Raw genomic sequence first — 72,089 nt, forward strand, 5'->3', positions numbered from 1 at the left:
TTGTTCAGAAATGAAACTTTTAAGTGAGGGCAAGATTATTTTAAAAATTGAGACTGTCATATGTTGCAAAACACCACTACGTCTGGATCTTCCTCTAACGCACTTCAGGCGATGTTCTGCTACATAACAATGTTATCTCAGAGACTGGATGTGTTATTCTGTACCAAATGCAATATTCTGTATCAAATTATAACTTAAGTGATACGTCATGAATGAGGCGCATTTGCTTTGCAGAGCAGACTGATAATTTCCAACTCTGGTGGTTGGTTATTGTGCTAAAAAGTCAAAGGCCTTGATTGATAACCCTGAGATGTGTGTTCAAACTTCACCATAGCAGCAGCGGAATTTAAATGCATTTAATAAGCTTGAATTACTAAAAAGAACATGGTTTATCATTTATTGTGATAAGCAAAAAATAAATAACTAGCAAGTGAAACAGCATATGAAAGGCAAAAAGGGATGTGTAGACTTTCGGATATTGACCCTGCATGAAAATTGAAGCTCGAAGTTTGATAGTTTTGAGGTCCTGGAACGTGGTAAATTAGAAATGGAGATTGTGCAATTAAATTTGATGACACGATGTTGAGGACTAAGTTTACTGCTGTATGCTGCAAATAGTTGAGCTTTTTCTTTGGAGCTCGGTAGAAACATTGAAAGGTACCCGGAGGCCAAGTGGCACAGTAGTTTCAATTAAATTGACACAAACATTGGGACTGAAAAGTTGCAAGCCACATGGACCAATTAGAATTTGCTTTAACACATTTTATATTTTCCTGAGGTAGGAGGGTGTTTCTGGGAAAGAACAACTGGGAATGTTGACAGAGTTAAAACTTAGACTGGCTGCAAAGTTGCCAGAGCAATTTGTTAGAAGAGAAAGTGGGGCTGAACTACAAGAGGGAGCCGGCACTCTGCGCGGTTGGGCCGATGTAGGAATCGCCCCGGAGATCAGAGGTGTTGTGGGTGAGTGTGAGTGGAGGTACTGCGCTGTACAGTGACCATCGGTCCGCAAGGCTCCGGGCCCGGGGCTTAGACCAAGGCCGCACTACCGTCGCCATGGTGACGAGGCGGGGCAGGAGGAAGTGAGTTGCCTGGCACCCGGGAAGTGACGGCACAGTTGTCCAAGGTGGGAGTGGTGGAGGCTGCCTCCATTTTGAGCCGCGCCGAGCGCTGTGGTAAGGCTGTTGTAGTTGCTGCTGCTGCGCCGGGAGTGAAGCTGTTGCTGTTGTTATTATTATTATTGTTACTGTTACTGTTACTGCTGCGCCGGGGCGGATAGGGTTTTGCTGCTCCCGCGCCGAGTGGCTGGAGGAAGGCGGAGGTAATGGCCCGGCATGGGCTTCGCGCTGTCGCGCTGTCGCGGGAAGCCTTGACGGCCCGGCCTAGCCAGGCCCTCGTCTCCTTCATTCCGTCCGCTCTCCCCACAACCTGGGCTGCCTTCGGATTGGGGGGAAGAGGGGGATTGAGTGGGGAGGGGGATTGAGGGGTGAGTGGGGAGGGGTGGATGGAGCGGGGTTAGAGAGAGGGGGAGGGGAGTTGTATTTAGTTGGATTAAGGTCCCGCCCATTGGCGATGTCCAGTCGTGGTGGATGGATGGTAGCATCTTGCGGTGATCCCACTCTCCATACCCCCACCCCCTGCCCTCACTTGTTAATGGAAGCGTGGGGGAGGAGGCTTGGGGTTCTGATTCTGCTTCTGTTTTCTATTTTACTTGATTATTGTACTTTATTCATTTAACTGAATGCGGGCCTCCCAAATATTTGGAGTATTATAGCAGTAAACTCCCTCATCTGGTCCACCCCATGTGCTGAGAGCTCCTTCCTTTATCCCAGTATGGGCAGCCTGTCATTTTATCTGCCAAGGCCCCACTAAACTTTTCCAGGCCACTCATTTTTTTTTAAGACACTTCAAAAAATTTCCTGAATTATAGAGTATGATTATCTTAACTTTGGCTCAGTGGATTTGACCTGTGCATTTCCAAGTAATGTTTATTGCTATATGGATAGTGCAATAGAAGTGCAAAATCTCTATGAATGCTTTTTTTTGGTACACAGTTGTATTCTAGGTCAGCAAAGATGAGCTCTCGGGTATTCATTGGCAGACTGAGCCCTTATGCCACTGAAAAGAATGTGGAGAGATTCTTCAGAGGATATGGACGAATTAAGGAAATTGATTTGAAGAATGGATTTGGATTTGTGGTAAGGTATTGTTTTATTTTAATGCTTTAATTAGTTGTACTTTGCAGTCTGTTTGAAGGAGTTTGTAAGAAACTTGGACAGTAAGTCGGGTCTTAGATCCATACTAACATGATAATCATTTGAACAAAGTAAATATCTATTTACACAAAAAATAGAAACTGCTGGATCAGTGGGAAGTGAAGCCAAATTAATATTTGGGGATCAAAGACCATCTCAATCTTCAACCTGAATTGTTAACTTTTCCCACTGATGCATCTTGACCTGCTGAGAGTTTGCGGCATTTTCTATTTTTATTCTATATTCACAGCATCTACAGTTTTGATTTTTTTTCACTTGCAAATCTTTTGTTCTATTTTCAGGAGTTTGATGATTACAGAGATGCAGAGGATGCAGTTTATGAACTAGATGGAAAAGAGTTGTGCAATGAAAGGTACACATTTCAGTCTCATTATCTTGTCTCCACAAAGGTAATGCAATGTTTCAAGCTATGTTAATGAGCATTTCATTTGTGCAGAGTGACAGTTGAGCATGCCAGAGCACGAAATAGAGGGAGAGGAGGTGGAGGAGGAGGAGGAGGACGATATCCAGGTCGCTTTAGCCAAAGCTATCAAAGAAATTCGGGAAGGTACGTCTATTCACCTGTTTTCTAAAACTGGACATGTAACGACTGTGCAAACTCGTCTTATTACATTTTTTAGCAGCTAGGTTTGCAGTGAAGTTGTCAAATGTCTAGGTTTGTTCAATATAACATTCTTTTTTTTAAATCCAGCCTTGTACTGTCCCCATTCAGAAGTAGTAAATGGCAAAACCTTTCTTGCCTGTTTTTTTATATTCAATTCACGTTAATTTTTGCTAGTTAGTTAAGTAGTGATGTTACTACTTAAGTAGAAATGTTGCTTGCCATAAATCAGCAACATACTGTGATGCTGAGCAACTAAGTTGGCTCTGGACGATCTTGGATTTTATCCATTAACTTTTTGTTTGCTATTGCTTTAAAAATCTTCTGGAATAGGAAAATGCATTTGTTTCGGATGAAATGATAGATAGAAACTGAACATTCTGATAGCTGAAGGCCTAAAAATAGCCGGTCGACTGGTTGTTTCAATTTCCAGACTCTCACTTGGGTATGGTTATATATTGTATATATTGTCTCCGTATGTTCTTTTAAAGCCAGTGATCTCATGTCTTTTATGTGGAGGCAATAGAAAGTTGGTCAATATTCTTCAAGTGAACCTCCAGATGACTAAAGTCTACATTCATCTTGAAAGATAAGAATTATATTTTTTAGTTTTGTCTGAAACATTTTAAAAACTCAAGCTTTCAAGAATGTGGGCAATGTTTAATTTTTAGAAAGTGGGAATTGTAGCGGAACAGGAAGTTTTTGTTTTTCTCTTTGGTGTGTTCTTCCTGACCTACATTCAGAACAAAATACCTGTTTAATATCTAAAGTACAGAGCATAATATATTATCCATTTTAGAAATGGACCACCAGTTCGTACAGAAAACAGAGTTATCGTTGAGAATCTATCCTCCACAGTGAGCTGGCAGGTATGTTGAATATAATTATATATGACATTAGTATAATTTGTTAAACCAGTTTAAAATAAAATGGAATGAAGCTAGCATTATTTAATTGTTAGAGCTTTCAAGGTTAATTTAAGTCATTTTACAGTATAGGACACAATGTAATATTTGGCAGATTTGTGACTGTCTGCAAGTGTTACTTTCAAACAGCGCGTTCTAAGTTAATTTAAACAGACATTCAAAAAAGTTTAGTGTGTATAATTATAGAGAATCATAGTAACATGGTGTAGGAGAACAATGGAGTATTGCTCAACACTTTGGCAGTTCCTTCCAAAAAAACCCATCCTCTTGCAGTTGAAACATTGTGTGTGTGATTATGACGGTACAATAACTTGACCCACACTTAAACTGGATTAACACTTTCTGAATTTATAAAGGTGGTAGTTTTCAACAAAGATATGAACGTTCCTGATAAGTCCATATTTAATATGCAGCCTTATCGTGTGTAAATGACTCTTATTAAAATTCCTGTCATCAATAGTTGATTGATTAAAAAAATGTTTTTAAATATTTCCATCGTGAAAAAACTCTGTAAAAGGTGCTACACTTAATGTCAATGTCTAGGCCTGAGTCAGAGCATTACTTTATTTTTGCAATGAGGTCGATAAAAATTTCAAAGCAACAATGCTGATTTTCAACTTGTTAGAGACGTAAAAATGTAGGAATTCTGTTCCATTTTTTCCATCTTCAACAATTATATTTTAAAAAAATCTCTGGGGATCCTTGGGCTGTTTTAAAGAATTTATTGTGGTTCTGGGGAGAATAAATAAATAGCTGATCTGCATTAATTTGGATGATCTTAACCCATGTATCATGCTAGGATGCGTAATGGAGAGAAGAAAGCCCTGACTCCAGGTTAATAACACTTGAAAAGCTGAAAAGTTAAGACGAGTGATATCTCTCGATCGCACAGCACAATTCCTTGCTGACGTTTGTGTAAATTTTCACAACAAATGATTAATTCGAGAATTAACTTGGGAACAACCAATCTAAGAATCTTTGTGTTAGGATCAGCACCTTTTGACAGTGAAATTAGGGTTAAGTACCATGGATGGAAAACAGACGTTATTTTTAGCATGCAATTTACTTGCACAATAATCGATTTTGTCATATTATGCACTTTTTAATACTACCACTGTGGCTTCATTGCAAAAATGAAATAAGATACTCCATGTAGAATAGATGTGAACTATGTTAAAGAATGATTGACCTGTAGTTGCTATACAAAATTAAATACTGTTCCTTTAACTTGATTAGCTTAAGTTAAAGTATCAATAACTTTTGATTGCCTACTAACCTTGAAACTAAAATGTGTTCACTGAAATTTTGTGTTTTTTGAAATTTAACCAAGTGTTAAAACCTTTATTTACCAGCCTCTCGTGTCGTTGGCCTTGTGACGTGGAGTGCCGTTGGTTTTCCTAATCGCTGTGCCTTGGTCTCTTGGGCCTAGTTGAAATGCCAATCTGCTCCTACCTTTATCAGTTGCTGATCTAAATCTGTGTTGTGGTGGCCTGACCAACACTGGTGGGCACTGGGTTTAGTGCCATTACCTTGCTGCATCCCTGAAAATGATAACAAGGTGTCCTAAAGTCGAGAGTTCTGAGAGCCTGCTGTAAAATGCGAGGTCCTTGATTGGGAGAAATTCGCTGGTAGGGTTTTTTTTTGGAAGCTCGATTGGAGTGAGGCAAGACGTCCGTGGTCACAGCGCAAGAGTAGCAATCCTTGATCCTATGGCAATGCCAGAATCGGCCTTTAAGGGAGGGTGATGGACCGGGAAGGCTCCCATCGATCGGGTAGTGTCAGTCAAGCGGGTGGTGAAGAGAACCATCTGGTCTTCGTTCGTGGTGGTGCCTCTGCGAATACTTGTTACATTTGGCTGGGTGAATAGCCTAGGGAATTGTACAGGAAGGTAATACAAATTTTGAAATTGGATGTTTTTTTGTTGTTTTTCCAGTGATATACATTGGAAATATAGAAATGTATGCGAATGTGCTTTGATATATTTAACCGATTAACTTGCACAGGATCTGAAAGATTTCATGAGACAGGCTGGGGAAGTTACCTTTGCAGATGCGCACAGGCACAAAATGAACGAAGGGTGAGTTGCAAGACGCTTTGTGCTTATGTAAATGGGAGGGAAAATATAGGGTTATGAAATCTACTTGTGCTATTGTAAAATTGCCCATGCAAGAAACTGGTTTGTAATCATCTGATATAGTTACTAAGAAAGTTTAATGCACATTTTTAAATTACTTTACATTTCACTAAAGGTCATACATCAGATAGTTGTAGAAAGTTTTGAAATAAATGCCAGGATTGTCATATTTTTCAAACCTATTTATAAGGAAATCTTAAAACGTGTACAGTTCACTAACTGCTACCCTGTTTTTTTTTTTTTTTTATCTTGAACATTCTGGATGGTTTGGGATTTTCCTTACAGAAATAAATTACACAGGAGAAACTTAATAATGAGGAATTTAGCCCGATAACACTAGAATCCATTATTAAAAAAGAGCTAGCAAGGCACATGGAAAATAATAGGATTGGGCAAAGTCAAGTTGTGTTTAGTTTTGAGGTACAGCATGGAAGCAGGCCACTGAGTCCACGCCGACCAACGGTCACCTGTACTCTAGATCTATCCACACAGTCGGGACAATTTACAGAAGCCAATTAATGTACAATCCCACACATCTTTGGAAACCGGATACCTAGAGAAACGCCACTCGGTCATGGGGAGAACATAAATTTCATGTAGACAGCGCACCCTTAGTCAGGATGAACCCGAGTCTCTGGCACTGTAAGGCAGCAGTTCTACTTATGTACCACTGTGCTGCCCCACAAAAGGTACCAAAAGGGACATCATGTTTGATAAATCCATTTTGAGAGTTTAACTAGCGTCAGAGTGAACTAGTTGATGTGTATTTAGATGTTAAAAGGCTACACAATATATTATTGAACAATGTGTAGTGTTAAGAATTCTTGTGTGGATTGAGGATGGCTAACAGACAAAGGGCAGTTGGAATAAAATGGTCCTTATTGTGTCGGAAGGTTGTGATCAGTCAGGTTGTGCTGGGGCCTCAATTGTTCACAATCAATATCAGTGATTGGGATGATGGAACTAAATGTAATAATTAACTTCATTAATATAAAACTAGGTGGTATGTGAGCTGTGAGGATACAGAGAAGCTTTATGGGATATAGAGTAAATAAAAGGAAATGGCAGATGAAATATTGTAGGAAAATGAAGGCATTAACTTTGGTAAGAAAAGTTAAAGTATGTAATAAATGCTGCAAGATTGAAAGGTGAGGTTCAGATGGATTTGAGTGTGCTTGTATGCAAATCACAAAGTTAATATGCCGGTTTAGCAAGTAGGAAGACATGCGGTATGTGTTGGCCTTTAATACCAGAGGATTTCAGTGCAAGAGTAAAGTGGCTAATATAAGTCTTTGAGATTGTATACACACGTAAGGAAAAATATTTTTGCAGCAGAGGAAGTATAGCGAAGATTCACCAGATTTGATTCCTGAATATTGGGCCAATCTTCTCTTCATTTTGGATGAATAACTGATCTCATTGAACATACAACATTTTTAAGTAGTTGATAAGATAAATGTAGAGCTGAAAATCAAATAAAGCTTCAGATGCTGAAAATCATTAATCCAGCAGAGAAACAGGGGCTTCAGCGCACCGTATCCATGTTAATCATCCAGTTGCATCTTTAATTTCACATGTCAACTCCTTAACCATCATGGTAATTCACCTGCTCATCTATTCACCGCCCGACTCCATGATCCCTCAAGGCTGGGCGTTCAGGATTTCTGCCACTCAAAACATTCTTTGGATTCTGTCTAAACCACTTATCCCTTATCATGATGTTATCCACCTTTGAGCAAAAAACTCTTATTATCTATTCTATGTCCTTTGTAATTTTGTCTTCCTCAATTAGATTCCTTCTTGGCATCCTCTGCTCCAAGAAAAACAAATCAAGAGTTTTACAACTGAAATACTAGATCCCAACTAAAATTCTGTGCAACCATTTCCCCCTTGTATTGTAGCAATCTGAACTGCACACAATATCCTAATCAGTGTTTTATGTTGTCCCCATAACCTCTCAACTTTTGTATTGTGTCCAACTAACGAAGGCTAGTATTGAAATGTACCTTCACCCATTTATCTACCTGTGCTGCCACCTTCAGGTGTCTTTGGACATGTACACAATATAATGTGTGTTCCTCAATGCTTCCTAGGAATTTGCCATTTATTCTGAATGCCCTAGCTTTATTAGTCCTTCCAAAATATAAATAATTCAAAAATAAATACTTATCCAAATTAAATTTCATCTGTCATTGCACTTCCCTTCTTGCAATTCTATATTGCAGTCTTAGACCCTCCTTACAATCAGCACCAATGCCTGCAAATCTAAAAACAAATAAATTGTTGGGATACTCACCGATCAGTCAGCATCCCATGGAAAGGAAAGCAGTTATTATTTCAGATCAATGACCCTTCAGGACCAGAAGCAAGCAAAACATTTTACCGTGCAGTGTGGGCAAGGGGTGGAGAAAAAGGGATACTATTGGGAGGAGATTGAAATTGTCCAGACTTCATTCATTTACAGCTGTCTAGTTAATGGGTGAAGGAGAACAAATAGGGAATAAGAAAAACAAAAGGACATGCTGGAATTGTGAGAAGCATGACAGCAGTCTGAAATTCTGAAGCACATAGAAACATAGAAATTAGGTGCAGGAGTAGGCCATTCGGCCCTTCGAGCCTGCACCGCCATTCAATATGATCATGGCTGATCATCCAACTCAGTATCCCGTACCTGCCTTCTCTCCATACCCCCTGATCCCCTCAGCCACAAGGGCCACATCTAACTCCCTCTTAAATATAGCCATTGAACTGGCCTCAACTACCCTCTGTGGCAGAGAGTTCCAGAGATTCACCACTCTCTGTGTGAAAAAAGTTCTTCTCATCTCGGTTTTAAAGGATTTCCCCCTTATCCTTAAGCTGTGACCCCTTGTCCTGGACTTCCCTAACATCGGGAACAATCTTCCTGCATCTAGCCTGTCCAACCCCTTAAGAATTTTGTAAGTTTCTATAAGATCCCCTCTCAATCTCCTAAATTCTAGAGAGTATAAACCAAGTCTATCCAGTCTTTCTTCATAAGACAGTCCTGACATCCCAGGAATCAGTCTGGTGAACCGTCTCTGCACTCCCTCCATGGCAATAATGTCCTTCCTCAGATTTGGAGACCAAAACTGTACGCAATACTCCAGGTGTGGTCTCACCAAGACCCTGTACAACTGCAGTAGAACCTCCCTGCTCCTATACTCAAATCCTTTTGCAATGAAAGCTAACATACCATTTGCTTTCTTTACTACCTGCTGCACCTGCATGCCTACCTTCAATGACTGGTGTACCATTACACCCAGGTCTCGCTGCATCTCCCCCTTTCCCAATCGGCCACCATTTAGATAATAGTCTGCTTTCCCGTTTTTGCCACCAAAATGGATAACCTCACATTTATCCACATTATACTGCATCTGCCAAACATTTGCCCACTCACCCAGCCTATCCAAGTCACCTTGCAGTCTCCTAGCATCCTCCTCACAGCTAACACTGCCCCCCAGCTTAGTGTCATCCGCAAACTTGGAGATATTGCCTTCAATTCCCTCATCCAGATCATTAATATATATTGTAAATAGCTGGGGACCCAGCACTGAGCCTTGCGGTACCCCACTAGTCACTGCCTGCCATTGTGAAAAGGACCCGTTTACTCCTACTCTTTGCTTCCTGTTTGCCAGCCAGTTCTCTATCCACATCAATACTGAACCCCCAATGCCTTGTGCTTTAATATAATCCAATAAATAAGTAAAACAAGTTACTTTTACAAGTGGGTGACCTCATCGGAGCTAGCCAAATTTAACAAGCAGGAGAGGCTAGTTATCTGCATTCAGTATTGTCCCAAAGGATGCAACATAGCTGTTCCTCAGTCTTGCATTGGGTTTGATTGGAACAGAATTGGACAGAATAAAACAGCATAAAACGGAGGCAGGGGTGGGGTGGAGAATTAAAGTGAAGGGTGAATGGAAGTTTGTATTCTTCCTTGCAGACTGAGTAGATGAGTGACCACTTTGCAAACAGTCTGCATTTAGTTTCTCATTAACGAGGAAGCTATATTGTGACCATCAAATGCAAAACCCTATTATGAAACAAGTGCAAGTGAAATGCTGTGCCACTTGAAATTAATGTTTTGATTCCAGAATGCTAGCAATAGCCAAAATTAAGAAGCAGGTGCTGCATCTGCTGCAGTTGCAAGAAGCAATGAACCAGGGAGTCAATTACGCAATCTCTTGAGAATGCGGGAAGGGGAGTGGGAATCTTGTTGAATGTGGCAGAAGTAGAATGGATGATCTGTTGAATGTAGAAACTTCCAGATTGGAAAATGAGGACAAGGATTCCCTGGAGCTTGCTGGCAGAAGAGACGGGTCAGTGCAGAAAATGCAGTGAGGTCCCTGTTGATTATGGTCAAGGAGAAGCTATAGTTAAGAACAAAATTGTCTGAGCCACTGGTGTGGAACATCCAGTCATCAGAACAGATGATGGCAGGGACTGAGGAAGTGGGTAGTGATTTATGGTTGGCTTTGTATTGAGATACAGTGAAAAACGTAGTTTTGCACGCTCATGCAAATTATCCTGTGCATCAGGTAGTGCAAAAGAGAAAATAAACAGTTCAGGATATAGTGTTGCAGTTACAGAGAAAGTGCAGATTTAAAAAATGTGCAAGAGCCATAACAAGGTAGATTGAAAGATCGGAACGACATCCCCAGCATATGAGAGTTCTGGTCAAGAGTGATAACGGCTGGGAAGAGGCTGTTCTTGAGTGGTGATTTGTGCTTTCAAACTTTTATATCAACTTAACAATAGAGGGAAGAAGAGAATATAACCAGAGTATGAATGGTCCTTGTTGCTCTCCAGTGGCAAAGTATGGATGGGATGGGGATGCAAGGGTGGTAGATAAAGCTGCTTTGTGTGACGCACTGAGTTGCGTTCACGACTCTGCAATTGTAGTTGCCATACCAAGCTGTGGTGCTAGATAGGATGCTTCTGTAGATATTAAGATTATTTTAGACTTTAGAGAAACAGTGCGGCAACACCCTCTTCAGCCCACAGAGTCCGTGCCTACCAGTGATCTCCGTACACTAACTTACACACTAGGGCCAATTTTATACAATTTACTTAAGCCAATTAACCTACAGACATGCACATCTTTGGATTGTGGGAGGAAACGGGACCACACAGAAAACCCACATTGTCACCAGGAGAACGTACAACCTCTGTATAAACAACACCCTTAGTCAGGATCACACCTGGGTCTCTGGCAGTGTAATGGGTCTGTCCCACAGGTTATTTTTAGGTGACTGTCATAGTCGTAGCAGGTCGCCGAAAAACTGGTGACTGGGCTCCCCTTCTACATAGAATTTGAAATAGAATCATACTTTAACAACAAAAAAAAAAACAGTCAGCAGTGGCTACAACCTACATCATCCTAGCGACAACCTACGACTGCACCTACGTCAGGAGAAGTCAAGCTACGCTCATTGGCGTCAAGCCAACTGTCGCTGAAAAGTTTTGAAAATTTTAAAATCCAGCAGAGACCAGAAATTCTTTGGGCGACTGGGGAGACTACTCACGATCATACAGGCGACTCCCTGGCGACCATTTGGCGACAGCGTAGTCGCCTAAAAAAATCGCCTAAGTGATACAGGGGCATACGGCGTCAACTCTACTGCTATGCCACTGTGCCGCTCTAGCAGTCATTAGAGACCTGCTACATTTTCTTAGCCTCAAGGATAAATAGGCATTGATGTGCTTTCTAGATTGTATTGTTGGTGGACCAGGACGAATAATTTGTGATATTGTCACCTTAAAAACTTACAGCTCGCGACTATTTCCACTTTAGCATCATTAATACAGGCTGAGGCAATTCCTTCCTGAAACTGAAGATCGGCACCTTAGTTTTGCTGACATTGAGAACAAGGTTGTTGCCTTGACACCATGCTCTTTCCCCCTCCTGTTCTGTTTTGCCAGTATTAGAGATCCAGCATACCGCAGCAATGTCATCCACAAATCTGTAAATGGAGTTGGAGCAGAAGGGGAAGGGTATATTAAATGAGGCTAGTTCAATATTTCTTTGGACATTTAATCGATATTGGCTGCAAGCCCATGCCCCTAAGATGATGATGGACAAGTCAAAATGGGGAAGGGATCTGATATTGGTGTTTAAGGGCTATTTTGTCAATTCTGCCAACAAATTGCGATGGAGGTGAGACAAAATTTCTTCATGCAGGGGGTAGTGAATCATTGGAATTTTCTGTCCAAGAGTCTGCTGAGTTTATTCAAGATGGATTCCAAGTTTAAAGAAATTGAGCTGTATGGGGTTAATGCAGGAGAGTGGTGTGATGTTAAATAGTTAACCATGATCTTATGGCTTGGTGGAGCAGTTGAGGGGCTTGAACAGTCTACTCCTGTTTTAATTTTTGAAGCCAAGTCTGTGAATACAAACTTACGTCTCTTTTTCTATTTTTCTAGAATAGTTGAGTTTGCCTCCTACAGTGATGTGAAAAATGCTCTTGAGAAGCTCTCTGGTACAGAGCTCAATGGAAGGAAGATCAGAGTGGTTGAGGAAAGTAAACCACGCAGGTAATTGCTCAAAAAGGTGTATTGCAAGTTCTGTTGGATGCATTGAAAGGCCTTAATCCACTTAAGTAGATCAGTCTCAGTGCAATGCATCTTAGGAAATTGCAGGACGAACTCATTAGTCTGAAGAAAGTTACTGACCTGAAACCTCACCTATCCTTTTCTTCCAGATTTGCTGCCTGACCCGCTGAGTTACTCCAGCACTTTGTGTCTCTTTCGTATAAACTAGCATCTTTGTTTCTACTAATCCTGATTACTGTTTCTAGAACTTTTACAATCCAAGATTAAACTAACTCCTTGATAGCTACAATTCTTCTAGTTTATGTCTTAAATATACCCAGTGACAAAGTGTCTGAAGCCTTCGCGAATTTCCAAAATTTGTTCCTCTGTAGGTGAAGAAATGTAATTTAATTTGTAATTTTCAGACCCTTATTTAAAACTGAGACCGTTGGTTCTAGATACTATCCCTGCAATTCCCCCATCAACCCAATGATATATTTTATTGAGCTGACTTGTTATCCTTTGAAACAAGAATATAGACTACTTAATCTGTCAGAGGATGCCAGGAATTAATGTGGTGATTATTTGTTGCACTCTTCTTCTTCACAAGTATATCTTTCCTTAGATAAAGACAAGGTTCTGTTTAATAACTAACACAGTGCAGGCTACAGGCTAGATGGTTAAATGTATACATTTGGTTTGAGTTGCTACCATATTTGTTGGCTATTAACGGGATTAAATTAACCTAAACATGTTACGTCTGCTTCTAGACTGAGTTTGAGATGAGTAGTATTTTGTTCTGTCGATTCAAATGTACATTTTTTTTTTCAGGTCCCGCAGTAGGTCTCGTTCCCGTAGCCGAAGCTCTTCCAGGTCTCGCTCCAGGGACCGTAAGTCCTACAGCCGTTCCAGGAGTAGGAGTCGCAGTAAATCCCGATCTGATAGTAGATCACCTGCTCCTGCTAAGGAGCAGAAAGGCCATTCCTCAATGACCACTGGAGATCGTGCAAGATCACGTACCCGATCACCTTCTGGTGAGAGTACAGACTAATAAGCCTGTTGATGTGGACTTGAGTGAGTGAAGGTTGATGTAAAGAATTGAATTTGTGTGGAAAAATGCAAATTTTAAATTTGTTAAAACTGTAGTTGCATTTATTGAACTGCATTCATTTAACTTGTCACTTACAGATTTAAATTACTCATTTACTTTATTGGATTTGGTTTATTTGCAATGAATCCAATGTTTTTTTACTTTTGGTATTAAATGTAATGATGTAAATTACATTTCTCTAATGTACTCCTTTTAAATAAAGAATGTACATAGTTACTTTGAGTTTGATAATTTTAATGTTTTTGAACTTTTGCTAGAATTTGTCACACTGGCACTTTTTTTACAAAAATACAATAATAGATCCTAAAGTATGGGTGACCTAAAACATAATGGTCAATACTGGAAGATTGACAGTTTCCCTAGTGCAAGAAGGGGTTCACAGTTCACGCATCGCACCTGTTGATCAATTAACTGTATATTGTAAAAAAAGTGCAACAAAATATAAAGTTGCTGAAGTGGCTACGTTCACCGCTCCTACCGACTACATTCAGTTGCTATGATTAAGACTTTTTAATTTTCAGTAGTGCATTGAATTTTAATTACATATACTAAACTTGTTAATGTTCATCTTTCTAACTTGCTGCATCTGCAATATTTTGCTGTTGCGCTACCAAGGTTTACAGGATTGCAGAAACAAGGACTCAAGCCAGTTGCTGTGCATTTGGCTCGTTTAATGCAGCAGGATTTAATCATTTGTCTATGTGGCTTGAATACTCCCAACTGTTACAAAAGATTATCTGCAGGAGGCACTTGGCATGTCAGGCAGCATCCGTGGAGGGAAATGGATAGTCAATATTTCGGGTCAAGGGCCTGCAATTGGAAGGCCGAATGAAGGGTCCCAAAGCCAGACATCAGCTGCCTATTTTCCTCCGCCGATGCTTCCTAAGCTCCCCAGCAGACTCTTTGTTGCTCCAGAGTCCAGCATTTACTATTCTAAAGTAGCTGATGCTCATAGTAGCAGCACTCGTCACCTTGTAAAACATTGTTGTTTTGATTATTAACTCATGGATCGAGTGAATGCTCTCCTGTTTATAGATGTTTATAGATTTTGCATTAAAACATGTCCCCATCTTAAATATGTGTACTGCAGGCTTAGTGGAATGAATAACAAATGAATTTGACACTACACAAATGCCAGGCAAGGACATTCACCCACAATCTAAATGTAGAATGTTTAGGCATTCAACAGCAGTACTGCTACTGAATTCCCTGTCACCTGCCTATTGGAAATCACTATGGACCATGTATACAAGAGCAGATCAGCGGCTGGGTACTTCAGAGCAACTAAAACCAGAAAATAAAAGCTGTTCCACCATCTGGAGTGCGATTGATATTCTTCACTTAGAGATTGATACAGTGTGGAAACGAGCCCTGTGGCCCAACTTGCCCACACTGGCCAACATGTCCCAGCTACACTAGTCCCACCTGCCCACGTTTGGTCCATATCTCTCCAAACCTGTCCTATCCATGTACCTGTCTTCACTGTTTCTTAAATGTTGGGATAGTCCCTGCCTCAACCTCCTCCTCGGGCAGCTTGTCCCATACACCCACCACTCTTTGTGTGGAAAAAGGTACCCCCTCAGATTCCTATTAAATCTTTTCCCCTTCATCTTAAACCTATGTCCTCTGGTTCTCAATTGCCCAACTCTGGGCAAGTGACTCTGTGCATCTACCTGATGTATTGCCCTCGTGATTTTATATACCTCAATAAGATTACCCCCCATCCTCCTGTGCACCAAGGATTAGAGTCCCAGCCTACACGACCTCTCCCTTTGGCTCAGATTGTCTAGCCCCGGCAACATCCTTGTAAATCCTCTCTGTACTCTTCCCACCTTGACAACATCTTTCCTATAACATGGAGCCCAGAACTGAACATAATATTCTAAATGTGACTTCACCAACATCTTATACAACTGCAACATGACCTCCCAACTTCTATACTCACTACTCTGATTGATGAAGGTCAATTTGTCAAACGCCTTTTTGACCACTCTATCTACTGGCGACCACCTTCAAGGAACCATGCACCTGCATTCCTTGATCCCTCTGCACTACAGCACTCTCCGGAGCCCATGTTAGACTTCCCAAATTGCAACATCTCGCATCTTTGAGTATGTTGCTTCAATACCACTGAAGGTAGATGCCATTCAAGACAAAGCACACAACTTGATTGGGATGGTGTTCATCATTTTAAAAGCACTCTCCCAACCACTGGTGTAGCAATGTTTCCTGTCTACAAACTACTTACAGGTGGAACTACAAAGTCAAGGAGAGAATTGAACCAGGGACTAACATTGGCCAAGGAATACTGGGGAGATGGGTGAATGGGACTTTGCGGTTGCAATTAATTATATAATACTGCCCTTCCCCAACCTTCAGAATATTTCCAGCATTTACTGTTTTTGCTTTTTAACAGTTGGTTAAAGGAACACATGAACTTACACTAGATCTGATTAAAGTATTCCATTTAGAAATGCTGCAGAGAAGTGTTGGTGCACTGTTGCACACCTATAAGCAGTGAAATAACCGGTGTCAAAATAACAACTGCAGCATTAGTGTTATCCATTGATGTCAACAATACAGCCAAAGCCAAAGAGGAAGCCTACAGGAGCAGGGATGCAGACCTATATAGGCAGGCAAAGTACAAGCTGAGAAGAGGAATCAGAGCTGCCAAGGAAAGGTAATCTGAGAAGATGAGGAGCAAGTTCTCAGCTAGTGACTTCAGTTTGGAAGGGCTTGTAAGAAATCACCAGCTACAAGAGGAAAGCCTCATGTGCACAATCGTCAGTTGACCAACGACTTGAATGAGTTCTGTAGGTTTGACAAGCAGAAATATAACCCTGGTATCACCCCAACCAACACAGCCAGACCCCAGTCTGTAAAGACTGGACTGTTCTACACCCACTCCTCCCCAACCACCACTTCGCACTTACTTAAAGCAAGACTCCAGTCTGAAAAGACTGGACCCTTTCCCACCCTAACCAACACTTCTCACCCACTCACAGCTGGCCCCAGTCTGCAAGACTGTACCCTTCTACACCCACTCCACCCCAATCACCACTTCACACCTACTTAAAGCAAGACTCCAGTCTGAAAAGACTGGACCCTTTCCCACCCACCTCTCTCCAATCACCGCTTAACACCCAATTACAGCCTGACTGCAAAAGACTGGATCCTTGACTGCAAAAGACTACGTCCTTGTCCACTACGCACTCCCTCCGTGCTGCGCAACATCACCTCTCCATCATCAGCAATAAAAATAGAGGAGGTGGAGAGGCTGTTCAGAAGACAGAAAAGCCAATGTTTCCCCCTACTCTCAAGCTCTGTGCCGAACAACGTGTACTGTCCCTGCCTACTTCACTATTGTCCCTGCACCCAAAAAAGGCAAGGATTGCCTTAATGACTACAGGCCTGTTGTACTGACCTATATAGTCATGAAGACCCTTGAAAGGCTTATGCTGGCCAAGCTGAAAAATATCACAAACTTCCTGCCGGATCCTCTGCTGTTTGTATACCGGGCCAATAGATCTGTGGATGACGCAATCAACATGGGCCTGCACTTCATCCTCCAGCATCTAGACTGCCAGGGGACCTATGTGAGGATTTTGTTTGTTGATTTTAGCTCTATTCAACACCATTATGCCATAGCTACTACAGTCCAAACTTTCCAAGTTGACTGTGCCTGAACCCCTCTGTCGGTGGATCACCAATTTCCTGACAGACAGGAAGCAGCATGTGAGGCTGGGAAAGCACATCTCGGACCCGCATACCCTCAGCAAAGCAGCATCACAAGGCTGCGTAATCTCCCCTCTACTCTCTACACCAATGACTGCACCTCCACTGACTCCTCTGTCAAGCTTTTCAAGTTTGCGGACGACACAACCCTGATTTGACTGATTCAGGATGGGGAGGAATCTGCCACAGACTGGAAATGACACAGCTGGCGTCCTGGTGCCATCGCAACAACCTGGAGCTCAATGCTCTTAATACAGTGGAATTGATTGTAGACTTTAGGAGAGCTCTCCCTCCCCTCACCCCACTCACTATCAACAACACCACAGTCGCATCTGTGGAGTCTTAAGTTCCTGGGAACCATCTACAAGGAACTTAAATGGGGGGCTACCATCGACTCCACAGTCAAAAAGGCACAACAGAGGATGTACTTCCTGCGGCAGCTGAGGAAGCACAATCTGCCACAGGCAATGATGGTCCAATTCTCCACTGCCATCGTAGAATCTGTCCTCACCTTCCCCATTATGGTTTGGTTTGGCTCAGCCACCAAGCACGACACCTGGAGGCTGCAGCGAAGCAGCAGAGAAGGTTATTGACTGCAACCTTCCTTCCATTGACGAGCTGTACACTACAAGGGCCAGGAAACGAGCGGGTAAGATCATCTCTGACCCCTCTCACCCTGGCCACAAACTTCGAATCACTTCCCTCTGGAAGGCGACTATGGACTATTAAAGCTTCCACAGCCAGACATAAACACAACTTTTTTACACGAGTAGTAGCTCTATTCTATAACCAAAAATCTGTAGCCTCCTTTTGCTCTGGTATTTTATTTAATTCACATGTTTAATCGATAATGTTTTATTATTAATGTTTAATGTTTTATGTGTCATTCCTAACTGTCAATGTATGTCATGTTGTCACTTGTGGGCAGAGCACCAGGGCAAATTCCTTGTATGTGAATACTTAGCCAATAAACTTATTCATTCATTCAGTTGGTTCCAATACTTGCAGGAGTATTGCATGCTAAGCAAATCTGTATTAGTTATTGCATCCCTTAGTTATCACCCCTTCCCCAGCCAACAAAGGGCCATTATCGGCTCCAATCTTCCTTGATCATCTGTTGCTGGTCCTGCATTGTTCCGGCCTATTCTTACCTCCAGTTACCACCTATTTACTAGCAGTCGGAAGTAAGGTCCTGACCTGAAATGTCACCCATCCTTTTTCACAAGAGATGCTACCTGACCCGCTGAGTTCCCACAGATGGTAAGACACACCCCAACTTTGACAATGTCAAAGCTACCATGGCTATTCAATGGTTTTGAAAATAAGAGATTTAAAAACCATTAAAATGAAACTAGTTAAAATTATGATGTTTTTAAAAAGTTACTCCAGCATTTTATCCTCAGTTAATCACAATCTGAGTCCATATGAAACATTTCCATCATATTCTAATGTTGAATTATCCTCATGGAACATTTTATGAAATTAACTATTAGATTACTCGATTTTTTATAAAGTGCATTATAATATTGCACCTGAGCCTCCACAACTTCTTGAATCCAAAGATTCACTACCCTCAGGGTGAATAAATTGCTCCCACCCCCAAAACTGAAAGGTAGACCACTTATTCTGAGATCATGACTGCTAGGTCCTTGGCACTAGCCATGGCAAATAAATGCCTATATCCACCCTATCAAAAATGTGTGCATTTCAAGGAAATCATCTCTCATTCTTCTAAATTATTGGAAAATGCTATTGGCCAAGTCGATCTCTCCATCTCCCCTCCCATTTGCAGGAATCAACCTGCTTTGACAAGTAAAGGAGAAAATAAAGGTGTAAAAATCTAAAAATATAAATATGCACGCACACCACACAGGTCTGAATTATTTTGATTTAATTCACTATATTTTATAATCTGGGCCACGAGCCACATTGTAAATGTCTTATCTTTTATGTGCTAGGTTATACAGTATATATATAAACACATTTTGTGAAATAGTTTAAGTGAATTCTCTCAATGCTTATATGGAGATCTCCATGTTATTGATTTTTACGGTTTCTGTTGAGTCACAAGGGTTTTCAAATTCAGGATGGGGAAGATGATCTGTTGTCTTCTCTGCAGTTAGGTAAATCCTATTGGTACCTAGAATAATACACAAGAAATCAGTGTGCAACTGTGTCAGGTTTATTCTTTTGTGTTCACAAGTAGGTATTGGCATTAACAAAACAATGTAAAGACGTCTCCAATATGGTGCTGAAAGCTATCTTGCAAAGTCTGACACCTGTTGATGAATTTAGCTGAATTATGAGGAAAAGTAAACTGCTGGTGGAACTCAGCAAGTCAGGCAACGTCTGCGGAGGGAAATGGACAGTTGACATTTCAGGTCATGATCTTTCCTAACTAAAGAAGTGTAATGACTTGAAATGCCGTTTGTCCATTTCCCTCCACAGATGCTGTCTGACCTGCTGAGTGTCTCCAGCAGTTTGTTTTTTTGCTCAAGATTTCAGCATTTGCAGTCTGTGCCTCCAAATATTTTGAATTGATGGTATCAAGGTAGTTTATTTAGGTTTAGCTTTCTGACCTTGCTATTGGATTCTATCAGAGGTTTCCTTGTCTGGTTGACCAATAGCTTCCATCACTTCATCCAAGGCATCCTCTGCAATCAGTGCTATTAGGGATATATATCTTATCACTACATCCTAAGAGTAATAGGCAGCGTAATAGACTATGTTAATTGATTCAACAGCAAGTGTGCCAGTGAACACAGGTATTATTCCTCATTGAAGTGTGGAAAGAGCATCATCTTGACTTGGTGTTACCTTGCAAGCAGAGTAGAGAAGGGGAATTACTTTATGAAAGCCAAGTTCATTGAATCAATGATGGACGACTGGTTTTACTCACCATTTTGCTGATACATTTTTATCCTTTCATAGCTTCGATAGATCACAACAAGAATTAGTGCTTCTGAAACTTGAAACACCAAGAAGATTAATGGAAATAAGTAAAGAGCACCAATCTCCTCTCTGCAGAATGCAACTTTCAGGATGGTGGAACACAGCTGAACATTTTGCATTCCAGTTTCCATGGAAACAGTCCGTTTACACCTGCAATAGGAGGGGAAACATGTTGAAAGCGGGTTTCAAGATGGCGATCTTTTTAATGGTTCTCCCAGTGGCTTGAACATAACGATGTGAAGTAAGTATACAGATGGGGCAAGTGGAGCAATAAAGGTTCAGCAAATATGCTGCAGATGAAATGGCGCGGATGTGAGGGCATTCAGCTTCCAAACGGAGAATTCAAAAAAGTAGCAACATACAAATTAATGTCAGTGATGCCCTCATCAAAGAACTTAACATTTCCATTGAAATTACAGGGGAGGATATTTTTTAGAAAACCATTTACAGCATGCCAGCACTTAATGTCCATTTGTAATTGTAACAACAATTATGAGTCAGCTACAGTGGTACATTTGCTATAATTTGCAACCATTTTCAGTCAGAAGTGCCAAGTAGACGATTCATCTTGGCTTTCTCCCAAAATCCCCACCATCACAGAAATCAATCTTCAGCCAATTTGATTTACTGCACAAGATAGCAAGACACAACTATGAGTACTGGCTACAAAGCCAGATACAGTGCCCTCCATAATTTTTAGTTTAGTTTAGAGATACAGCGCGGAAACAGGCCCTTTTGGCCCACCGGGTCCCCGCCGACCAGCAATCCCCATACATTAACATTATCCTATACCCACTAGGGACAATTTTTAAAAACATTTTACCAAGCCACTTAACGTACAAACCCGTACGTATTTGGAGCGTGGAAGGAAACCGAAGATCACGGAGAAAAACCCACGCAGGTTACAGGGAGAACATACAAACTCTGTACCGACAGCACCCATAGTCAGGATCAAACTCGGGTCTCCGGCGCTGCATTGGTTGTAAGGCAGCAACTCTACCGCTGCGCCACCACAAAGACCCATCATTTATTTGCCTCTGTATTCCACAATTTGAGATATATAATTGAAAAACTCACATGTGGTTAAAGTGCACATTGTTAGATTTTATTAAAGGCCATCTTCATACATTTTGGTTCCACCATGTAGAAATTACAGCTGTGCTTATACATAGTCCCCCCCATTTCAGGGCACCGCACCATAATGTTTGGGACACATGGCTTCACAGGCATTTGTAATTGCTCAGGTGTGTTTAAATGCCTCCTTTGGAAACTTTTATTGCTGTTTATCAACATGAGGACCAATGGTGTGCCAATGAAAGTCAAATAAGCTATTATGAGACTGAGAAACAAGAATAAATTAGTTAGAGACATCAGCCAAACCTCAGGCTTACCAAAATCAACTGTTTGGAACATAATTAAGAAGAAAGAGATCACTGGTGAGCTTACTAATCGCAAAAGGGACTGGCAGGCCAAGGAAGACCTCCACAGCTGATGACAGAAGAATTCTCTATAAAAAAGAAAAATCCCCGAACACCTGTCCGACAGATCAGAAGCACTCTTTAAGAGTCAGTTGTGGGTTTGTCAATGACCACTGTTCGCAGAAGACTTCATAAACAGAAATACAGAGGCTACACTGCACGATGCAAACCACTGGTTAGCCACAAAAACTGGATGACTAGGTTATAGTTTGCCAAGAAGTACTTAAAAGACCAACCACAGTTCTGGAAAATAAGGTCTTGTGGACAGATGAGACGAAGATTATATCAGAGTGACGGCAAGAGCAAAGTATGGAGGAGAGAAGGAACTGCCCAAATCCAAAGCATACCACCTCATCTGTGAAACAGGGTGGTGGGGGTGTTGTGGCCTGGGCATATATGGCTGATGAAGGTACTGGCTCACTTATCTTTGTTGATGATACAACTGCTGATGATAGTAGCATAATGAATTCTGAAGTGTATACACACATCCTATCTTCTCAAATTCAAACAAATGCCTCAAACCTCATTGGCCGGTGGTTCATTCTACAGCAAGACAATGATCCCAAACATACTGCTAAAGCAACAAAGGAGTTTTTTCAAAGCTAAAAAATGGTTAATTCTTGAGTGGCCAAGTCAATCACCCGATCTGAACCCAATTGAGCATGCCTTTTATATGCTGAAGAGACAACTGAAGGGGACTAGCCCCCAAAACAAGCATAAGCTAAAGATGGCTGCAATACAGATCTGGCAGAGCATCACCAGAGAAGGCACCCAGCAACTGGTGATGTCCATGAATTGCAGACTTCAAACAGTCATTGCATGCCAAGGATATGCAACAAAATAGTAAACATGACTACTTTCATTTACATGACATTGCTGTGTCCCAAACATTATGGTGCCCTGAAATGGGGGGGGACTATGTATTGCTGTAATTTCTACATGGTGAAACCAAATGTATAAAAATGCCCTTTAATAAAATCTGACAATGTGCACTTTAACCACATGTGATTTTTTTCTATTACAAATCTCAAATTGTGGAGTACAGAGGCAAATAAATAAATGATGGGTCTTTGTCCCAAACATTATGGAGGGCACTGTAGGATGTGGTCATTTACTCAATTTTGGATTACTTAGCACTGAAAGCAATAGCAATTATTAGGCATGGCATCTTCCATTTTCTAAAGGCCATGATTCTAGTGACTTTTTGAATGTTTCTCATATCTATGCATGAAGGGCTTGTGGAGTCAGACAACTAAATCTCTTTTCCCTCAAATCCGCAACCTTTCACTTAAAAATATACCGTTTTACCGATATTGCATACAAACTCAATGGTATGGAGAAATTCCAAGGCTATGATTCCTAACTTGATACCATCTGTATGCGTGGCTATATGATTAGGATTACAGCAATTCCACTCATGATCACACAGACCATCTATCTACCAGTGATTGTGATTTATTTTTGGAAACAATTTAGAAATGATTAGAAGATTAAGTGGTTTCTGTAAATCTCCCCTAATGTACTATAGGTGGCTTGAGAATTGGTGGGCATGTGAGAGAGGAGGGAAGATTGCAGGTAAATAGGAGGGGAAATAGAAGTGATGGGGTTGTTCAGTGAGCCAACATAGATCCAATGGCCTGAATGGCCTACTTTGTCAAAATGAATTTTGAGATATCTGTCTCTTCCTTATACAAAGTCAGAACGTTCTCGATCATCAGGTGCTCAGACTTGGTTATTTTAAAACACAAGGAAACAAAGTGCTGGAGTATCTCAGCATCTCTGGAGAAGATGGATAGGTGATGTTTTGGGTTGAGACTCTTCATCAGACTCAATATGAATAGGTGACCTTTAGCTCAAGACCCTTTTGCAGACACCTCTGTATGTTGTACATAAACACTGCCATACAATAGTTTCTACATTACAATGGTTATCTCTCTCTTATCTCTTAATGGAATGTACTTCATTGTCACATGTGACAAGGCATAGTGAAATTATTTGCTTGCATACCCAATATATACAAACAGCATAGCAAAGCCTCTAATATGTATAGGAAAGAACTGCAGATGCTGGTTTAAATCGAATGTAGACACAAAATGCTGTAGTAACTCAGCGGGACAGGAAGCATCTCCGGAGAGAAAGAATGGGTGACGTTTCAGGTCGAGACCCTTCAGACTGATCTTCAGGTCCGAAACGTCACCCATTCCTTCTCTCTCTCAGCATCTCCCGCTGAGTTACTCCTGCATTTTGTTTCTGCCACTAATATGCACTTCCACTATAATTTATATGCATGTAATATTGTATTTACATTTTGGTTGTTGAATTGTAAAGAATGATGCCATTAGAAACAACCATTTCAATTGTTGTGACTAAACTATTTGTACTGCAATGAGTAACACGTGTTACCTTTCAGGTAATCTGCATAAGGTCGCAAGAGCATATCCTGAAGTGTATCCAATAATGGGCATCAGTGCTGTGGTGATAGTTAGGTGAGGAGAGAAAAGTGTCCACAAAATATCCCCAATCGACATTGCTGACAAGATGGCAATTATTATTGCAGCAATGAGAAGAATGAACAAGCCAGTCTGAAAAAGAAAGAAGTGAGATTATTCCAATAAAATTCAATCAATACACCAAAGTCTCAGATATCAATATTGCATCTTTAGTAACTGTCTGCCATAATTAGTCCCTGATTTCAACTCAAATGAGTTCTGCAACTTTTTTGGTCAACTTTGAAAGTTCTACAATGCCTCACCACTACAGAAATGTAAATTAAATGTTATAACTGCTGTTGTGGATGTGAAAGAGATTCGATACTTCAGATTCCTGGGCATGCATACCTCTGTAGATCTGTTTTGGTCCCAGCACATTGATGCAATCATGAAGAAAGCCATCAACGCCTCTACTTCCTTAGAAGATTGAGGAGATTTGGTATGTCAACAAATACTCTCTTGAACTTCTACAGGTGCACAATGGAGAGCAAATTGACTGGTTGCACCACAGCCTGGTTCAGTAACTTGAATGCCCAGTACCGAAGAAGATTGCAAAAAGTTGTGAACACACCCAGTCCATCATGGGAACAGACCTCCCCACCATCAAACAGATCTACAAGAGTTGCTACCTCAAAAAAAACAGCCATCATCATCATCAGAGTCCCACACCATCCCAGCTACATTCTCATTTCACTTCTGCCATCGAGAAGAAGGTATAGGAGCCTGAAAACTAACTTCCTGGTGCAGCTTCTTCCCCACAACCATCAGCTATTAAACACTTCAACCTCCAAATAAGCTCTGAACTACATAGACTTGAGGCATTGTTTTTGTCTTTGTACTATCATTGTTTTATATATATGTGAGTTTTCTGCTTGAAGTTTTGGACGTAATTGGTGGGATGAAATTCATACTTTTTTATGTCCAATGGATCCAGTAGCAGATGAGAGCTAACACAGGCTAATGCGGGCTTAAAATGACTGAATATTACTGCACTGTGGCGCAACTGGTAGAGCTGCTGCCTCACAGCTCCAGACACCTGGTTTGATCCTGACCTCTAGCGCTGTTTGAGTTTACATGTTCTCCTTGTGACTGGGTGCTCTGTTTCTCCCTACTTCCCAAAGACATTTAGGGTAGATAGGTTACTTGGCTGCTGTTAATTGTGTGGATGACTGGTAGAATCTGGGCAGAATTGATAACATTATGGAGTAAATAGAGATGAGTGTGGGATTAGTGTAAATGGGTGGCTGATAGTCAGCCACACATTGGAATCTGAAGAAGGATCCCAATCCGAAGCGTCACCTATTTTCTCCAGGGATGCTGCCTGACCCGATTCTTCATCTTCCTCGTGTCCGGCCATCTTCTATATCACGTCTTTCTGGTCGGTCAATGACGGTTGACGGTCGGTGGTTGCAGAATTGGCTACTTTACTCAGTCACTGTGGTACGGTTTCTGTCGTCAGCATTGCCTGGGATGCGCCACGTGGAGGCTTCTGCTTGCATCCCGCCTGACCCGCTGAGTTACACCAGCATTTTGTGTGTACAGCTGATTGTCAGTGTGGATTTGATGGGCCAAAGGGCCTGTTTCCATGCTGTATCTATCTCTATCTAGTTTTTCTTTCAGCAACATTTAAAAATAAAAAATAAAAATCCTCTTTGTCAATGCTCTGCCGTTGAAGTGTTAGTTATGGTGATGTCTGTTTGTACCCCATTCAAGGTGATAACTTTTGCACCCATACAGACATAGACATAAAGTTGCTGCCTTACAGCGCCAGAGACCTGAGTTCGATCTTGACTAGGGTGCTGTCTTCACGGAGTTTGTACATTCTCCCCATGATCTACGTGGGTTTTGGCTGGGTGCTCCGGTTTCCTCCCACACTCCAAAGTTGTACAGGTTTGTAGATTAATTGGCTTTGGTAAAATTGTTAATTGTCTCTCGTGTGTGTGTAGGATAGTGTTAGAGTGTGGGGGATCACTGATCAGCGTGGACTCGGTGGGCCGAAGGGCCTGTTTCCACTCTCTATCTCTAAACTAAACTAAACTAAACAGCAGTCATTGGCGATCTCCATTTGCCTTTGAGGAGTTGGTGGTGAGCTATCTTCTTGAACCATTGCAACTCTTCCCAAGCACTGTTGTTTAGGGAGTTGTAAGTTTTTGATCTGACAATGCTTCAACAGCGATAGATTACCACTTCAGAATGGTTTGCGGTTTGGAGATGAATATGATTTTTATCACAAACCTGCTGTGATCTTGGTGGTAAAGTTGCCGGGTTGGGAGTGAGTGGCCTAAATGAATAACTGCAGCACATTTTGTAAATAGTACTCAAAGCACAATACATATCCTAACTCAAAGAACAAAAAACTCAAAGTACATCAACAGCTTGAGCTGGGAAGGTTGTGGAGGGAGCTGCTAATTTAATTCTAAGTATATCTTAGACAGTTAGGAACAGTTTCCTTCCGGCTGTTATCAGGCAACTGAACGGTCATCTCATCAGCTAGAGACCTCCTATACACTTCATTTGAAACTTTTAAACTTTCTTAATTGAACTTTATCAGACTAGAGTTCTATCTTTTCACTAAACGTTGTACAGTTTATTGTTTGTCTTTGCACTGTGGACGGGCTTGATTGTATTCAAGTATATAGTCTGTCTTTCGACATACAAACAAAAGCTTTTCACTGTAGCTTGGTACATGTGACAATAATAAACTAAACTAAACTGAAAAGTACAAAATATTTAAAAAAATCAAGAAGTTGAAATCACGATAGTAATTATATATCTAATTTGAAAAGGGCTTGGAGCGGTGTATGAAGGACTGGCAGAATGCAGGAAGGGTACAGGGGCCTTGAGAGGCTTCACTGCAGATTCAATGAGATATAGCATGACATGTAGGTATAGCAAAGAAAGAAATGATTGGCAGTCACCGAGGTACATTGTTGAGTAGTGTGACAGCCGCAGGGAAGAAGCTGTTCCTGGACCTGCTGGTCCGGCAACGGAGAGACCTGTAGAGCCTCCCGGATGGTAGGAGGGTAAACAGTCTATGGTTGGGGTGAGAGCAGTCCTTGGCGATACTGAGCGCCCTCCACAGACGACGCTTGCTTTGGACAGACTCAATGGAGGGGGGCGAGGAACCGGTGATGCGTTGGGCAATTTTCACCACCCTCTGCAGTGCTTTCCGGTCGGAGACAGAGCAGTTGCCATACCATACTGTGATACAGTTGGTAAGGATGCTCTCGATGGTGCAGCGGTAGAAGTTCACCAGAATCTGAGGAGACAGATGGACCTTCTTCAGTCTCTTCAGGAAGAAGAGACGCTGGTGAGCCTTCTTGACCAGAGTTGAGGTATTGTGGGTCCAAGAGAGGTCATCGGAGATGTTGACCCCCAGGAACCTGAAGCTGGTAACATGTTCCACCTCCGTCCCGTTGATGTGGATGGGGGTGTGCGTGCTGCCCCTAGACTTCCTGAAGTCTACAATGAGCTCCTTGGTCTTCTTGGAGTTAAGGGCCAGGTTGTTGTCAGTGCATCATGCTGCTAGGAGCTGGACCTCCTCCCTATAGGCCGACTCATCGTTGTTGCTGATGAGGCCAATCACCGTTGTATCATCTGCAAACTTGATGATGGTGTTAGTACCATGTACAGGTGTGCAGTCGCAGGTGAAGAGGGAGTAGAGGAGGGGGCTCAGCACTCAGCCCTGTGGAACGCCGGTGTTCAGGGTGAGGGTTGAAGAGGTGTGCTTGTCTAACCTAACAGACTGGGATCTGTTGGTTAGAAAGTCTAGTATCCAGTTGCAGAGGGAGGGGTCGATGCCCAGGTTACCGAGTTTGGTGATCAGTTTAGAGGGTGTAATGGTGTTGAATGCTGAGCTGTAATTGATGAACAACATTCTTACGTAAGTGTCTCTGTTGTCGAGGTGGGAGAGGGCAGAGTGAAGTGCCGTTGAGATGGCATCCTCCGTACTCCTGTTCTTGCGGTAGGCAAACTGATAGGGATCCAGTGTGGGGGGTAGGCAGCTTTTGAGGTGTGCCAGGACCAGCCTCTCGAAACACTTGGTGATGATGGGGGTAAGTGCAACTGGGCGGAAGTCGTTGAGGCTTGCTGCAGTGGAGTGTTTTTGCACCGGCACGATGGAGGTGGTTTTAAGGCACGTGGAGACAACTGCTTGGGCAAGTGACAGGTTGAAGATGCCAGTCCAGACGTCTGTCAGCTGCGCAGCACAGGCACTGAGCACGCGCCCGGGGATGCCGTCAGGGCCAGCAGCCTTACGTGCATTAGTCCTACTCAGTGCCACGTACACGTCGTAGGGGGTGAGTGTGAGGGGTTGGTGATCAGCAGGTAGCACAGCCTTGATGGCTGTATCTAGATTGTCCCTGTTGAAGCGGCCATAGAAGTGGTTAAGCTCCTCAAGGAAGGAGGTGTCGCTGGATGTGGGGGTGGGTTGGTGGGTGACCAAGGGTGGGGGAGGGGACGGCTTTGTAAGCTTCAGCCATATTAGTGTAGACTGGCCAAATACAAGGCGGGTAGCTATACTCATAACGACGCGTTCGAGACTCCCTCACCCACTAGTCAGCCATATTCCGTGATGGCCTGGATGCCTTGCCACATGCATCGGGGGTCGGAGTTGTTGTTGAAGTGCTCCTCAATCCTGAGCTTATGGCAGTGCTTGGCCTTCCTGATGCCCCTCTTCAGGTTAGCCCTGGATGAACTGTAGGCTCGAGCATCGCCTGACCTGAAAGCGGTGTCCCGTGCTTTCAGCAGTAGCCTGACCTCGCTGTTCATCCATGGCTTCTGATTCGGGAATATGGTCACCCGTTTGAGGGAGGTGACACTATTGATGGTGGAGTTTATAAAGTCCAGAACAGAGCATGTGTAGGAATCAATGTCCGTGTGGGAGTCAAGGGTGGCCTGGGCTGCAAACGCCTTCCAGTCAGTGTTTCCAAAACACTGCTGAAGTGTGGAGTCCGCTTCCTCTGACCAGACTTTAACTGTCCTCACAGTGGCTTTAACCCGTTTGATGAGTGGGGAGTACTTAGGGAGCAGGAACAATGAGAGGTGATCAGACTGACCAAGGTGGGGGAGGGGGACGGCTTTGTAAGCTTCAGCCATATTAGTGTAGACTTTGTCCAGCTGCGTCCGCTGGACTGGAGGGCGGCATCTTCGGCCTGGATCGCCTCAGAGCAGAGGGAGAACAAGGAGGGAAGAGGCAGAGACTTTAAGACTTTTGCCTCCATCACAGTGAGGAGGTGCCTGGTGAACTCACTGTGGTGGATGTTAATTTGTGTTTATTGTGTGTTTTGTTATTTATTATTATTATGTATGACTGCAGGCAACGAAATTTCGTTCAGACCGAAAGGTCTGAATGACAATAAAGGAATCTAATCTAATCTAATCTAATCTAATACATGGCAAGAGTCACTGAGTCATAGTCACACATTCATAGGCACCAAGAAATCAGGAAAGGGCCACCAAAAAGATCAACTGAAAACCAAGGAATCTTGGGAAGCTACAGAAAATAAACCAGTGATAAATATGACAATATCCTACCTTGGTTATGGTCCTTGAATACTGCGGATATCTGTGATTGAGAAAAATGCCTATGCTGCAAGGAATGAGCGTTGAGATGAGGGTTATGGAAATCTCTTTATATGGCACTTTATTAACTAATGACAGGCCTTTGCAGTAGAGATAAAGAAGGAGGGGCATCATGCCAAGCGCCAGTGTAGTAGAACATGTGGTCATCACAATACTGCAAGGAAAACAACATCAGAAAAGCTTAGCAAAGATCAAACAAACGCAATTTAGTTGTTGGTTCTAAAAGTACATGGTGGGTAAGGTTTATCTATTCACTCATAGTGCAATCTGTGTTACAGGACTATTCCTGTAATATCTATTTGATACAAGTCCGTGGATTTAGAAGGAGCTTATATTGATAGGATGCTTTTAAGTCAATCCACCAGTGCATTTTATGGCCTCTGACTATTTTCCAAAAGGTTTCAGCTCTACTCCCACCGACTGCTACTTTAACCTTCTCTACTCTAGACTTGCTAGGTCAACATTCAGTGCAGAGTTTGTACGTTCTCCCTGTGACCGCGAGGACTTTATCCAGGTCCTCCGTTTTCCTCCTACATTCCAAAAACATGCAGGTTTGTAGATTAATTGGCTTCTAAATTGTGCCTAGTGTGTAGGATAGAACTAAAGGGCCTGTCCCACGAGCATGCGACCTGCATGCGGCAAGCGCGACCAAACCGGAAGCGGGGCCCGCGCGGAGGTCGAGTGATCCCCGTACAGGGCCGGTCCCACCAGCATGTGGCGAGCGCAACCAAACCGGAAGTGGGTTCTGCGTGGAGGTCGAGTGAGTTGACGTGAAGTTCGAGCGAAGTCCGCGGGATGTTCGCGCGTGACGTACGGCGTCAAAACGCTGCGTACGGCATTTAGACACTGCGCACGCCCGTCGAGGCGGCTGCGGTCCGGCAGGCCATTGCCGTGCGGAATTTTTTAACACGGTCAGTTTTTCGGAGCCCCGCGCGATGTCGGGACCAGCTCCACACAATTCCATACGGCTCCGGCGGTCGAAGTGGGACTGGCCCCGAGAGGCCGTACGGCTCAAGCGACCACGTTAGATCGCGCTTGCCGCTTGCCGCATGGAGTCGCATGCTCGTGGGACAGGCCCTTAATGTACTGCTCGGCGCAGACTTGGTGGGTTGAAGGGCTTGTTTCGATGCTGTATCTTTAAACTAAATTAAACTGAACTAAAGATTCAGAGACAGTTTCTTCCCAGCTGGTGGCAGACAACTGAACCATCTTACCAACAACAATAGAGCAGTCATGAGCTACTATCTACCTCATCGGAGACCATCGGACTATCTTTGATCAGCCTTTATTGGACTGAAGGTTATTCACGTTATTCCCTTTATCATGCATCTGTACACTGTGGATGGCTTGATTATAAAAAATTATTGTCTTTCCACTGACTGGTTTGTACGCAACAAAAGCTTTCCACTGTACCTCGGTACACGTGACAATAAACAATAAACTAAACTAACTAAACTAAACCATCTGTCTTAAGACACTCCGAGCCGCTGAGAGTGTTCACCCGTCGCCAGAACTCCATCATCCGGCGAGGGCCTGAAACATCGGGCTGCCGTAGCGGCGACTGCGGAGGCCTCAATAGGCCCGACTACGGGTGAACAGAGGACGGTGCCAGACTTTTGCTGCGTTCCCCCACAGTGGGAACCATTGTGGGGTGATGTTTTTATGTTTATTGTTAAATTCTGTAAATTCTTTAATGTTGTGTCTTATCTTTATTCATGTGCTGCAATGGCAAGTCAAATTTCATTACACCAATTGGTGTACGTGATAATAAATGTCCTTTGTATCCTTTGTCTGAAGAAGTTGTCTCAAACCGAAACATCACCCATTCCTTCTCTCCAGAGATGCTGCCAGTCCCGCTGAGTTACTCCAGCATTTTGTGTCTACCTTCACTATAGAGGCATTGTTGTGTGTATAGGTGGAATAGTAAGTACAATGCAATAAATTTATCTTGGCAATTTTCATGATGAATGTGGACTTGGGAATTTAAAATGGACATTAAAATATATAAGAAATTGAGTGAATCTCTGTAAGACTAGGATCAAATTAAGTTCTCATTATTATCCTGTTATTCCATTTTACACAGGGACGATACTTGAATCCAATTTTACATTTAAAACAGTGGGCAATAGAGGGGAAACAAAAAATACTTCGACACTAAGTGATAATTTAATGGTATGGTATTTGCTGCGCAATGCTGTTAACCTTTTCCATCATCAGGCGCAGGGCTGCTGTTGGTGTGTGGTTAATTTGACTTAATTATTGTTAAATGCTGTCTTTAGCAAGTGTTTGAATTTTAAAGTGACACGGTGTCCCATGAAAAATTATATTTGGCATATTTTACTTTGGTTGAGGAAAAGCAAGTATTTAATTTGTTACAACAATGATGCCACGATCAAACAAAATAACCATGCTTTTGTTGTCGCGGTGATGGGGGATTATGTCAAACTACAACAAAGTTATAAATAAAATAAGAAAAGCTGGCTTTTTAAATGATTGTTCATATGAAGATAGTTTCAGAAGTGTTGTTAAACTAAGTCATTGTATTTCCAAATGGGTAGTCAGATAGTGTGTACGTGAATGATAGAGTCTGGGGAGGTTCAATGAATATAACATTAGGCGTGGACTCAGTGGGGCAAAGAGCTTGTTTTAGTTTAGTGTACAGATTCAGCGCGGAAACAGGCCCTTTGGCCCACCAAGTCCACGACGACCAGCGATCCCTGCACACTAACGCTATCTTACACACACTAGGGACAATTTTAAATTTATACCAAGCCAATATAATTTAGTTTGGTTTAGAGATACAGCGAGGAAACAGGCCCTTCGGCCCTCCGAGTCCATGCCGACCAGTGACCACCGCACACTAACGCTACCCTACACACACGATTTACATTTGTACCAAGCCAATTAACCTACAAACTTGTACGTCTTTGGAGTGTGGGACAAAACAAAAGATCTTGGAGAAAACCCATGCAGGTCACGGGGAGAACGTACAAACTTCGTACAGACAGCACCCATAGTCAGGATCGAACCCGGGACTCTGGTGCTGTAAGGCAGCAACTCTACTGTTACGCCATTGTGCCGCCCATAAGCTATATCACTATGAGTATTATTTTAGACTAAAGATAAATGCTGCAAGAAGTCAAATGGACAGCACCATTTAAATCTGACAGTCTTCAACCTGAAACACCCGTAGTTTCTCTCCCACAGATGCTCCAGCACTTTCTGCTTTTATTACATCTGCATATTTTGGATTTCCAGGTTAAACAGGTCTTCAGTGAAAGCAAGGTAGAAAATCTGCAAAACACCTGATGCAACATCGTTTCCCAATATTCTGTTTTTGCCAGAAATTAGTTACATGCCCACAAAATCTTTGAAAATTAACTAACTCTTACCTGAGATTCATATCTCCATTCAATGCAAGTGAGAAGATATTGGAAACGGTTCCACCGGGACAGCAGCCACAGATCAGGACTGAGATGGCTTCAATGGAAGACAGTTTGAATACCTTGGTGAGGCTGAAGGCTGTTAATGGCATAATCCCGTATTGAGAAACCAATGCAATCAGGATTCCCTTTGGCTTTAAGATGTAAACTTTGATCCTTGATATTTCCATGGTGCAGCCCAAGGAGATCATCGTGATGAACAAAATGATGATTGAAATAACACTGATGACTTGATCTATTGCCTTTCCCATGGCTCCGTCCATCCATTCCAATGTTATGTTTACACCAGGTGTTGAGTTGCCATTGCAAGTTCCCTTCCACAAGTACTCCTTGTCGGTGTTGTTCATTTTGACTCCAAGAATTCTAGCATTATTCCAAAATCGTTCCTGCTTGGTAGCCGAGAAGCTAATGCCCTCCAGATCTGAAGTATTCAGAACATAAACAGCATTAAGGGCTGGCTTTTCAGGGTATCTCCTTCAAGTATTTGCAGGAAGTCTTCTTCTAAACTCTGGCTGAATGAGGTTCCTATGGTAATGTTTTATTTTACTTCAGGCTCAGAGTACTAATGAGAGTCTTTTAGAAATTCCATTCAGTCTAGTGTTTGAATAGTAACAAAGGACCAGTTATTCAGCTTTTGTGTTTGGATGCCCACTTAACTGTTCTTAAGTGCAACATTTCAATTTAATTAATTGGGAAAGGCATGGAAAACAAAAAAATTGTATTCACCTGCCACAAATCAAATTCATTGCACACATGACTCAAAATGCCAGGGAACGAAATAGAACATTTTTGTCAACAATTTTGCAAGTCATTTTAGATTTGAACATTCTTTCTTTCCTCTTCCTTCAATTTCCAATGCGAAACGTAGTCGACACTGGGACATTGAGTCCTCACTGGGACATAACTACAGTACTCACTCACACTGACCCACGTCTACTTGTCCACATTAAGCCATGTCTTCCAGCTCTTTCTGGGCATATCTTGGACACCACTTGGACATCAACTGATCCATACTGGGACTTGGCCCATAGTGGGACATATGTCACTGAGAGTGTTTGGGGCATGTCACTAAGTGTGCACACTATCCTTTAACTTCAGTGTCCACACTAGGCTGTTTTGAAAATAAAAATAGGAGAGAGAGCATATTACACCATTCAATACATGGCTGCTCTACTGCATCAGTTATTCCTATACTCTGTTGGGGAATTTTATGTCTGGGAATCTATCTATGCTCATCTTTTATATACATTTGCCAATTTGGTTTCATGCAAAGATATGAGAACATAAGAAAATGGGAGCGGGTGTAAGCCACCTGCCCCACCTTCTAATATGATTACGGTTCATCTACCATATTCCGCAGTGCCCATTTCCCAGAGCCTTCATACTATGATTATTAACAATGTATCTACTTTCACTTTAAGTACTTCCAGAATTGTACCTTGATGTTGTCGAGTTATTTGTATAATAAGGCTCGTACCACGACGTAAACGGAGTATATCTTTATTTAACAACTCTGTACAGCAGCCGCAGGCTCTTGTGCATGCGCAGGCGACTCCTCAACTGCCACACCCCCGGGTTCCCACGTCACATCCGGCCACCGCATTCCTTACACTATTATTCCCATAATACCACATCTCCCTTTCTTTGAGAATAAAGGGTGGACTACCTTTATCTCTGCAGGTCTTAAGGGGTTTATTCTGCCCTTTTGCTGGAAGACCTGTCCCTGATTCAAGCATGCAAAATAGAAATAAAATAACTTCCGCGTTACCATACGGTGAACTATTACTTTAGCAGACTGTGTTCTTCAAAACTTAAACTCTCAGGTTTCAGGTAAATGTACCAGGTTTACAGAACAATTTCACATCACATTTCACTCTCTCTTTTTCTTTACTGTAGAAAACAGATCAATAAATCACAAATCAAGTCTCTTCGGCTTTCTAACCTCTCTCCCACACCTGGTCCGCACAGTCTCTGTGGTGGGGCCCTCTCTGCTGGGTGATGTTGTCACTGGTGGAGCTGGCTCTGGTGGAGCTGAATCTTCTCCCACCGGTGGCTCATCAGCATCGACTACCCCACTGTTGGTCTGCAGCGGCACCAAGTGCTGCCGGTTCCTCCTCAGTGTGCCCTGAGGCACCTGGACGAGATAAGAGCGAGGGGTATTGTGTGTAGATAGCACTTTGCCCATGATTCGTGCATCGGTGATCCACACATCCTCCCCAGGTACTAGTGACTCCAGATTTCTCGCTCCGTGCCTCTTGTCGAAGGATCTTGCGTCGTTCCTCCTCTTCTCCCTTTCTTTGGCCTCCAGCGCATTGTAGTCAGGTAAAACAGGATTCAGCAGGGTTGGAAGGGCAGGAACTGTAGTGCGGAGGCGGCTCCCCATCAACAGCTCGGCCGGGCTATAGCCGTTCTGTAGAGGGGTTGCTCTGTAGGCCAGCAATGCAAGATATGGGTCTGATGCCTTTGTTATCAGGTTTTTCACGGTTTGTACAGCGCGTTCCGCCTCCCCATTGCTCTGAGGAAACCTGGGGCTGCTCTTTGGACTCTTGGTGGGAGGTCATCCAAAGCTTTCCCTCCCAGCAGACTCACCAACGGCTTATGGGCAGTTTCCAGCTCGAATGGTCTTCCCAGGATGAAACAGCTGAACCTTTCACATGCCCACGTCGCAGCCAATGCCTCCTTTTCTACTTGAGCATAGCGCTGCTCTGTTGGTGTCATTGACCTGGACGCATATGCCACAGGTGACCACATGGCATCGCTTTTATGCAGCAGGGACTGCCCCCAGGCCAAAGGAAGAGGCATCAGCAGAGATCTTTAGAGCACTGTTTGGGTTGTATAATGTGAGCACTGGTGTGGATGACAGCTCTGTTTTTAACTGATCAAAGGCGGCCTGCTGCTCTGTCCCCCAGTACCAGTGGTTCTTCTTGGACAGCAGGTCTCGTAGCACTTTGTCTTTTTCAGCAAGAAGCGGCCCAGCTGATTGAGCATGCCCAGAAAACTCCTGAGTTCGCTGACATTTTTGGGTGCATCCATCTCTTGTACTGCTCTCGTCTTCTCTGGATCTGGCTTCACTCCATCTGCTGAAATCACATGACCCAGGAATCTGACTGTGTGGCGTGTGAGCTCCCATTTGTCCATGTTGAGCGTAATGCCGGCCTTTTGTGCCTTCTCTAGCACCGCATGTAGCCGCACATCATGCTCCTCCTGCGTCTGTCCCCAGACCAGGATGTCATCCATGTGACACAGTACCCCCTCCAGGCCACCGGTCACTTCTGTCATCATCATCCTTTGAAAGTGCTCGGGGGCTGATGCTATGCCAAAGGGTAGACGGTTAAAATAGTAGCGCCCAAAAGACGTGATGAAGGTGGTGTATTTGGCAGACTCTATTGTCAATGGTATTTGCCAAAAGCCCATGTTGGCATCTAATTTGCTGAATACTGTTGCGCCAGCTAGCATGCCCAGAATGTGCTCGACAGAAGGCAGGATAAACTTTTCTCTGCATACTGATCCATTCGTCATTGTGAAGTCCACACAAATGCGAACATCACCTGTTTTTTCCGGCACCACCACCATCCCGGCACACCAATCAGTCGGCTCCTCAATCTTGGTGATTACGCCCATCTTCTCCATACGGTCTATCTCCTCCTTCACTTTTCCCATAAGCGGCAGAGGGACTCTGCGTGGCATGTGGAGAGAGAAGGACACAGCCTCTGGCTTCAATTTAATTGAGTATGACCTCCGAACAAGACCCAAGCCGCTACACAGCTTCGGATATTGTTGTTTCACTGATTCCACGGTGCAGTGTGCAGGTCTTTTACTACATAAATGTTCTCTATGGCTGGCTTTTTGCCTCTGCGCAGTGTTTCTCTGGCTACACCCAGGACAGAGAGTGCATTGCCCCCTGGCCCAAACAATGGGCGCGTCGACACTGCCAGGCGCTTCACATCATGCCCCCCTGTAATGTCAGGGTACACCTCCGCTGGCATGGCAGTGACATCAGCACCAATGTCTATTTTAAAGCACACTTTTTTTTGTCTCACTTGTAGCTGCACCGTCCACGGGTCTTTTCCAGCATCCACGGCTCCCAGGAAAAAGCTCTTTTCTTCCTCTGTAATGACAGCATTGAGAGATTTTGCACTGTTTCTGCACACTTTGCCATAATGTCCCTTTTTGCCACAGTTGTGACACACAGCATCTTTAGCAGGGCATTCCAATTTCCCATGCGAGGGCATTTTTCCACATCTGTAACAGGCCTTTAAACCTGGCTGTGGCCATGTATTAAGGCTATTTTTGCTCGGTGTTTGTGCTTGTGGCTGAGGCTTTGAGGGAAATTTGGGTTTTCTGTAGCTTTTAGCATGCACAGCATCAACATTAGAGCACTTGCTAGCACCGCTATTTTCTCCTCTTAAGTCAGACCACTGTCGTCTAACTTCTTCAGACTGCCTTGTTTTTGTTATAGCAGTTCCAAGGGTTAGGTCTCTGTCTAGCTGTAGCTTTTCTGACAATGAGACGTTTCTCAGCCCGACCACTAACCTGTCACGGATCAGCTCGTTCGGTAACTGTCCATAGTTGCAGTGTTCAGCTAATCCGTATAGAGCAGTGATGAAGGAATCCACCGTTTCTCCTGGCAGTTGCACACACTGATTGAACTTGGCTCTTTTGTAGATTACATTCCTTTTAGGTACAAAAAATGCATCAAAGCCTGCCTTGACATCCGTGTGCATCCTCCTCCCATCTGCACTTAGCGTTAGCCCCTTTAGCACATCTTCGGCTTCATCGCCCATGCAATACACTAACGTGTTCACCTGGTTTTCTGCCGACGTAGCGTTTAAATTGCAAGCCGAAAGCGGTCGAATCTCCTGATCCAACGCTCCCATTCTTGAGGCTTGGTGAAATCGAATGGCTCTGGAGGTTGTATTGTGAACGTAGCAGTTGGTGTGGGTTGCGCCATATCTGCCGGTTCCTCTCCCATTTCCTGCCAAAATGATACACTTTCCTCGTCTTCTTTTATTTTTCGCTTACAAGTCTCCCACTTCCGACACCATGTCGAGTTATTTGTATAATAAGGCTCGTACCACGACGTAAACGGAGTATATCTTTATTTAACAACTCTGTACAGCAGCCGCAGGCTCGTGTGCATGCCCGGGCGACTCCTCAAATGCCACACCCCCGGGTTCCCACGTCACATCCGGCCACCGCATTCCTTACACTATTATTCCCATAATACCACAGATGTCACATTTAATGGGGTTCCAAGTCGCATTCTTAAAACCTGCCTGGAATAAGTAGCTGGAGTTTTCGTGGATATCTTCAACCTCTCATTACTAAGGTCTGAGGCTGTCACTAGCTTCAAAAGGACATCCATAAACCCACATAAGCCCACAAAGAGCAAAGTGAAAAGCCGACCACTACCACTCATGTCCATTGTGGTGAAGTCGTTCATGATGTTGGTGACAATGCAAATCAATTGCTGCGTTAGTAATGATCTGGATCCATTACAATTTGTCTACCGACACATCAGATCCACAGTACTCAGGTCCCGGTGCATATGATGGCAAAACACTTTTGACTTTCTTCACTCTTGACTTTTGGTGTTCTAGTCTCCATAACTTCCTGGGGCAGAGAATTCCAGAAATTTCTATGCACACTGGTGTCGAAGCATAGTCCTAATGCAGGCAAATGAGATTATAGATAGGCATCATGGTTGTCATGGATGAGGTGGGCAAAAGGGGCCAGTTTGTGTGCTGTACATTATTCCACCACCCTTTGAGGAGGAAACTCTTTAAAATCACGTGAGAAAAAAGCTCCCCTCATCATTGTTTAAAGTGAGTGATCATTATCTTGTAACGGCAACCCCTAGTTCGGGTTTCATCAGCTTAGTTTTGAGATACAGCGTGGAAACTGGCTGTTCCGTCCACCGATTTTAAGCTGACCAGCGATCACCCGTACACTAGTTCTATCCTACGTTCTAGGGACAATTTACCTACAAACCTGCATGTCTGTGGAATGTTGGAGGAAATCAGAGCACCTGGAGAAAACCCACAAGGTCACAGAGAGAACGTGCAAACTCTGTAAAGGCAGCACCCGAGGTCAGGATCGAACCTGGGTTCCTGGCGCTGTAAGACAGCAACTCTACCGCTGTGCACTGTGCCGCCCACAAGAGTAAACATCCTCTCCACATCCATCCTGTCAAGGCGCTTCAGTATGTTTCATCAGAATGACCTCGGAGGCTATATTAATGCCACTAAAAGACAGGAAAGCAATTTCTAGACTGTTATATGGTTGTAGGGCTGGAGGAAGTTTCAGAACCAGGTTGGCTATGAATTCAGAGGATGGCCAAAGCATGTGCTTTTACACTCAGACGGCAAGTTAGAAATCAGCCCCACAGAATCTTCAGGAAAATGTTGGTAACAGATGGAGAATAATCCAAAGGATAATAAAACAAACTGAACTGTATAATAAAATTAATTTCACCCTACCTTGGCACATGTGACAAATAAAGAACCATACCGAAAAAAATCTGACAGTGAAATGCATTGGTGTATGGCACTATTGTTTAAGACCTTTGTTTAAAGCAAAGTGATCACCAGACATTTATGTGAACGTATAAAAGTTTCCACTCTTATTAGGAAGACATCACAATATTAAAGTCAGGAAGAAATTGTGAAGGCTTTGATTTTTAAAGAGGTTATTCCTGGTGTGGGCAGTCTCTTTGTATTTAGAATGCCTTTGAGCCGGACTGTGCTGCAGGCCAGGTAACGTCTCTGGCCTGGAATTTGTTGTGGGGCTGGTTGACAGTGCTTCACTGTTCTGTCCCCTGGGGCATAAGAAAAGGCAACTCCAACCGGTTTTACTTACAGGAAACAAAACGATTAATCTGGCAGGCAAAGTAAACTAACTGGTGCTTGGGAATCATCCAGAACCATGAGAGAATGCCTGTAGATTTTTAAGTCGTGCAAAAATAGTAAGATTAAACGAGATCTTACCAGTTTGAAGTTTGATCTGTATTTTATGAGGAGGAACGTTGAGGGAATACGTGAAGAACCCACTTCCAACGCATGCATGTCATTCTTCAAAGCAGCGGTGTGAGGTCACAGGAACCTATAATGACCTAACATGATAAGATTATCAAAGAGATACCAGTTTTTGATATGATCATGAGGGTGGGAGTGGAGGGCACGTATTCCCTCAACGTTCCTCCTCATAAAATACAGATCAAACTTCAAACTGGTAAGTTCTCGTTTAATCTTACTATTTTACTTCGGAGTCACGTGAGTGACTACGTAAAGATTTCAAAGCTCTGTGACCTCATGCCGTGGAACGAGTCCATGCTTCACAACTGCCTTGGGTATTGGGAGAGAGCATCATTAGTAATTTTAAAAACACACTTATACAAAGAGTTGTGTGGTATAACGAAAAATATAAATTTTAAAATTTTTTAAATTGAAAATCATAGCCCTGTAACCTTTCGGGCAAATTATATTGTTGAACGTAAAATGGTTTCCCAACACGATGATGGATCCAAAGAACTGGTTTATTATAAAACCTTTGGAAAGTCCTTTCGGATGACCATCCTGCCATTCTGAGGATTTGGTCTGTGGGTACCTCTAGAATTTTTGCTGCGGATGTTGCTGCAGCCCTGGTGAAATGAGAGTTAAAAAACATTAGTGTCCATTCCTGCCATCCTCAGGACATATTCGAGCCACCTTGATATAGTTTGGGTCGTGACCCTTTTGTGCGGTTTCTTGTAAGAGATTAACAACGCCATTCCTGACCTCGAATGCTCTTAGTATATTCTATGTATAGTTGGATGTGTCTTGCTATACACAGGCGTTCGTCATATGGATATACCATAAATTCAAACACTTGACCCGATGAACCTGGTCTGTTTTGTTTTATTAACTCCTGTATGACAAACACCAGTTTCTCGGGTGAGATGATCATGGAGTCCAGGCTCAGTTTGCTTAATGACTGGACTCGTTGTGAAGTAACTAACGCCATGAGCATAACCATCTTCATGGTCAGTTCCTGAAGTGACAATGCTGTTATGGGCGACCAGCTCCTCAGCATGTTTAGAACGACACCCACCTCCCAGATTTTGGAGTACCTGGTTTTAGGGGGATTTGCATTGAATATGCCCCTCATGTGTTTTGTTACCAGGGGGTGTGTTCCCACCGTGTGCCGCTCCGTTCCTTGTGATAGGTAATTGGAGAGTGCACTTCTGGCACTATTGATGGCACTGTAGCTCCATCGATTATCATAATGGAGGCTTGTTAAAATTCCAATACGGCTAGAATGTTCTTGGCCTTTTGGTCAAGGTTGTTGTCCAAGCAGTATATAGAATAGAATAGTTTCTTTATTGTCATTGTAACATGGGCCATGTACAACGAAATTTAAAATGTCAGCCAGTCAGTGCAGCATTCAAACATTTCTAAAGCTAACGAAACATCCACGGTAAAATAATAAAGATAAGCAAATAAATAAAAATCACAGACAAAGCACGCATACACACCCAACCCTCCATCCTTCTGTCGATTTCACCGTTACCACAGTCCCTTAGTCTGTATCGCCCCTGCGTTCCTTGGCGGCCACATTTAGTACTTTTATAGCAGTGGGGTAAAAACTGTTTTTTAGTCTATTTGTCCTTGTCCTTGTGGATCTGTACCGTCTGCCTGACGGCAACAGTTCAAACAGGGAGTGTCCGGGGTGGGAGATGTCCTTTATTATATTCTGGGTTTTTTTATTGCAGCGGGAACTGTGTAGGTCCTCCAAGGTAAGGAGAGGGCAGCCGACAATCCTCTGGGCGTTGTCAATGGCCCTCTGGAGCGCTTTCCTCTGAGCCGCTGTGCAGCTGGTGTACCACACGCATACACAGTATGTTAGTATGCTCTCAATGGAGCACCGATAAAAGGACAGCAGCAGCCTCTGAGTGATTTTGTTCTTCCTGAGCACCCTCAGGAAGTGCAGTCTCTGCTGGACCTTTTTCAGCAGCGCAGTGGTGTTCACGCTCCACGTCAGGTCCTCCTCAATGTGGATTCCCAGGAAGCGGAAATCCGCCACCCTCTCTACACAGTCCCCTCTGATGGTCAGTGGTACCATGTCCGTTTTGTTTTTCCTGAAGTCTATTATTACCTCCTTCGTCTTTGAGGTGTTGAGGAGCAGGTTATTTTCTTTGCACCACACTGTCAGCTGCTCCACCTCATCCCGGTAGGCGTACTCGTCCCCCGCGGAGATGAGTCCCACCACTGTAGTGTCATCCGCAAATTTGACAATGGTGTTGCTGTGGTGGGCGGGGGTGCAGTCATGCGTGTAGATGGTGTAGAGCAGGGGGCTCAGTACGCAGCCCTGTGGAGAGCCGGTACTGAGGCTGAGGGCCGTGGATGTGTGATGGCCCACTCTGACTCTCTGGCTTCGACCCGACAGGAAGCTATTTATCCACGTACAGGTGGAGTGTGGAAGTCCCAAGTCCCCCAGTTTGTCCACCAGTTTGTGGGGAAGGATAGTATTAAAAGCAGAGCTGTAGTCCACAAAGAGCATCCGCACATAGCTCCCCCGCTGCTCCAGGTGAGACAGTGCAGCATGGAGAGCTGTGGCTACAGCGTCCTCTGTGGATCTATTCGCTCTGTACGCAAACTGGTGGGGGTCAAAGCTTCGGATGCTTTGACCCCATTTCTTGATGTGTCCAAGGTACTGCTTCCGTGTTGATAGTCTTTGTGCAGATGAGATGAGATTCATCGTCCTGTCTGACAGCCCCATGCCGTGTGGTGGGTCTTTCAGACTCTACAAATCAACAAATCCATAGTCTTATGGCATGGATGACTGCCCCCAGTCACTGGATGAATTAATAAATTTGGCTATGTTCATAAGGGAACATGGTTCTAACACCATCCCCTGTATGACCGAATACCATGGTTGAGTAGGCCAGTCGGGTACTATGAGAATCCCAGATGCCGAGTCTTGTTGAATTTTTTCCCCCAGTACCCGATTGATGTGGCAGAACGGGGGAAATACATCACCCTATGGCTTTGTTTACGTAACAATGCCAAGCTGGTTTTAGAATTTTAGTAAATAATATTGGGGCTGATGTTTGCCCCTTTGGTAAGCTCTATATTGCCAAAGTTTCCCCCATCCAGTTAAATTTCAAATACTGTCTGTGATCCCCTCTGATGGGTACTGTATAATAAGCATCTTTTGAGTCAATGCCTGCCATATAGAAACCCAGCTGACACTAATTCTTTATCAGTAATAAGAGTATCCATCTTAAAATTAACATATTGAACAAATGTGTTTAGGGTTGAAAGGTCAATGATAATCCTGCAACCCCCATCTTTTTTATTTTTAATAAATATGTTTGATACAAATTCTAATTTTTCATGAAAAGTATGCTCAATCACACCTTTTGTGTACAATTTTTGTAGCACCATGTGGGCTTTAGATTGTTCGGGTTTTGTAAGGACAAAATGCCTTTCTGGTGTATGTTGTACTGGGGGTTCTTGGGATAAGTAAATTCTATCAGATAACCCTGAATACTGCTGAGAATATATGAGTCTGTAGTGATTTTACACCATACATAACTGTAGTATTGTAACCTCCCCCCCACCGTCGTGGGTCCCTTTTTTACAGAAGAACCACACCCACCTACCTCCATGGTTACCGGTGGTTGTGTTATTTCCTTGGTTTTTTGAAAAGGGGGGTTCTGGTTTGATATCTCTTGTTCGGGGTTGTGTGGGAGGTTGAGGCTTCCGCATCTTCCAGGGTGGCCGTCCCTGGCCATACCCTAAAAAGGGCTGCTGCGGGTTATATTGATTTCTGGCACTGCCACTGGTATGAGCCACATTTTTATGGTCTTGCATGTGGCTGGTATCGTGCTCCAAAATAGGCCCTTGCGCTGGCCTTGATGAGCCCCAGTGTCTTGGCTTCGTCCACACACGGTTCTTTGTTTGCAAATGGTAGCATATTAGGGGTCCAGTGCTGGCTGAATGGCAGCCTTCCGCATGTAGTTCAGCTCATATTGCATATTGCTAAAAACAGAGCTAGTGCGTCTTGATGGTCTTTGGTTAACTCTGTTTTGTCCAGGGTGCGGGTGTATGCTGTGATCCCTTCCGTCAATCCCTTTAAGGTTTTCTGGATCTTGAGGTCCTGGTTCCTGATGTTCCTCCCCATATGCTGCCAAATGCATTGGTTTACACTGGGCACCTGTAATGCCTCACCGTTGCTAGGTGTCAGATGTCTGGCCAGTCTCTGTAAATATTTCTTGTTGGAGTTTGTGGCCAGACATATAGTTAATACTATTGCCATCCTGGATCCAAGTCTACCCCTGTTTGACTTGGTTTAAAGTAATCAGCCACCATGTCCAGCAGAGTCCCTGCTGTGTTAGGATCATGGGACGCTGTATTACCAGGCTCTGGCCCATCAGGGTCCTGCCCACTCTTTTTTATAGAGTTAGAGATCTCTAGGGGTCCCGCACGGGGTACCCATGTGGGGCTTACCTCCTGCCCACTGTGGCTAGTCCCCACATCCATGTGACTGCTACTGTGAAGGAGCTCCTTTTTTCCCCCGCTGTTTCCGTCCCCTGTACACACGGGCACTGGTTTGCGGGTTTTCCTCGCCCCGCCGCTGACCGCACCGGTCTAGTATGTAGGTCCACCTCTCCATACGGTCCCGGTACTCACAGGCACCTGTGCTGGCTGCTGTCATGCTGCAGCCACTCGTACCGGCTTCCTCCAGCGTGGGCTAGCGGGTCCACGCCGTCTCCGTACTTCCAGCGCCATGGACCCATCTAATACTTTAACCAAAGGATTAATAAACAGATTTTTATGAAAAAACATAGAAATTAGGTGCAGGAGCAGGCCATTCAGCCCCTCGAGCCTGCACCGCCACTCAATTCAATGGGGTCCGTGGGGTTGTACCCGATTCGTCGGGATTTTGCGGTGTATCCGGTCAAAACCGGCTCCAACGCTCTCAGCGCTCCTGGCTGCTCGTTTATCTCAGACCGCTGGGACCGACCCCGGTACTCACGGTACTGGTCCCTCGCGGTCGTTGCAGCCGGTCAACCCCACTCCAATGCCCTCAGTTCTGGGCACTCCTGCTTATATGGTCCCTAGATAAGGGACGTATCAGATATTAAACTGATAAGAACAGATACTACACTTGATCTTAGCCAAAAGGCTAAGAAACGATCTCTGTAACTAAAAACCCGCTGGGACCGACCCCGGTACTCACGGTACTGGTCCCTCGCGGTCGATTGCAGCCGGTCAACCCCACTTCAATGTCCTCAGTTTGTGAGCCTCGGTGCTGGCCGGTAGCGCTGCTTCAAACCAGGCTCGCTTCCAAAGCGAGACTGGCATACTGGCCGAGAAATGAATTTTTTCCCCTGGTGCGGGAGCGAAGTCGGGCACAGGTGTTTTCCTCTCCGGAAATCGATGTGCCGTTGCTGCTCCTGCCGCTGCCGTTGCTGCTCCTGCCGGCTGCCCGCACTCCGCGGTTCTCCCGCCGGCTTTCTGCAGCCCACATGGACCTGGTCCATGTCTGCACCTAAAAGGTAAGTGGAAGGAATGCAGAGTCTCTTACCTGCTGTTCCCGACTTTCAATTCTCCCGCTGGTGAACGTCGTTCCCTGCGTGTCGGGTTCGAGCCGCTCGGACTGGTCCCTCGCGGCAGTTCCGCAGTCGGTAAAACCCGGCTGTTCCCTCAGCCCTGGCCGCTCCCGGCTGCTCATAGGGACCCCTTGGACCAACCCCGGTGCTTACCTTTTGAAGAAGGGTTTCGGCCCGAACGTCCCCAGTCCCTTTGCTCCATTAGTGCCGCTGCACTCGCTGAGCTTTTCCAGCCCTCCTGTGTACCCCCGGTACTTACAGCACTGGTCCCTGCTCTCTGTCCTGCAGCCTCGGCGCTGGCCGCTAGCGACTGCTCCAAGCCAGACTCGCTTGAGACTGGCATACGGGACGTCTTTGCTTTGCTTCCCGCCCGGCCGAGAAGTGAATTTTGCCGGTGCGGGAGCGAAGTCGGGCACAGGTTTTTCCTCCAGGAAATTGGTGCCATTGCTGCTGCTGCCGGCTGCCCGCGCTCCGCGGTTCTCTCCCGCCAGCTTTCCGCAGCCTTCATGGATCCGGTCCATGTCTCCACCTAAAAGGTAAGTAGAAAGGAACGCAGAGTCTCTTACCTGCTGTTCCCGACTTTCAAATTCTCCCGCTTGGGGAACGTCGTTCCCCCTGTGTGACTCGTTGCAATGCGTGTAGCGATATGACATGCATGCGTTGGAAGCGGGTTCTTCACGTAGTCACTCACGTGACTCCGAAGTAAAATACCCAGTTATAGAGCAGATTGGAAACATCACGTGGGGTTTCTGTGTTCTACTTGCTGCCTTCACTGACAGGAAGTGTTGTTTATGTTTTGTTTAGTTTGGTTCAGTTTATTATTGTCACATGTACCAAGGTACAGTAAAAAAGCTTTTTTCTTGTGTGCTATCCAATCAGCAGAAAGACTGTAATTACAATCAAAACTATGATTACAATCAAGCTGTCCACAGTAAACTCCAGTAAAGTCTGTTAAAAGATAGTCGGATGGTCTCCAGTTAGTTGTGCATGCTGCATCATTCTCACATGACCAGGCCAACAAGGATTATTTATTTTCTGCTGGAAGTAAAATTCAAAGACATGTAAGCCATGGCATTAAACAAAATTCTTCTTTGCTTCTCTATCTTTATCTCTTGCGCACTCTGCAACTTTAAACATTTACGTTATCCCATTTTCCAGTTCTGTTGTTAGGTCATTGTCCTGAGATGTTAATCCCGTTTCTCCCTCTACGGATGCTGCCTGACCAGTCGGTATTACCAACATTTTCTGTTCTTACTTCAGATTCAGAGTATCTGCAATATTTCCAGCATTTTTTTTTGTTTTTTATCTCGCGACAATGTAGTTGATTGTTATCCAGTTCTCTGATATGACCTAGCAACCACTCAGTTGTATCAAAACTGTTGCGTCAAAACAGCGAAAACATAAAACTGGACACGCAGGTGATGTAGCGGTGCAGTTGCTGCCTTACAGTCTTGCAGCGCTGGGGACCCGGGTTCAATCCCGGGCCCGAGGGTGGAACGGCACTCCCGTCGGAGTGGCCCAGCCCGAGGGAGGAACGGCACTCCCGTCGGAGTGGCCCAGCCTGAGGGTGGAACGGTACTCACGTGAGGGCGATCCGGTCCGGGGGCTGGGACGGTGCTCCGGTGGCTGGGACGACGTTCTGGCGGCGGTGTCCAGAGTCCTGGGTTCAGCCGCGGGCCGGCGGCTGCGTGTGCTGGACTGGAGGTGCGGCGGCTTCGACCACCCCGGCCGCAGTGTTTGAAACGGCCCGTTCTCGGGGTTCGGTGAGCTGCGGGACTGTTTATACCATCGCCCGGTGGGGAATCGCCTCAGCGCAGAGGGAGCAGAGGGAGAGACTACAACCCTAAGATTTTTGCCTCCACCACAGTGAGGAGGTGTTTGGAGGACTCACTGTGGTGGAAGTTAATTTGTGTTTATTGTTGTTTATTATTGTATCATTGTATGTATGACTGCAGGCACAAAAATTTCGTTCAGACCGTAAGGTCTGAATGACAATAAAGGAAATTCAATTCAATTCAATTCAATTCAATCCTGACTATGGGTGCTGTCTGTATGGAGTTTGTGCGTTGTACCCTTGACCGCCTGGGTTTTCTCCGAGATCTTTGGTTTCCTCCCACACTCCAAAGACGTACAGGTTTGTAGGTTAATTGGCTTGGTATAAGTGTAAGAAGTCCTTAGTGTGTGTAGGGTAGCGTTAGTGTGCGGGGGTCACTGGTCGGCATGGACTCGGAGGGCCGTAGGGCCTGTTTCCTCGCTGTATCTCAGAACCAAACTAAATTATACTAAACAAAGTCCTGGGGTAAATCTCTGGAGAACGTGGATAGCTGACGTTCTGGGTCAGGATTCTTACGAACCAGAGGAACTGGAGAACGGCAGTTCCTTGTTTCTAAAATATGAAACTGCTGCTCAAGGAAGGTTAGTGCCTTTGTCAGTGAAACTCCTCCTGAGATACAAACTAGCTCCTCTCGGCTCCTCTCGTACCTCTGATGTCCTACACAGGCAGGGAGGAAGCACTGAAGGGGTCACCATGAACAGGCCAGTGGATCAGACGGCAGAAGTTATGGATTTGTGAAGCATCTGGCTGAATGTTGCTACATCTCGCCTCTTCCTCCAATGGCAGAACAGCTGAGTGGGCTACACATTCAGTGACACACATTTCCTTGAAGAAATAACAAGACAGTAAATGAAATCTGACACTACATGTATGACGTCTTGCCCAATCATCTCCGGCCATCTTGTCTCTAACTTGCTACATTATACAGCCTGTCTTGTCCTGTTCTGCTTTTTGATGAATATTCCCTTTGCATGAGCTCAGAGTTCTTCCGCTCTTGTTGATTTTCTCCGGTAATACCTGTCTTTCCGGATCAAATATAATACCAATGGAATGGGAGGGACATGTCTTGATTATTCGGGTTGTCAGGGGTTATGGGGAGAAGGCAGGAAAGGGAAAGATAGATCAGCCATGATTGAATGGCAGTGTGGACTTGATGGGCTGAATGGGCTAATTCGGCTTCTCGAACTTATGATTTTATGATAAACACACAAACACACGCAAAATAGTCAATGGTGTAATCATGTGCAAATGCACAGTGATTTTTATTTTGCATATAGTTCAGTAAAGTACTGCCATACATGAGCACAATCCCCAATTAGCAATGTGTGTGTTTGTCTCAGAACCAGAGGAGGACATAAGTTCATATGATCATAAGTGTATATAGTCCACTGAGACTGCATACAAGAGTGATTGGGTTTCGGCGCCATTTCCAAAGTCCAGCTCAGTGCTTGGTCTTCTGGAGCAGCACCTAATCTCGTCGAGCCCCAGGCTGCTGCAAGGCCTTCAGTCATCGCTGTTCTACTTCTGGAACATGATTCCCAGTTTGCTTTCATATTGTGTGCATTTATGCTCACGATCCTCTGTAGAAGCAGCTTGTACCAACACCCCCTCACCTCCCCCCCACCACTCCAGAGCTATAGATGGGTTCAACTCCCAGCCAGCAGAAACTTCCACTCAGGACTGGCTGGGCAATACAGTGGCACACCTATTACAGCTGCTGCTTCACTGTTCAGCAACCCAGGATTGATCCTCACCTCCGGCGTTGCTTTTGTGAGTTTTCTCATTCTTCCTGCAACTGGGTGGGTTTCCCACCGATGCACTGATTTCCCCCCCACATCCTAAAGACGTGCGGATCAGTGGGTCAAATTGGCCTCTGTAAATTGTCTTTATTGTGCCAGAATTTCGGTGAAGTTGACAGGAATATGGGGAGAGTAGATTACAAGGAAAATGGGATGGGTCTTGAGCCAGCAATGACTTCATTGGATGATTCAGCCACGCTCTACACTGTAAGAAAATATGGAAAAATGTGAAACTCCATTTCCTCAAACTTGGTACAGTAGCGGTGTGGAGTTGCACGTTCTCCCTGTGACCACATCGGTTTCCTCCAATTGTTCTGGCTTCCCCCACATCGTAAAGACTTCACGTTTGTAGGTTAATTGCCCTCTGGGTTTGTCGGTTAATTGGCCTCTGTAAATCACCCCGAATGTGTAACGAGTGGGATAACATAGAACTAGTGTGAAAGTATATTGATGGTCAGTGTGGACTTTGTGGACCGAAGGGCCTGTTTCCATGCTGTATCAATAAAATCAAAAACTAAAAACTTATGTCATAATGATGCACAATTTATTTTTCACAAGATCTCGAAATCTCCAAAACATATAATTATAAATATTGTCATCGCCAATAAGCAAGTTCGGTATTCCGACTGTGCATGCCCAAGTCATAGGTCACTCGCGATAAACATTCTCGGCAGCTGTGCTGCTGCATGTATACAGACCTGCGTTTCATCTGTAGTCAGAATCGAACCCGGGTCTCCGGCGCTGCAAACGATGTGGAATTGCTACTGGACCGTTCCCGTTTACTCCCCTCCCGAGTGTCCCATCCCTGTCCGGGGGGTGGCCGAAGATGTCGACTATGTCAATTTAAATCGGAAGAATATCTGTACTAAAGTCGCTTCTGGGGCCCCTCTGGGATTAGGGGCTCTGAAGCTTAAGCTTCGTTAGTTTCATTGTAGATCCTCTCCTGGGGGGTGATCACTAGTCGGTGCGGACTCGGTGGGCTAAAGGGCCTGTTTCCATGCTGTATCACTAAAGTCTAAAATCTAAAGTCGAGCCTGTGTCTCATGGTGTTGTGATGCAACAGCTGTACCACTGTACCGCAGCTAATGTAAGCTGCCACTGAACAGCTTAATTAGTTGTCGGCATCTTTGCCAAATCCCCAAAGGGAATATTTGCACTTCAATCTTCCAACAGAGTAATCTCAGTTCAATAACTTTAACCACCAATGTAAAACCATTCTGCATGGTATCTTGTTGCTGAGTTGTCCATTTCAACCATCTTTGAAGGTAAAATTGACCCACTGTTTCATCATGCTGCCTCGGAAAAGCAGCCGACATAATCAGGGGCCACTCCCATCCCTGGCATTCTCTCTTCTTTCCTTCTCTATCAGTCAGAAGATGTAGACGCTTGAAAGTTTAGTTTAGTTTAGAGATACAGCGTGGACACAGACCCTTCGGCCCACCGAGTCTGCACCGACCAGCAATCCCCATACACTAACACTATCCAACACACTAGGGACAATTTACAATCTTTACCGAAGCCAATTAACCTACAAACCTGAGGTACACAAAAATGCTGGAGAAACTCAGCGGGTGCAGCAGCATCCATAGATGCTGCTGCACCCGCTGAGTTTCTCCAGTATTTTTGTGTACCTTCGATTTTCCAGCATCCGCAGTTCCTTCTTAAACAACCTACAAACCTGTATGTCTTTTGAGGGTGTGAGGAAACTGAAGCACCCGGGGAAAACCCACGCGGTCACAGGGAGTACGTACAAACTCCGTACAGACAGCACTCATTGTCAGGATGGAACTCGGGTCTTTGGCGCTGTAAGGCAGCAATTCTACCTCTGCACCACCATCAGGTGGAAGCATTGAGAACCAGGGATTGGTAGAAGAAGCAAAAGTGACATGAAGAATACTATTTCACAGACTGTATTTAAAGGTTGGTGTTTGGAATGCCTTGCCTAACAAGGTGGTGAAGGAAGAGACTGTTGGCACCTTAAAAGAGATTTGTAGTCAAGGGCAAAGAGGGTTTAATTGTCATGAGAACCGGAAATGGAATAGTTACATTTTTACTGGCTGTAGCTTTACAGGGACTTTATTGGAACAGTATTTGGTCAGTATTTGAAAGTGAAAAAAGTGGCAGACGAGCGGGAGTAACATGAGTAGGGAGGAACTACAGATGCTGGTTTAAGGCGAAGGTAGACACAAAGTGCTGGAGTAATTTAGCGGCACAGGCAGCCTCTCTGGAGAGAAGGAATGGGTGAAGGAAGGGTCACGACACGAAACGTCACCTACTCCTTCAATCCCGAGATGCTGCCTGTCTCGCTGAGTTACTCCAGCCTTTTGTGTCTGATGTGAGTATGTTGATTTTCTTCTTCAAAACGAATTCAGGGTGGAAATGTCAAATATTAGAGGGCACAACTTTGAGATGAGAGAGGAAAAGTTTAAAGGAGATGTGCTAGGCAAGGCTTTACACTGAGAGTGATGAGTGCCTAGAGCACATGCCAGAGGGGCGGTGGAAGCAGATGCGATAGTGGGGCTTAAGAGGTTTTTGATAATTTAAATCTGGCTTCAAGTTCAGTGTAAACATAGTGGGTTGAAGTGCCCGTTCCTGTGCTGTACTGTTCTAATAGACTGAACTCTTTCTAATGGTGTTGCTGTTAAGATTGCAACATAAACAGTTACAGCAAATTAAATATGTCTCGAGTACAAAGCCAATTTTACAAAGACATACTAAAATTGGGCAATGGATCTTGCAGAAACTTCAAGAGTGAATTCCTGGGAAATGAATAATACTCAGGACAGCAGGACAGTTTTCAACAATTGTGACATTGTAACCACTCTAAAAAAATGTAACAGATGGATCAAAGCTTACATTTTAAAACATTGCATCCTCGAACAGTTCTTGTTGGAAGCAAATAGAATGACGGAGAGACTGGATCAGAAAACATCTTCTTCAGAAAGTATTCAAGAAGGAACTGCAGATGCTGGAAGATCGAAGGTACACAAAATAGCTGGAGAAACTCAGTGGGTGCAGCAGCATCTATGGAGCGAAGGAAATAGGCGACGTTTCGGGCCGAAACCCTTCTTCAGACTGAGTATTTCTGTCATAATTCCCCACTTCCCTTTCTCTATACAACTGACTAATCAAAAGCACTTGTGCTTGCTCTTGTTTCTGTTTGCTTTCTGTTTTGTTATTTGGCTTACAAATACAACATGGAAAGTGGTAATTCAACCAGTTAGGTCCATACCAACTCCCAGAATTATCCCATTCATCCTATTTAGTTTAGTTTAGCTTAGTTTAGAGATACAGTGTGGAAACAGGCACTTATGCCCACCGAGTCTGTGCTGACCAATGACCACCCGCACACTAGTTCTATGTTATCCCAATTTTGCTTCCTACACACACTAGGGGCAGTTTACAGAAGATAAATAACCTACAAACCTGCACGTCTTTGGAGTGTGGGTGGAAACCCGAGCTCCCCGAGAAAACCCACGTGGTCACAATGAGTGTGTACAAACTCCGTACAAAGAGCACCTGTAGTCAGGATCGAACCCAGGCCTCTGGCACTGCAAACTCTATTGTGGCGCCACTGTGCCGCCCCAAGTGAAAAGAGAAAATTCCAGGGTCTCAGATTGACCATAGCAGGAGTGGGAAAGTTGTCCGTTATTGCCAATTGTTCACTATAACTGAGTAATGAATTATTACTTTACAAACAGTAGAAACAATGAACTGCAGATGCTGCTTAATACACAAAAGGACTCAAAGTGCTGGAGTAACTCAGCAGGGCAGGCGGGATCTCTGGATAACATGGATTGGTGACGTTTCAGGTTGAGACCCTTCTTCAGACTCTCGGTATAATTCAACCTTTACTGAATTAATTGATTTTTGTTTATTAGATATTATCTATGTGTATTGTGCTTATAGTCCTGCTATGCTGCTGCAAGTAAGGATTTAATTATTCTGCTGTCGGTACATTTGACAATAAAACACTCTTGACTCTTGACTTTATGACATTCTTTTCTGAGGCAGAATGAATGCAATGGAAATGACTTGCAATGACTTTATACCTGAGTATCATTGAAGCTGTGACACCCTCTGCTGGAAAACATGTTCAACTGCAACTGCAATGTAAATACACTGGCCCATTTACACCAACTGCCAGGTGAACTTTGATGCCCCTCCTTTCTCGAGAAATTAAAGTTACTATTGGGCTGATAAGGATTCTCATCTTTCTGACCAAATGACCACAATCAATGAGGATAGGTGACTAATCATTCTCCACGATAATCCTGAACACTTGCCCTGCAAGGTTGTGTTTTCAGCCCGTTTCTTTGCTCCTTGTACACCCACAACTGTGCAACCAACCAACTCAATTTACAAATTTGCTGATGACACGATCGTAGTGGAACAGAGATCAAATAATGTTAGCGTGGAAACAGGCCCTTTGGCCCACAGAGTCCGTGCCGACCAGCGATACCCGCATACTTACACTATCCTACACACATTAGGGGAAACTTTACAATTATACCAAGCCAATTAACCTACAAATCCCTACGTCTTTGGATTGTGGGAGGAAAGCGGAGATCCCAGAGAAAACGCACGCAGGTCACGGGGAGAACATACATACTCCGTAATTGAAGCACCCATAAGTCAGGATCGAACCTGGGTCTCTGGCGCTGTAAGGCAGCAACTGTACCGCTGTGCCACTGTGCCGTTCCTACAGGTCAATCCAAAACATCATATAACCATATAACAATTACAGCACGGAAACAGGCCATCTCGGCCCTACAAGTCCGTGCTGAACAACTTTTTTTCCCTTAGTTCCACCTGCCTGCACTCATACCATAGCCCTCCATTCCCTTCTCATCCATATGCCTATCCAATTTATTTTTAAATGATACCAACGAACCTGCCTCCACCACTTCCACTGGAAGCTCATTCCACACCGCTACCACTCTCTGAGTAAAGAAGTTCCCCCTCATGTTACCCCTAAACTTCTGTCCCTTAATTCTGAAGTCATGTCCTCTTGTTTGAATCTTCCCTATTCTCAAAGGGAAAAGCTTGTCCACATCAACTCTGTCTATCCCTCTCATCATTTTAAAGACCTCTATCAAGTCCCCCCTTAACCTTCTGCGCTCCAGAGAATAAAGACCTAACTTATTCAACCTATCTCTGTAACTTGGTTGTTGAAACCCAGGCAACATTCTAGTAAATCTCCTCTGTACTCTCTCTATTTTGTTGACATCCTTCCTATAATTGGGCGACCAAAATTGTACACCATACTCCAGATTTGGTCTCACCAATGCCATGTACAATTTTAACATTACATCCCAGCTTCTATACTCAATGCTCTGATTTATAAAGGCTAGCATACCAAAAGCTTTCTTTATCACCCTATCTATATGAGATTCCACCTTCAAGGAACTATGCACGGTTATTCCCAGATCCCTCTGTGTTCAACTGTATTCTTCAATGCCCTACCATTTACCATGTACGTCCTATTTTGATTTGTCCTGCCAAGGTGTAGCACCTCACATTTATCAGCATTAAACTCCATCTGCCATCTTTCAGCCCATTTTTCCAAATGGCCTCAAAATCACTCTGTAGACTTTGGAAATCCTCTTCATTATCCACAACACCCCCTATCTTGGTATCATCTGCATCACCCATCCTATTTTCTCCAAAGATGCTGTCTGACCCGCTGCACTCTGTGTCTATCTTTGGTATAAACTAGCATCTGCAGTTCCTTGTTTCCAATAACCTCTCCTTCAATGTCAGCAAGATGTCTTGCTTCTTCCATCAGGCAGGAGATACTGAAGTTTAAAAATACATACCTCCAGACTCAGGGACGGTTTCTTCACAGCTGTTGTCTGGCAACTGAACCATCCTATGACCAGCTAGAGGGTGGTCTTGATCTCCCATCTACACTATTGGAGACATTCGAACAATCTTTAATCAGAATTTACTGGACTTTATCTTGCACTAAATGTAATACCCTCTATCCTGTATCTGTACACTGTGACTGGCTTGATTGTAATCATGTACAGTATAGTGAAACTCATTTTTGGTCACGGGCCAGATTGGGCAAAATTCGACTTCATGCGGGCTGGATCAGTTGTGCACGTGCAAACGCACGCGCACGTGCAAACGCATGCGCACGTGCTCCCACAGCTTTTGTTGCCTTCGTTTTTTCAACCTGCTCTCATATGTCTCAGTCTCTGCTATAACTACAAAGTGTTTCACTTTACGAATTTTGTTTCTTATGAAGAAGATTGCCGAGCAAGAATTACTTTTATGATTGATATTAACTTACAGTCGTAGGCTACAAGAAAGTTGTGATAAGAGTGAGAAAAAACAATGCTATTTTGGCTAAGATTGTTTCGGGAGCCACACCCTTTCCATCAATAAACCATTTGAAATCGAACATTAGCAGACACAAATGTCGACCTAACTAAACAAATTGTAAATGTAGGCTACACAACTGCATCTAATTTTTATTACCCTGATTCCAGCAATCAAACTCGGACAATGAATACAGTTAGCCTCACATTTGTATTGAAGTGATCACATTTACAATAATAGACTAGTCAGAAAATGAATAAATCACAATATTATGACACTCAATATTTCATAATGCATTTTGCTTACATGTTGCAGTGCATCGAACAGTGACACTCATTTTTCACTTGCTGCCTCCAGACACCTGACATCTCTTGGCTTTAACCAGCCTGTCAACATCAGGGACCAGTTTCTGGGCAGCTGTGATTTTCATAATGCATTTAGATGTCTGTGTGTCAGCCGCGAGTGCAGTTTGCATTTGTTAATGTTCATTATGGAGAACATCACAGAGATATGTTGTCCCGAACATGCAAAGGATCTTTGAGACAAAGTCTGTCATCTTGGGGTACATCGGTCCCAGGTATTCATAGAATGAGTCCAGACCCACAACCTCTAGGAATCTAAGAATAATACAGAAGGTGCAGAATCAGTTCATTCTGAGTAGGAAGAAAGATTCCAAGGGGAGAAAGGGATGACCATGGCTGACAAGGGACGTCAGGGACAGTATAAAAATTAAAGCAAAGAAATACAACATAGCAAAGATGAGCGGGAAGCAAGAGGATTGGGTAATGTTTAAAGAACAACAGAAGATAACTAAAAAGACAATACGGGGAGAAAAGATGAGGTACGAAGGTAAGCTAGCCAAGAATATAAAACAGGATAGTAAAAGCTTCTTTAGGTATGTGAAGAGGAAAAAATTAGTTAAGACCAAAGTTGGACCCGTGAAGACCGATAAAGGTGAATTTATTATGGGGAACAAGGAAATGGCAGATAAGTTGAACAGGTACTTTGTATCTGTCTTCACTACGGAGGACACAAACAATCTTCCTGATATAGTAGTGGCCAGAGGATCTAGGGTGACAGGGAACTGAAGGAAATCCACATTAGGCAGGAAATGGTGTTGGATAGACTGATGGGACTGAGGGCTGATAAATCCCCAGGGTCTGATGGTCTGCATCCCAGGGTACTTAAGGAAGTGGCTCTAGAAATTGTGGATGCATTGGTGATAATTTTCCAATGTTCTATAGACTCAGGATCAGTTCCTGTGGATTGGAGGGTAGCTAATGTTATCCCAATTTTTAAGAGAGGTGGGAGAGAGAAACCAGGGAATTATAGACCAGGTAGCCTGACATCGGTGGTGGGGAAGATGCTGGGGTCAATTATAAAAGATGAGATAGCCGAACATTTGGATAGCAGTAACAGGATCGGTCCAAGTCGGGATGGATTTACGAAGGGGAAATCATGCTTGACTAATCTTCTGGATTTTTTTGAAGATGTAACTAGGAAAATGGACAAGGGAGAGCCCGTGGATGTAGTGTACCTGGACTTACAGAAAGCATTTGATAAGGTCCTACATAGGAGATTAGTGGGCAAAATTAGGGCACATGGTATTGGGGGTAGAGTGCTGACATGGATACAGAAGTGGTTGGCAGACAGGAAACAAAGAGTAGGGATTAGCGGGTCCCTTTCAGAATGGCAGGCAGTGACTAGTGGGGTACCGCAAGGCTCGGTGCTGGGACCGCAGCTATTTACAATATACATCAATGATTTGGATGAAGGGATTCAAAGTAACATTAGCAAATTTGCAGATGACCTGTGAACTGTGAGGAGAATGCTATGAGAATGCAGGGTGACTTGGGGGAGTGGGCAGATGCACTGCAGAAGTTTAATGCGGATAAATGTGAGGTTATCCACTTTGGTAGCAAAAACAGGAAGGCAGATTACTATCTAAATGGCGTCAAGTTGGCAAAAAGGGAAGTACAACGGGATCTGGGGGTCCTTGTGCATCAGTCTATGAAAGTAAGCATGCAGGTACAGCAGGCAGTGAAGAAAGTGAATAGCATGTTGGCTTTTATAAAAAGAGGAATCGAATATAGGAGCAAAGAGGTCCTTCTGCAGTTGTACAGAGCCCTAGTGAGACCACACCTGGAGTATTGTGTGCAGTTTTGGTCCCCTAATTTGAGGAAGGACATTCTTGCTATTGAGGGAGTGCAGCAGAGGTTTACAAGGTTAATTCCCGGGATTGCGGGACTGTCATATGCTGTGAGAATGGAGCAGCTGGGCTTGAACACTCTGGAGTTTAGGATGAGAGGGAATCTCATTGAAACATATAAGATTGTTAAGGGCTTGGACACGCTAGAGGCAGGAAACATGTTCTCGATGTTGGGGGAGTCCAGAACCAGGGGCCACAGTTTAAGAATAATGAGTAAGCCATTTACAACGGAGACGAGGAAACTCTTTTTCTAACAAAGAGTGGCGAGTCTGTGGAATTCTCTGCCTCAGAAGGCGGTGGAAGCAGGTTCTCTGGATGCTTTCAAGAGAGAGCTAGATAGGGCTCTTAAAAATAGCGGAGTCAGGGGATATGGGGTGAAGGCAGGAACGGGGTACTGATTGGGGATGATCAGCCATGATCACATTGAATGGCGGTGCTGGCTCGAAGGGCCGAATGGTCTACTCCTGCACCTATTGTCTATTGTCTATTGTCCATTATCTCAAATTTATATTTCAAAGCCGAGTTACATTGAACTTCAATTAGTTCTATCTGGAGTTCCTCCGGCACATCTGATGCTGCATTGACGGCAAACGGTGAGCAAATAGTGAGAATTCCTTCTCGAGCTGAGTGAAGACTTGGAAACGATTCTGAAACTCACTTTACAGTTGTGATATTTTGTCCTTGTACCTGTCCATGTTGTCATTATTCCCATGAGCGACACGCTCAGACTGCAAAGAGGGGAATTGAGTTGGGCTGCTCCAGGATAGTTGCATCTCCCACAGGCCTAGTTTAATTTGAAAGGCACGAATGTTCTCGTGGTATTCCGTAACAAGTTTGTAGTGGCCTTTCATGTTAACATTAAGCACATTTAAGTGCTCTGTTATACCCAGCAAAAATGTAAGATCATGAAGCCAGTCTGGGTCATCCAACTCTGCCACTGGCTTTCCTTTCTTGTTCATGAATAATCCAATTTCCGCACGTAATTGAAAAAAATGTTTGAGCACAACCTCTCTGCTCAACCAGCGGACTTCAGTGTGGTCGGGTAGGCCATGTCCAATATGTCTTTCGGACAAAAGAGTGTCAAATTGCCGATGGTCGAGTCCCTTGGATCTAATAAAATTAACCATTTTGGTTACTACATTCATGATATTGTCCATTTTCAGGCTCCTGCAACATAACGCCTCTTGGTGAAAAATACAATGAAAATTCCAGGATTCCTGCTCTCGATTCTCTGTCTGAACTTTCTCTCTGAGTTTCGCAACAACACCTGGCTTTTTCCCGACCATGGACGGTGCGGTATCTGTTGCCACGCTGACAGCGTGACTCCAGTAAACCCCCAGTCTGTCCAAGGCCTCGACAAGGCTGGAGAAAACATCATTCACCGTTGTGGTGTTTGTCATGGGCACCATCTCCATAAACACCTCGGTGACGGTCAAAGATGCATCATCACCACGAATAAATATTCCCAATTGAGCTACATCAGTCACGTCGGTGCTCTCATCAATTGTAATAGAGAAGGCAATAAATGACTTTGCTTTGGCTTTAGTTAGAAACATAGAAACATAGAAAATAGGTGCAGGAGTAGGCCATTCGGCCCTTCGAGCCTGCACCGCCATTCAATATGATCATGGCTGATCATCCAACTCAGTATCCCGTACCTGCCTTCTCTCCATACCCCCTGATCCCTTTAGCCACAAGGGCCATATCTAACTCCTTCTTAAATATAGCCAATGAACTGGCCTCAACTACCTTCTGCGGCAGAGAATTCCAGAGATTCACCACTATGAATGCCAACATACCATTCGCTTTCTTTACTGCCTGCTGCACCTGCACGCCTACTTTCTAGTACTGTGAATGCAGTCACTTTGCCCAACTGCGCTGCAATCTCTTCCACTGAGCGCATGGGATAGTGTGGTCACTTAATGGCTGTGTTTAAATCCTTAGGATTGATGCAAATCTGTATTTCATCCTTATTCTATTTTGTTGCTACAACCATGGTCGAGACCCAATCCGAGGGAGTCAGTGATGGGGGCAATCACACCTATAGCCACCATTCTGTTGAGTTCACCTTGTACACGGTCCCATATAGCATGGGGAATCTGGTGTGCTGGACGGACAACTGGGAGTACATCGGGGTTAGTTGTAATTGTATACTTGACAGGCAACCTGCCCAGCTTGTCGTCGAGCAGACGCATGTATTGTGTCAGGATTTGTTGAGTGAAGCCACATGTTGTAGACAGTTGACAAACAGATGCACTGAAGGTGACCAGACCCAGGTCGTTACAAGCATCAATGCCCAGCAAAGAAGACACATTTTCTCTGACAATAAAGAAGCTCAGGCTGTGAACCCGTGAATCAAGACAGCATCGTAGCTCGACTTGAACGATAGGGTGCACTGCACAACCTGCAAATGGAAGTAGAGTGGCAGCTGTGTGAATGATAGTCTATTTTTTCTAACCCGTTTCAGCTCAGATAAGGATAACACATTGCAGCGAGCCCCAGTGTCTAGCTTTACAAAAACATTATTTCCATTAATGAGGAGAGCGACCCTGGGATCCTGATGTTTATGAGACAAGTCAGACAAAGAATGTACGTCAATATCAAGATTCTTGTTAGCAGACAATATGTCCTCGTTAGCTTGAACTACCTGGGAAAGCTCTGGAGCCATGCTCCCAGATTGTTTCGTTTGAACTCTTTTACCAAATGAACGACAACAACGAATAAAGTGATTTCTTCGTTTACAGAAGTGGCAAAGCTTCCCATAAGCCGGGCAATGTTCATGAATTGCAAGATGCGAACCTCCACAGTTCACACAATTATTAATGAGTTTAACATCAGACCTGCCGGGCACCTGGGAAAACTGGCGTTGAGCTTGATAAACTGGGCCGGCAACATTAACATCATAGTCAGATTGGGGACCTTACACCAAAGATCTTGTGTGAGAATCTGTAATTTCTGCAATGCCACAGAGGTTTCCAGCAGTCTCCAGAGTGAGCTCAGCATCACGTAAAAGTTCATCACGCACCTTGTCATTTAGAATTCCATAGACCAGTCTGTCCGTATCAGACTATCACACAAATGATCAAACTTGCACCTGCTGGCGATGTGTTTCCAAGAACTGACGTACGCTTCGACAGGTTCACCACGTCTTTGGCTTCGCGAGAAAAACTTATGGCGCTCCATTACAAGATTAATGCGTAACTCATGTAGCTGTCAGAACTTGTTCAGCAGGCATTCAGGGTCCTGAATAGATTCAGCTGGAACAATTTGGACACTCGCAGCATTAAACTGCGCCGGTTCATAATAATCAGCATTAAATTGCGCCAGTTCACTTCTGACACCATGTTGGATAAAGATCAGGCTCAGACATTGTGATTAGAATCCATAGTCTTTTATTAGCAACTCTGCAAACTCAAAGAGCTTTCATCTCAGCATGCATACTACTAGTCTTACAGAGAGAGAAAGAGAGAGAGAGAGCGCGCTCTCTAATAAGCCTGTGGTCGGAGCCACAGTACGAGTGACACTGATCTACAAAGGTTTGCTTACTTTGAAGAAGTTCTCCACTGATGGGAGTTCTGCAAGCCTAAAGAAGGGTCATGACCTAAAACGTCACCTATCCATTTTCTCCAGAGATGTTGCCTGACCCGCTAAGTTACTCCTGTGCTTTGTGTCTACCATGGGACTGCAGGTTAATAGGCCTCTGTAAATTGCCCCACTGTGTAGGGAGTGGATGCAAATGTGGAATAATATTGAACTCATGGGAACGGGTGATGGATGTCGGTGTAGACTCGTTGTGGCAGTTTCCAAGCTGGAGCTCTAAAACTAAAACGAAAACGCTTGACTCTTTCACAGGGTGCCATGGTTTATTGAGGTTGATGGTCAGGAGGGGGAGCTCTAACCGAGGAAAAGGCTATTTGGGAAATTTAAACTTTGAAAAAGACCAAAAATTATCCAACAGTTAATTTGCTCATCCAGAAAACCCCAAGATAGCTGCTTATAAGCGTTTTTCTGACAAGTAGTTATTTGCTTTGTTACTGTTGTTTGATTTTAAGCATTGCCATTACTTTTATTGAATTGATTTACTTCAATGCAGCAATTTAGTTTAGTTTAGTTTAGAGAAACAGTGTGGAGACGGCTTTCACTGGGTCCATGCCGACCAACGATCCCCGCACACTAACACTACCCTACACACACTAGGGACAATTTACAAATTTATCAAGCCAATTAGAGTACAAACCGAATTAGAGTATGTCTTTGGAGTGTGGGAGGAAACCGGAGAAAACCCACACAGGTCACGGGAAGAACTTACAAACTCCCTACAGACAAGCACCCGTAGTCAGGATCGAACCCGGGTTTCTGGTGCTGTAAAGCAGCAAATCCACCGCTGCGTCACTGGGCCACCTGATGCTGCTGCACAAAGTTTGGCTGCTGGGTTATGGCCTGGAGTGTGAAATCTGTAAGAATACACCAAACAGAATAGCAAATGCAATAGTAGCGACTCTTTCTTTGATGACTAGAAATCTCTGGGCAAATAGTTGGTGGAGTAAAAAATAAAAACAGGACTTCAAAGAAGGTGAAATCAACATGTTGAGCCATAGAATCATATGGTGTGGAAACAGGCCCTTCGGCCCAACTTGTCCACACCGACCAACATGTCCTATAATACACTGGTTTCACCTGTCTGCATCTGGCCCATATCCCTCTAATAAGTCTTATCCATCCACCTGTCCAAATGTTTCTTAAATGTTGCGATACTACCTGCCTCAACTATCTCCTCCGGCAGCTCATTTCACACACTCACCACCCTTTGTGTGAAAGGGTCCTAATAAATCTTTCCCACCTCACCTTAAACCTATGTCCTCTGGTTCTTGATTCCCCTACTCTGGGCAAGAGACTCCGTGCATCTACCCGATCTATTCCGCTCATGATTTTGTAAACCTCTATAATATCTCCACTCCCCTCTCCCTAGCCCAAGAAACACACAGAAATGTCATGCAGAGCACGAAACTAGTCTAGTTTGATTAACTGTGATGCTGGGATGTGCAGAATTTTGGGGTTGTCAACCTACAGGGCTCTGGGACTGAATGATAATCTATTCATGTGCAGGAAAGAAAGCTTGCATTTATACATTTGGACAGGTATATGGTAAAGATAGGTTTAGAGGGAGTGGGCCAAATGCAAGCTGGCGGGGCTCGTGTAAATGGGACATGTTGGTTGGCATGGGCAAGGTGGGCCGAAGGGCCTGTTTCCACACTGTATGGCTCTTTGACACTATCAGAGGAAAGTTAAAGGACAAAATGGAAAAATCCTTGCATCCCGCCAATAGTGCAATGGATGTGTAGGAAGGAACTGCAGATGCTGGTTTACACCGAAGATGGACATCAAATGCTGGAGTAACTGGCAGCATCTCTGGAGAAAAGGAATAGGTGACGTTTCGGGTTGAAACCCTTCTTCAAACTGAGCGTCAGAGGAGAAGGAAACTAGAGGTACGAAAAGGTACAAAGAACTAAAGAATGAAAGGTATGAAGAGAACAAATCAAGGCCAGCAAAGACGATCAAGGAAAGGTGGAGCCCACAATGGTCCATTGTTGGCTGCGGAAAAGGTGATAAGACATTTGGGCAGGTACATGGATAGGAAAGGTTTAGAGGGATATGGGCCAAACGCAGGCAGTTGGAACTAGTGTAGATGGGGCACCTTGGTCAGCATGAGCAAGTTGGGATTAAAGACCCTGTTTCCATGCTGTATGACTTTGCTACTGTCACCTTTCCCAAATGGAATGGCTTAAAGCATATTTTTAATGTTCTTTTTAAAAATATTCCAACTTCTACCTTATGAGTGTAATCCAAACTTAATTCTGCACTCAGTAAAATGTTTATAATCAATGAATTAAAAATAGAGTTTTATGCATTCTGGTTTGGTGCCTTCGTTAGCCACTTAATTGCAGCTCCCTCAAGCTGAAACCATCTGGCTTTGGAACAGGAGAAGTTCTTGCCATGCAAAAATGCTCGACCTTTGTGCCAAGGTTTCTCTATCTACCATCTACCTCATTGGAGACCCTCGGACTACATTTAATCAGACTTTGCTGGACTTTATAATGCACTAAACATTATTCCCTTTAACCTGTATCTATACACAATGGACGGCTTAATTGTTATCATGTATAGCCTTTCCGCTGACTGGATAGCACAAAATTAAAAAACTTTTTACTGCACTTTGATAAACGTGACAATAAATGAAACTAAACTAAACTGAAGGTAGCGTCAAATGGTATTATGTAAAATGGGATGAGTGTAAATGAGTGCTTGTTGGCTGCCATGGGCTGGGTGGGCTGAAAGGCCTGTTCTCTGGCTGTGTGACTGCATGACTTAGCTGCTGACCGCAACATCTGGGATGCAGTAATGTGCAGCGATTTATTTTCCGTCGACACCGGCTTACAAATAGCTCTTAAGGAATGGGCGCGCTGTACAGTGCCGTGGCCCCATCGACATGCTCCTTGTTGCTGGATCAGCTCATGGTGTGAAGTCAAAAGCTGTCGCTCTTACAAGTTAAAGGTGCAGGAAAGTGCCCACAAATGGCATATGGAAGTGATTTGCTCGGGGGCAGGGACGACTATTAATGCAGTCAGAAGGTCCCGAGAAAAATGTTGGTTGTAAGTCAGACAAGACACGTTGCCATGGTAACGGAGCTCGCCTTGGAGAGGGGCAGATAACATGCAGCAGCTGGGCTGCCAACAGGCTTTGATTGAGGTGCTGGTACGCACCGACCCTTGGAAGGCTGTGACTGTTGGAAAGGCATCAATAAATCCAAATTTCTAGTTGCGGGATTTGGTGTTCCTGCAAGTGGCTAGTGTGGTAGTGGACTGCTGGCCTAGTGGGATTATACAGTGGCCAGTGTGGCAGAGGACTGCTGGTCTAGTGTACAGTGCCCAGTGTGGCAGTGGACTGCAGGGCCAGTGTAGTCAAGTCAAGTCAAGTCAAGTTTATTTGTCACATACACATACGAGATGTGCAGTGAAATGAAAGTGGCAATGCTTGCGGACTTTTGCGCAAAAGACAAACAACAAAACAACCAAACAATTTATAAACACAATCATAACACACATACAGTGCTGGTCTAGTATACAGTGTCCAGTGCGGTAGAATATCTGTAGATGGTAAAGAGTAGCAGTGATGGACATAGATGACAATCATAGTATCAGAACTAAAATGACTAAAACTGTAATTATTTATCTTCCTACTCCACCTGCTTGATTGGAGGAGTTTTTTGTTTAAATTTGAGTTGTTTCAAAAATATCTAAATTCCTGACTACACTTCACTCTTTAACATTTTGTGATCAGGGTTTTGAATAGCTCCACTCATCCATTCAGTCAACTAACCCACACCACAGTGACTTGTGCTACTACTTTTTTCAATTGTGACTGTTTAAAGTTGCTAAAAGCCTATCAAAAACACAGCAACATGTGTAGGCCACTCAGTCCCTTGCGCCTGGTCTCCCATCAAATAAAATTGTGGCTGATCTGTGACCAGCCTTGGGCCCATACTTTATACCTGTTAAATTGTCCCTAGTGTGTAGGATAGTACTAGTGTACAGGGTAATTGCTGGTCAGCATGGATTGGTGTACCGAAGGTCCTGTTTCCACATTGTATCTCTAAAGTCCAGTCATTAATTCATCTCCGGTTTTAGCTCGCTATCTCTTATGAAGAACTTTATCAAATAATGCATGTAAATAACACACGCAGACTTTAGCCACAGGTTCAAAATATTCAGTCAGGTTTACCATTCTTTTACCCATGTTGGTTGTCTAATTAACAGTAAATGGTCATAATTGTTCAGACATTTGATCTTTAATTACAAGCTCCAGTAATTTCATTACGCCACACATTAGGGTATCTGATCTATGTATTCCTTTGCTTCCCTCCCTCACCATTCCCAAATAACACTGTGACATTTCGGGTCAGAATCCTTCTTCAGATTCATAGATACATAGATACATAGACAATAAGTGCAGGAATAGGCTATTCGGCCCTTCGAGCCAGCACAGCCGTTCATAGAAACATAGAAATTTGGCACAGGAGGAGGGAATTTGGCCCTTCGAGGCAACTTGGTCCTTGTGATCATCCACAATCAGTAACCTGTGCCTGCCTTCTCCCCCTACCCCTTGATTCCGCTAGCCCCTAGAGCTCTATCTTTTAAATTCATCCAGTGAGTTGGCCTTCACTGCCTTCTGTGGCAGAGAATTCCACAAATTCCCAACTCTCTGGGTGAAAAAGTTTTTTCTCATCTCAGTTTTAAATGGCCTCCCCTTTATTCTTAGACTGTGGTCCCTGGTTCTGGACTCCCCCATCATTGGGACCATTTTTCCTGCATCTAGCTTGTCCAGTCCTTTTATAATTTTATATGTTTCTATAAGATCCCCTCTTATCCTTCTAAATTTCAGTGAATGCAAGCCCAGTCTTTCCAATCTTTCCTCATATGACAGTCCAGCCATCCTGGGGATTAACCTCGTGAACCTATGCTGCACTGCCTCAATAGCAAGGATGTCTTTCCACAAATTAGGGGACCAAAACTGCACACAATGCTCCAGATATGGTCTCACCAGGACCATGTACAACTACAGAAGGATCTCTTTACTCCTATACTCAAATCCTCTCGTTATGAAGGCCAACATGCCATTAGCTTTCTTCACTCCTTGCTGTACCTGCATGTTTACTTTCAGTGACTGGTGTACAAAGACACCCAGGTCTCACTATACTTTCCCTTTTCCTAACCTGACACCATTCAGATAATATTCTGCCTTCCTGTTCTTACCTCCAAAATGGATAACCTCGCATTTATCCACATTATACTGCATCTGCTATGCATCTGTCCACTCACCCAACCTGTCCAAGTCACTTTGCATCCTCATAGCATCCTCTTTACAGTTCACGCTGCCACCCAGCTTTGTGTCATCTGCAAATTTGCTAATGTTACTTTTAATTCCTTCATCTAAATCAGGGGCTGGCAACCTATGGCCCATTGGTCGAATGCGGCCCGTAAACTGAAATCATCCGGCCCACAGGCGTATTTTATTTTCCATAATCATCTGGCCTGCAGACTTTCGTCATCTATGGTAACTGGCAGGTGATTTTCGGATCAAGGTTCGGGTGAAACACTGTGAAAAAGATGCATTTCAATCCTGCTGCTCATCGCCCTGCGTGAGGCCGAGCTGCTCCTCCCAGTTTTAAATGGCGCCCAGGTGCAGTGACGCAAGGATGCAAGGAAGCCAGCGCTGGAGGCCACAATAGTGGAGCTGCCGAGTGCGGCTGAGCGCCGTGCGTGGCCAAGCACCAAGCTCTGGCTGAACCGCATCCTGCGCAAAGCCACCGGCACGGCCGCGCACTTTCTGTTTCTGGGCTTCACAGTCGGGATCGGGGTTGTCAATAAACCGGGAACGAGTGAGTGTGAGTATTTGAGCCACCTCCTTCTGGACGCAGCCAAGGCAATGGTCCGTAGATGCGTCATGTTCGTGAGCGCCCATAACTAGAGGCCAGTGCTCCGGGTGGCATCCTCGAAGGGGCGGGATCCATGTGTGCACGTGATAGATGTGGCCCGCCATCCGCTCACAGACATGCGTCCTGGCCCCTATGCAGAACAAGGTTGCCAACCCCTGATCTATATCATTAATATATATTGTAAAATATATATTACCTTGCGGCACCCCACTAGTCACAACCTGCCGTTCTGAAATGGACCCGTTAATCCCTACTCTTTGTTTCCTGTCTGCCAACCAATTTTCTATCCGTCAATATCCTACCCCAATACCATGTACTCTAATTTTGCCCACCACTGTGTGGGACCTTATCAAAGGCTTTCTACAAGTCCAGGTACACTACATCCACTGGTTCTCCCTTATCCATTTTACTTGTTACATCCACAAAAAATTCCAGAAGATTTGACAAGCATGATTTCCTCTTCGTAATTCCGTGCTGACTTAGACTGATCCTGCTACTGCTATCCAAATGCGCCGCTATTACATCTTTGATAATCGACTCCAGCCTCTTCCCCACCACCGATGTCAGGCTAACTGGTCTATAATTCCCTGCTTTCTCTCCTTTCCTGAAAAGTGGTGGTACATTAGCTACCATCCAATCCACAGGAACTGATCCTGAATCTATAGAACATTGGAAAATGATCATCAACGTGTCCACAATTTCTAGAGCCACCTCCTTGAGTACCCTGGGATGCAGACCATCAGGCCCTGGGGATTTATCAGCCTTCAGTCCCATCAGTCCACCTAACACCATTTCCTGACTAATGTGAATTTCCTTCAGTTCGTCCGTCACCCTAGGTCCTCTGTCCCCTAGGGAGATTGTCTGGGAGATTGTTTGTGTTCTCTTTAGTGAAGACAGAACCAAAGTACCTGTTCAACTCGTCTGCCATTTCCTTGCTCCCCATAATAAATTCGCCTGTTTTTGTCTTCAAGGTACCCACATTTGCCTTAACTAATTTTTTCCTCTTCACATACCTAAAGAAGCTTCTACTATCCTCCTTTACATTCTTGGCTAGCTTACCTTCATACCTCATCTTTTCTCCCCATTATTGCCTTTTTAGTTACCTTCTGTTAATCTTTAAAAGTTTCCCAATCCTCTGGCTACCTGCTCATCTTTACTATGTTATACATCTTCCCTTTTATTTTTATACTGTCCTTGACTTCCCTTGTCAGCCACAGTCACCTCTTACTCCCCTTAGAATATTTCTTCCTCTTTGGAATGAAATGATCCTGCATCTTCTGTATCATTCCCAGAAATACCTGCCATTGCTGTTCCAACGTCATCCCTTCTTGGGTCCCTTTCCAGTTCCTCCCTCATGCCTCCATAGTCCGCTTTGTTCAACTGCAATACTTACATTTCCGATTTTACCTTCTCCCTCTCAAGTTGCAGATTAAAACTTATCATATTATGGTCACGACCTCCTAATGATTTCTTTACCCTGAGTTCCCTTATCAAATCCGGTTCATTACACAACACTAAATCCAGAATTGCCTTCTCCCTGGTAGGCTCCAGTACAAGCTGCTCTAAGAATCCCTTGGAGGCATTCTACAATCTCACTTTCTTGTGGTCCAGCACCAACCTGATTTTCCCAGTCTACCTGCATGTTCAAATCTCCCATAGCACTAGCAAACCTGCCTGCCAGATTCATCGAAAGTTGAACAATCTCAAGCATTAAGACCAAAGGGAACCAAGCATGACCCATCTCCCCCTCCCGCCACCATTCCTGTCCCAACTCTTAGACAGGGTCCGACCCAAAAATGTCCAAATTAACGGAATGGTTCAAGAATGAAGAAGAATTTGAAAGACAAATTTCACTGTGTACTCATTATGGTTCACTGTTGCCTCCATTTGCCCCTCTGATTTGACTTGAAAGAGACTATAAGACAGTAATCAGTGACAGTCAGGAAGCAAGAGCTGATGCTAATAACAGAGAGGAAAGCTTATGCAGTGTGTTGACCAAGGGAGAGGCATAAAGTTATGTTTAGTAAAACATTCAGTATAAATTCCTCACAAACTCAAAGCATCCTTCATTTACGGCTCACCAATTGACAACTCACTTCTTCAATGTGGACTGGTTTATTCAAAAGCTTTTTATTCCCCGTAACTCCCTTTGAACCTGGAGCCAACAACAGGCTTTTGATCCCGAAGCCTGAGTCGTGATTGGTTGATTTTTGAAACCTAGTTGGCTACCTAACCCTTAATAAATAACACAAGTGGGAATTATTTTCTAACTGCACACTGCTTGCTCAAAGCACCCGGAAATCACCACTAAACTCCTCTGCTCCCAACCCACACTGCACCTGCTGTTCCTTACACAAGGCTTTGTGTTACAAAGCTCAAATGGTGGGGTTTTAAGGTTGGAAATGTGTCCTCGGGCCTGCATGCTGGATACTTGGTGATGTTCATGTGATGTCGTGAGATGCATATTGTGCACCTCTTCTGCAATTCAATTCCATTAACGTTATTGAAGATGACCATATTGCATGCCTTACTGTGGGGTCAGGGATGAATCTGTATATCTCAAAGGATCCAGAACTGCTAAACACATCCTGTCCACACTAATTCCATGCACTTAGCTTTCACAGCCTCCCTTGACTTCTAAAACATTGGATTCAAGGCCTGTTTTTAGAGAGGCTCCTTCAGTCTTGTTTCACGCTCTGCAACCTTTTGTTAGGCCCATTGCCAAGTTGCACTGTGCATTTTTTCAAGAGTACAACTCTACTCTTTCGTCACATGTACCAAAGTACAGTGAAATTCTCATTCTCTTAGCAAACAGTTCAGTGACAATCCTATTTATTATACATTCGGCATATTCATGCTAAGTACAAGAGTGTAAGATAGTAATATGTATGAAGAAACTGCAGAGGCTGGTTTATACCAAAGATTGACACAAAGTGCTGGAGTACCTCAGCAGGTCAGGCAGCATCTCTGGAGTAAAAGGAAGGGTGATGTTTCAGATTGGAACCCTTCCTCAGATTGAAAGTAGAGTGGGTTGGGGGGGACTGGAGGTAGGAAAAGATCAGAACAAATCAGGGTTGGCAACAGATAACCAAGGAAGGTGGAGACCATAATGGCCCATTGTTGGCTGGGGAAGAGGTGAGAACAAAGATATTAGACCACACTGAATCTGTAAACAAGAGTCGCTTTTCCCTCTAACAGCCAATCTAGGCTCTATACTTTTAACTATACATTCATCCTGTGCTCTGAACTTTAATCTGCTGCTTGGAAGGAACACCACAGATCGTCTTTCTGCACCTAGTATATTGGATAAGAACAAATTATTTTTGGACCACATAATGCTTGGAAGCAAAATTTAATCGATCACATCCACCATCTTGATTTGGATTAATAATTAAACATTGAAACAGCAAAATAGATCCCTCTGCACAAATGCACAAGAAATCTAGATAAAGTTGCAGATAAAGACAATACTACCAATAAACCTATGGAAGAAACATATGGACAGGCACCATCTAGGCCTGGTGTTTACACTAACAGGCTAGGTTGGTATCTGCTTTGGGATTCATTTAGTTTTAGTTTCAGAGATACAGCGCGGATACAGACCCATTGGCCCATTGATTCCTCACCGACCGGTGATCCCCACACACTTACACTATCCTACACACATTAGGGACAATTTACAATTTTACCAAGCCAATTAACCTACAAACCTTGCATGTCTTTGTAATGTGGGAGGAAACCAGAGCACCTGTAGAAAACCCACGCGGGTCATGGGAAAAACGTACAAACTGCATACAGACAGCACCTGTAGTCAAGATCGAACATGGGTCTCTGGTGCTGTAAGGCAGCAACTCTACCGCTGCGCCACTGTGCTGCCCTAACAATCCTCCTTACCATTTTCTCAGTTCTCTTGTAATAATGGATTCAAAAGAAGTATACAGATGTGTACTGGAGGCACAGAATTGTGAAAATGCATATCTCCAGATTCAGGGACAGTTTCTTCCCAGCTATTATCAGACAACTGAACCATTCTATCACCAACTAGAGAACAGTCCTGACCTCCCATCTACTTCATGAGAAACCCTTCGACCCATCTTTAATCGGACTTACTGGACTTTATCTTGCACTCAACGTTATTCCCTTGATCCGGGATTTATCCACTGTGGATGGCTTGATTGTAATCATGTAGTCTTTGTTAACTAGATAGCAAAACAGCTTTTCAATGTACCTTGGAACACGTGACAATAAACTAAACTAAACTAAACTAAACTAAACTAAACCAAACTGAACTAAACTGAACTAAACTAAACTAAACTAAACTAAACTAAACTAAACTAAACTAAACTAAACTAAACTAAACTAAACTAAACCAAACTAAACCAAACCAAACTAAACTAAACTAAACTAAACTGAACTAAACTAAACTAAACTAAACTAAACTAAACTAAACTAAACTAAACTAAACTAAACTAAAAAAGCTGTGCCAAGTAGCTTCATGTGAGTTTTGGCAAACAATGAGTCTTCAGGCTCTTGTAAGTTCTTTCGCTGTAGTGTCTGC

At 43.9% G+C, this 72,089-nt stretch overlaps 2 protein-coding genes and 1 pseudogene across 3 annotated transcripts; 1 reads left to right on the forward strand and 2 right to left on the reverse strand.

Moving 5' to 3' along the window:
- The first annotated feature begins 1,024 nt into the window (after positions 1-1,024).
- Positions 1,025-13,810, forward strand: LOC129700377 (serine/arginine-rich splicing factor 5-like). 2 transcript variants are annotated; one of them, XM_055640809.1, is made up of 8 exons: positions 1,025-1,172; positions 2,052-2,195; positions 2,555-2,625; positions 2,710-2,820; positions 3,674-3,743; positions 5,804-5,877; positions 12,376-12,486; positions 13,315-13,810. In XM_055640809.1, the coding sequence occupies exons 2-8, from the start codon at positions 2,073-2,075 to the stop codon at positions 13,532-13,534; spliced, it is 780 nt and encodes a 259-aa protein (XP_055496784.1). In that variant the 5' UTR covers positions 1,025-1,172; positions 2,052-2,072; the 3' UTR covers positions 13,535-13,810. The 2 variants fall into 2 exon arrangements, with proteins under 2 accessions (XP_055496784.1, XP_055496785.1); XM_055640810.1 differs by lacking the exon at positions 1,025-1,172 and adding an exon at positions 1,297-1,318.
- A 4,482-nt stretch (positions 13,811-18,292) lies between these two features.
- slc10a1 (solute carrier family 10 member 1) lies at positions 18,293-36,032 on the reverse strand. The gene is made up of 5 exons (XM_055640808.1): positions 33,224-36,032; positions 29,784-29,985; positions 24,163-24,341; positions 20,229-20,431; positions 18,293-19,469 (listed from the first exon to the last, which is right to left on the reverse strand). Exons 1-5 carry the CDS (start codon positions 33,619-33,621, stop codon positions 19,348-19,350), a joined length of 1,104 nt encoding a protein of 367 aa, XP_055496783.1. The 5' UTR covers positions 33,622-36,032; the 3' UTR covers positions 18,293-19,347.
- A 9,319-nt stretch (positions 36,033-45,351) lies between these two features.
- On the reverse strand, positions 45,352-45,454 carry LOC129700622 (U2 spliceosomal RNA; annotated as a pseudogene).
- Between the last annotated feature and the right edge of the window lie 26,635 nt (positions 45,455-72,089).

The sequence above is a fragment of the Leucoraja erinacea genome, chromosome 9 (assembly GCF_028641065.1).
Source record: "Leucoraja erinacea ecotype New England chromosome 9, Leri_hhj_1, whole genome shotgun sequence".
Lineage (NCBI taxonomy): Eukaryota > Metazoa > Chordata > Chondrichthyes > Rajiformes > Rajidae > Leucoraja > Leucoraja erinaceus.

Excerpts from the sequence above, each read along its gene's own strand:
- LOC129700377 (XM_055640809.1), top strand. The coding sequence starts at position 2,073 with ATGAGCTCTCGGGTATTCATTGGCAGACTGAGCCCTTATGCCACTGAA. Across the intron at positions 2,626-2,709 it reads AAAGAGTTGTGCAATGAAAG|AGTGACAGTTGAGCATGCCA; the intron begins GTACACATTTCA and ends TCATTTGTGCAG. Across the intron at positions 3,744-5,803 it reads CCTCCACAGTGAGCTGGCAG|GATCTGAAAGATTTCATGAG; the intron begins GTATGTTGAATA and ends TAACTTGCACAG.
- slc10a1 (XM_055640808.1), bottom strand. The coding sequence starts at position 33,621 with ATGAACAACACCGACAAGGAGTACTTGTGGAAGGGAACTTGCAATGGC. Across the intron at positions 24,342-29,783 it reads ATTCAAGGACCATAACCAAG|ACTGGCTTGTTCATTCTTCT; the intron begins GTAGGATATTGT and ends TTTCTTTTTCAG. Across the intron at positions 19,470-20,228 it reads AAAAATGTATCAGCAAAATG|GTACCAATAGGATTTACCTA; the intron begins GTGAGTAAAACC and ends GTATTATTCTAG.